Source organism: Calliopsis andreniformis, unplaced genomic scaffold, assembly GCF_051401765.1.
Source record: "Calliopsis andreniformis isolate RMS-2024a unplaced genomic scaffold, iyCalAndr_principal scaffold0048, whole genome shotgun sequence".
Lineage (NCBI taxonomy): Eukaryota > Metazoa > Arthropoda > Insecta > Hymenoptera > Andrenidae > Calliopsis > Calliopsis andreniformis.
Window position 1 is genome coordinate 471,606 of NW_027480457.1, and position 72,089 is coordinate 543,694.

The window sequence follows — 72,089 nt, forward strand, 5'->3', positions numbered from 1 at the left end:
AATCTGTGTCACTGGGTCACTGTACCGATACTGGTCATCGACCTCTGGAGTGGTTTATGGCAGGGTAGAATTTTTCTACTAATACTATAATAATACTAATGCTATTTTCTTCGATGTATGACGACTTTCTTGTTCGGAGTACAACTGTAGCATCTAGCGCGCGTACCCAACGCTACCGCGGTCGCTCGGGCGGCAAACTCGCGCTCTCATTGGCCGGTGTTTTTCGTTAATAACTCGTTAACGAAGCCTCATCTTACATTTTCGCTAAGGAAAAAGTTGTTTCAAATCACCCCCTAAATCACCCCTTTTAAGGAACTGCGACATTTTTGTTACACCCTGTATATATAGAGTTCGATCTGGTTCGACTGCTATACGTGACAAGTAAGTGAGGAACTGTTAACCCAATATGTTATGAATTTTCGAGAATCCCACCGCTGCCACCAATTCTGTTACGTCCCGGGTGCGCTACCGGGGATAGTATAGTATTTGTGAGGTTTAGGCTTCAATTGCCTTCCTCGGGATCGTTCGGAAATTCAGGATTGGGTTCACTTAACTTCTCACGTATGCATGTACAATTAGTTTATTTAGAATTATCGTTTCGGAGACTGAAACGTTATTATAAGTTGCATATAAATTACAATGTCTTATTACCTTAATTTCGGAGATACGAAATCGGGAGGAACCAATGGCTCGACTTCTAGGAGACTTACAAGTTTCGCTTCCCGGTTTATCGTCGCGTTACACTACACAGATTACAAACTGTGACCTCCGGGCGTATTCCTTACTTGAGTTTAGTGGACGGAAGAAGCAAGAGTTGAAAGTTCCGACAGGTTTTAAAGGGTTGATTGGAATTTGTTCAAATGGAGGGGGCCGAAAGTCCTGTCGCAATTGATGCTTACCTCGGCGAAATCTACAGCGCGTGATCTGTAGTCGCGAGGTTACCATCTATAATTTTTATTAATTTTGGACTACAATATTCCTCAAGTAATGTATACTAACAAGGTCGCAGTATCTAATCTTCTCGCTGTCTATTTCCTATCTTATTCTAACGCGAATTATACTAGGTCAGTCGCCGGCTCACATTTGACACCTTCCCGGGTTATTGCACTGCTGAGGTTGTCAAAATACCAGGTTACCGGGGCATTCGACTTCAGCGCGTTTTTGTTTCGAAATGATTTACCCGGAATGTAACACCGGTCAACAATGTGTTAAATAAAGTTTTACAAACAACTAACAAACCTTTGATTTTGACGACAATACAAAAGCGAACTCGGAAGTTCGGTTCAAGCCCAATCGGGAGGAAGAATCTTTACCTTTGCTCGATAACTGCCTGCTTTGAATTCAGTTCTCTAACTTTTACAGTAATATCTTTACAGATAGTGAGGATAACGAATAACAAAAATTTACTGTATAATTAACAATAGAATTTCGAATGTTCATAAAAAGTATCTTTTGAGTTCATATCTCTAATTTAAGAATCTTGAAACAATCTTTTTTATTCAAAAATACAATTTATTTTAATTATCTGATACATCATAGTATCAAATACATTTGACATATTAAAATAAATATCATAATGTTTTAATATTATGCGTAGGTATAGTATTTCACACTGAGGTAGATACAATTAGCAAATATATTCATAATTGTTAACAATATATTTATATTGTTTCATAACTTGTATATAATTTTAAATGAAAATATATTGTAGAAGAAAAAACAAAATAATTTAAACAAACCGCTTTTTTCCCTATACACAATATGTTTACAATACATAATTTCAACTTCTTTTAGTTGTAACTACATGTATCCTTTTAATCAGTTTATTATTCCAGATTGAATAGGATGCGTTAGAAATAAAAACATTATTAAATATCTCGAATTTTTTCTTCAACTTATCATTTACTCAAAAAGATGCAGAAATATTTCTATAACGTAATAAATTCATAAAGATCTTCAAAGTAATAAATTAGAACAAATTAGTTAAACAGGGGTCTACTCAAGTTAAACATGAAACTCTTAAAAAGAAGAATTGACAAAATATTCTTCATAACTCAATATAATATTTTAGCACTACTATGAATGAAAAGTAAATATGTTTATTTTTAAACATTTTGCTCTAGTACTTTGACATGCTTTGAAAAAATCTTATCATTATTTGTAAGTTTTATTAGCAGAATGTTGTTCAATAAAAATGTTTGTCTTGATATAGATTTAAAGGGATCCTATTTGCTATCAAATGTTCTTATTATTTATCTATATAGTAGCTTTAGATATAGAAATTACACTGTTTACAAAATATGGATACTCGTTCAAGAGCAATGAATTTAAATAAGAAATATAATATTTCCTGTGTCACCGTTCGTTTATAAAGCTCAAACTGGAACCTTATTATTTTATAGTAATACGTATTTTATAGTAATGATAACCTTTTACATATTCTTTTACTTACATGACAAAATTTTCACATTATTGATAGGATTTGGCAATAAAGATAGAGACAAAATCAAACTATGAAATTTGTAGGTTCCACTTGCAATAACATTAATATTATTTTTATACATTCAATATTGATGTTGTACCATTTCAATATACAAGGCACAGTTTTGTTTCTTCTTTAAAAGAGTCTGTTACATAATTACATAAGAAAGCTTAAACACTCACATATTGCAAGTAGAATCCAAAACTGTTAAAATTGCAACATATTTAGTATCATCTTTCAATGGGAACATTTTTGGTTAGGAATATAATTATGTAAATAAAGTAAAAAATATAAAATTTGTTCATTCTAAAAAAACTTATTAGCATTTATAACATGTTCTACTTTGTTAAGATGTCTTACAATGAGTAATTAAAAATAATCACTTGTTTTGATCGCTCGCAGAAATGGTAGGAATATCAATATTCAAATGTAAATATTTTTAGACAGGTGAACAGAAGAAATTCTAATAGACTGTTAATGAACAGTACATACAAACATTGTTCATTAGCACTATTCATTTTGATCTGGAGTTGGCTTGAAGAAAACCATGAATACAATAAATTTTTATATGTTCATTGATATCTTATATATCAATTGATACCTCCTTTAATAATTCTTTTTTAACAGTGGCAGTCAGTAATTGAAGAAAAGGCCAGTTCTAAAAACAATGAAAGTAAGTAAGAGAAAAGGAACGATAGTTAAAGGAAATGACAGCATGTTAGAAAGAGTGGGAGCAAATGAAAACGTCTTTATCTAGTCCTGAGCTATGAACATGTAACGAGAATTTACTGATATCAAAAAATGCTATCAAATGGGAATCCATTATGTGACATAAATTTTTGATAGATCGAGAGATGACAGCACTGATTTATAAGAAGAGGAATAACAGGACAGAAGGAGAATGTAATAAATTGTCATTATATGATTGGCAGATTTTATTTGTTACATTTTCATCATTTATCTCCTCCACTAGTAGGGGGTATGGTTCGAAATATGGTACTACCCAGCTACTCCACAATGAAATTAGTTTCAAATTATCTATAGAAATATTGTTTCAAATTTGTTTGTAATATTCAATGGAAGATACGTATATATTGAATATGTATCATTATGCTTCCTAGTTCCAATATAATAAACGAGTCAAAGATGTAAAGCAATAATTATGCAAAAATTAAGTCTTGTATTATCTTGCATTATTTATACAATTTAATAATGTTTAACATTATAATTTATCTACGTGTATGCACATAAATACAAGAGTTGCCAGTATAACTAATGTACCATTTTTGAATCATTTTTGTGATTTATCAGAAGTAAAAATGAAAAAAAATAGAAATTATTAATATTATAATACACACCTTAAAGTTATTCAAATTACAGTGTGCTTGGACTTATTTTCATTAAAAAAAATTACAGTATTCTGATAAAATGTTTTCATAAAAACAAAACAAAAAAAAATTAAAAAATTTAACTTGTTATATTTAATCGTGGTCTTTAACGGTGCGAACACATTAGTCATATTACGTGAACTCATATTAGATATTATAACAAAATGAGTCTAAAACAAGGGAAAAACCTCGGCTCACCAAGTATTAGACATAGCGATGAACATGCAACGAATAAAATTTAACCAACATGTAACGAGAATTTCCTGTATACCTAACAAAATATGATATTAATACTGCGAATACACTCTTTCTACACTAATAAAAACACTATTATAAAAGCTAAGTCTTCCTTAAATCACTTCATTTTTCCTTCCACAAGTTTTTACATTTATAATCAAATGAAAGATATGATTTACATATCTGCACTGTATATCACTCTGTATGTTGGTATACTAGGCAAGATTGAGGGTAGGATACAATGTAAAGCTTATGTGCCCAGGCCTCAAGTTTGCTTAGTACACTTATATCAAGATATTCTTATTCTTACCGTATTTAAAAAATTGTACAATTTACGTTCAGTCAATGTAATCAATCATTTTTAGAATAATTCTTCTTAGTATAATTAGATATCTCATAACACAAATTATTTTTATAACATAAAACTTATGAATCCTTTTTGTTTTTGGAAACATCACAAATATAACATGCTTGTAAAGATATTATAAACATTATTTTATTTGTAACATGAAACAAAAAAAGTATGCTGTACTCGTAACTCATTTTATAAATACGATTTCCGAGTATTAAAAATATACCAAGAATTCCATGATTTCAAAATTCCGTAATATTCAAATTTGAAAAGCTTCAAACTTGTTTAAATCATAACTTTATAATTCTACATAAGCAATCTGTCATAGTTAATCTTAATAAACATAATATGAAGTTGGAGTATGAAATTGCACATATACTCTTATACGCACAATATAATTCGTTTCCCTGATTTTTATCACCAAAATAATTATATTATCGCATGAAGTTACAATAATTAATGAAAATATTCTTCTCATTTCAACAATACAAAAATCTTACAAATAAACATGAATATTTTAAAACTTACTATATTAAAAAAAAATAAAAATTATTTTAAAACTCCACTAATCTATACACAAATATATTTTCTGAATTAGAATGAGAGACTGATAAAGAATGATTAACTACAAACAAATTTTGTTAGGAATGGATTTTTTCAAGTATTATCAAATAAAATCGTATGTATTTATACATAGCAATATCAAATATAAACTATCTTTTACATGATTATATATACTTCATATATATATCCATATATAAATATTAACATATTTTTAAATTATGAATTATATCACTCTACAAGGTGGTTCATACAAATAGGACAAGATATCTTCTTTTTAAATGTAATTAAAAATAAGCTATTAGAGGAAGAAAGTAAATGTTTCAAAAAAGACCACATTTTTAGGACTATATTTAACAGTTGTATCAATCTTTAGTATAAAATCTAATACCTTCACATGTATCAAATCCTCTTTTCATTTTACATAAACAGTGAGGTGATCATAATATGATTAATTCATGAGATATTTCACATATATACGTCTTCATTAAAAATGTTTAAACTTTTTTCTACTGCATTCTAAACGTTTCGTATATCCCTTTTTAATTGACTTTGTAACTGAATCAAGGTAACCTATGATTATTGTTGTGTAGTCTAATCTTGCCTGTTTTATCAGGTCTTCTAGATATCTTAAATAGCAATTTTAGTTTTTATTAAAAATGTTTCACAAGCTAATAATATTTCAAAGGCTACCTTAATGTTTTTGTAACATAGACATTAACAGTGTAACATTCTATTTTAAAAAATGGTGCAACTGTTAAATGTATTTGTATCATTACACTACAAAAAATATAGTGTCATGGAAATGTAGTCCCCTTTAGAACATTCACCTTTTTCCTTCAATTTGTCTAGTTGCACTCATAAAAGAGTATGACTTGTTTCAGTTAGATGGGCTACCCAGTAGATTTGCCTGTACAGTGTACAATATTCACTTCTGAAAATGATCAAAGAACATACAGAAATTTGTATTAAGTAATGCTTTAAATTTACAGTATTTTTATATGTGATAATGCGAAGATTTGTAAAAATAACAAGCAATTTACTCTTCTTAAAAAGTTTCCCATATAATGAATGATGCATGGAAGAAAAATGTTTCAATTTACCAGCATAAGAAACCATGTACCTCCAAATCTAAATTTCAAGCAATATTTACGAATGACTTAGCGTAAATAATCTTAAAAGTATTATGTCCTATTTTACTACAGATTTTAGCACTTTTAAGTTATGCTGATAGCAATTTTAAATAGAAAATAATAAAACTCCCTGATTTTAAATACTAATGTACTAATAATTATCAAAATTAAATTATTTTAAATTACGTTTCTATATGTCTACATAAAATGGTGCCAATATCATAAATTTTTCTATGAATATATCAAATATTGTTTCCACTTATTATAAAAAGATTTTATAGACAACATAACTTGCAAACACAGTTTTATCAAAGTGACAACTAATTGTACAATGTCGGTATAATAATTCCACATTTTATCAGTAAAAGAAAGTTTATATGAAAATACATATGCAACGAAAAATCACGCGACACGTTATGACTTTTAACAATTTATAAACATTATATGTTTTTAATAACTCTTGTATAAAAGAAATAATACCTCTTTTGTAGAAGTTATTATTACCATCCAAAGCATTGCATATGTACTTACTTTGAATTACTCCAACATAAGAAATTATAATTCATGATTAGTGCACTATTTTTGTTACCTTATACTATATACATATACACACGTACGTGCACATATACAAAAGCTATATACAAAATAGGAATGCAGCGTCTTTACAAAAGAGAATTGATGATAAATTTGTAATATTCACGTTTAAGCAATTCTCTGTTTTTCATTGGCATGAGTAGTGTAAGTTTCGTTGTGAATTTATTATGGTAATCGGTATCAACAGAACAATTTGTCAGAGATCGAGTCGGGAACCAGTTCTTCTCAATACATATATCATTTAAAATGAAAATCTATAATTTTAATTTTATATTCTGAAGATTAGAATGCATAATAATTTTAAATGATTTTAAAGATTAATGAATATGATGAAGTAATGATAATAATCGTGTTTTATCTACTAAATATTTTCTTTATACTTTTTAAACATACTTATACTTTTAGATATACTAAGAAAGCATAGAAGCAAAGCCAGAGATTTGAATCAAACTTTTTATGCTGAATTTACAGTAAAACTATATCATTAATGTAATTATATTATTCATTGTATTATAATTAATTGTAATTATAATACACAATTAATTATAATACAATGAAATAGTATGTTATCTAGAGTTTCAGTAGATATAAAGTAAGCAAGAGATTTAGAAAATTTTCAGTTTCATATACATGAGCTTATATACTCATATTTCACTTTAAATATTATATTCGTTATTTCTTTTAATTTATCTTAAAACTCATTTTCAAGATTTTTGTATTTGTACGTTTCCACTCATGGTACTAAAATTCTTTTTCTGTGTGCTCTCAAATTGTTATATTTATAAGTCTCGCAAAAACTAACATCATTAATAACATGATTTTATTATAGCTCAATAATAAAAGAAAATGTTGGAAATGTTTAATGTGTCGTTAAAAAATTATATACATTTATTCTCCTTTTTATATAAGAATTTCTTTTCTAACACATTCAGTGCTTCAAATAAAATATATTTTGGTATATAATTGTATTTTGAACATTTTTTTTCTTCTTCAAAAGATTAAGCAATGAAGACGCACCATCAGTGGATTAAAATATTTATAAAACTCAAATCCTAAATTCATCTAAAAAAGTTTGATTAAAACCAATCGATTTGCTACTGTAATTTCTTGTTAAATTTGATTTCCTTACTGGTTTCTCCTTATATTTTTAGTTTTCGAACACTGTTTCAAAGCATTCTGTTTTCAACTTATAATAAATTCTTAATATTATACGAGTCCGTCGCTTCCTTTTTGCACGTATATATATACATATACGTATATATCAATAAACACTTATAGTAAACAAACTTTGTTTATTAAAACTCATTAATGCCACCATCAGAAACACCAGCTCGAACTTTGTCTAATACTTTGTTGACAAATTCAGTTGAATGATTCGCTATTCGTATTTCTGCAATTAAAATTATACAACAATCATTGTACTACAATTCCCAAATTCGCAATGTGTAATAATATACAGAATTAATTTATTCATTTAACACTATATTAATAGCAGATTATGACATCTTGATATCAATACTTGCTTGAAGAACTTTTTTCTGTCAATAAAAATTATTCTGTTAAAATATTTCAAATACTACTTCATCCTACATACAATAAAACAAATAATTATTATCATTTTTATATATTTGTATCAAAAAAATGATTTTCCTACTATTTCTCAAATAATTGCAACATTAATAATGAAATTTCTTACCATATTTCTTACAAAATTTCTTACCATAAACTGTATTTCAAAAAAATTTCTAAAGATTGATAGCATTTAATGTAATGATTTAAGGCTAACTGATAGCAATAAATATTAAGTATTAGCATTGTTATCTTTTGTATTTTATAATCATTGAATAGATAACATAGAATAATTATGTATACTAATATAAACACACTTTTTTTATGTAGTTAAAAATGTTACATAACATATAATTTGCATTAACCATTTAAACAGTAGTGATGATTGAAAGTGTACTTTTCTATACACTCTACACTCTATAAGTTTCTTTTATACAATATTGTTAAAATGTAGAATATTTTTATTAACTTTTCGTTAAAAATGTAATCATACTTACTCGTTGCAAATTTACAATATGTTTCCATTTGACGCGTCAACTCTTCTTGGTTTTCAGGATTAGGTTCCGTTAATTTTGCAGCCAAAGTCTGTTTTGCCTGAGATATGCCTTGAATTAGTCGTTCTGGAAAAATATTTAGTCACTGATTAGACTATATTTTTCTCGAAATCATGATTTTAACCTTTCTACAACATGTTTATCTTACTTTAATAATGTACAATCAATGAAATTAATTTTAATTCAAATACAGGCTACTGAAATTTATTTTCTATTTAGAATTGGTTTTACATAAATTTTTTTCAATATACTAATATAGAAATATGCGATTAGAATCAATATCATCAATTGTACCTTATATCTTATCCTTATGAATATGTAATATTTATTGTAAACTGAAATAAAAGAATTAATTGTGAAGAATATTCCAATATTCCTTTCACTACTAAAATTTGTTACTAAAATACGTACTGTTAAGTTAGTATTTTAATTTAAAATATATTTAATTTATTACATCAATCTTTTATACACCGAAGTTGCTTGATTTTAAGAAGACAAGTTAAACAAAATGTAAATATGTCACACAATTACTATTTGAAAAAATTTCAATATAAACTTTATCTTTTTTAATGGGATTGCATTTTTTGTTACCTTTAGAACAAATCTAATAAAAAACATAGAAAATAGAAAATTTGTATAATACTTAAACATTAATAACAGATGTTGATTTTGTTCTAAAATTTGATATTTGACGTCAATATCCATAAAAACACTTAAAAAATAGTTAATCGAAAAAGAAAAATATGTAGATCTATTTATAAAAATAAAATTAACACCACCATATTTGCACATAATAACTTGATAAGATATTGAAATCTTTTTACATTTTTTCAAAACCAAACAACTTTTCTATATACAGTAACTTTATACTTTAAAAAATTGAAGAAAGTACATGTACACTTCAACAGAATATATTCTATAAAAAGTGATATTAACCCGTTTATTGGCAAGGTACCGATCTATCGGTATCAGGATGCGGTCAAATTGCCAGTACTAAAAGAGTTAAAGATATTAAAAAGTGTGTAAAAATATAAATAAAATGTATACACGGAATGTTTCAAAACTGGTAATAGAAGCAGAAAGCTAGTAATTGTAGGTGTAAAAATAAGTTGATAATATACAAAAAAAATTTGTTAATATCATGCTTCTTTCCGAGAAAATTGACTTTGAATTTTAACCAAGAACGAGTGTGCTGAAGTACAGTTTTAGGAGAATTTAAGGGGTAAACGGGGAAAGGGGAATACCTCTAGCTTACTATAGAGACGGTCATTGGTAAAGCTCTGAGTGTTCTCCTTACTCTATGTACCCTTTAAGCACCTAAAGCTATATTTCTGTACTCGACTTGTTTGTACTCGATTGTAAATTGATATCAAAAAATTTCATATTTTCGACTAATTTTTTCATATAGAATTTCTAGCATTTCGTTTGCACCGCCAGATTCGGCACACCGTGTATAACTTACTTTCATTGTAAATAATATATTCAATTTGTTTTGAAACTCATTATTTTGGTAATAAAAAGATCTTTATCATTCGAGACTGCTAGGTGTAAGCCGTGTCTTTTACAAACTGGTGTTTAACGTTTCGCTAACACTGCAGATAGCTTCATCAGGGATTCTTGGATGCACCGATCAGTATGTCACCAGATCAGTATTAAAGAGCTCATAGACTCCTTGTGAAACTAGGTGTAATGTTAGCGAAACGTCGAACACAAATTCCTAAAAATCTCAGGTTATACACGAAAGCCTCGAAAAATAGTTGAAACCTAAATCGTGAAAACCTTAAATATATTATTTGAAAAAATTTTTGTAATTACTAAATCTTAAATTACATAGATAATCCACATACACGTAGAAATCAACTACAAATACTCAACTGTGTTCTTGTTCAAGACCATGTAGTTTTATTTTATTCGCCTCATGTTGAGCTTTCTTCTTCAATCGACATGCTCGAGAAGCAAGTTTATTTTTTTCTTTGCGCGTTTTAGGTCTTGCTGTGAATGGCAATTCCGAAACAGGTGTCATATCACTTATAATACGAGAAAGTTTATCCAATTCGCGACCAATACTATACAATTTACGTGGATTTGGAGTAAGATCATTTCCATCTCCTTTCCGTGCTTTCCCACTGTGTTTAATTCCACGGAGTGCACAATGAGGGCTAAACACGGGATCTGTGGCTTCATTTAAAATATGTGGATCTTCGAGACGTGCTCTTGCAACAAGTCTCTGACCTTTTGGTCCTTTTGCTTGTACGTTGTATTGCCAAAAATATCGCTCCTTTTTACTGTGTTTATTTTCTCGATTTGAGTCTACACTTCCACTTCCTACTCTACTACCGCTACTTTGATCTTCAACATCACTACCACCTGTGTCTGCAAAAATATACATTTATTATACATATATAAGATTATAAATATACATTCATGTTAGATATATAATATTAATAGACGTATAGTAGCAAAATCATCAGAAAAACATACTACTTATATACTATGTATAAATAATAGAATACCGTTATCACTGCTGTAATCATCATAATGATCACTATCATCATCACTGTCTTCATAGCCTTCATCATGACTAAACTGATCAATATGATAAAGCGGATCTGGACTAAGAGCTCCTCCAGTACTTAAACTACTTGTTGAACTTGCTTCGACAACACCAAGACTACCAGTACTTAATAAATGTGGCCGTGGCTCTCTGCGAGCCCAAATCTGTTCTAGTCCCATTGTTCGGGTAGGAGCAGACATTGACAGTCGGGAAACCTTAGACTTATTGCTCACTGAGCATCCAACATTTGTAGCCCTACATATGGAATTATCAAAAGAGTTTTCACATCGTCTCATCAATAGCTCGTGAAGAGCAGATTGTCCATTAGGCCTATTTATAGGATGCGGAGATGTTGAAGAACTTGCCGTAGAACTGCCTTTAAAAGAATTACTGCTATTACTAGTTGAAAGATATTACTAAAATTGCATAAATTAAGTAATCAAAAATATCGAAAACATGAATATAAATCTGCAAAAATGAGGTACCATAAATCAACACTAGGATGACTTCAAGAAGTAGAAAATATTATTTGAAATTGAAATAAGCATAAAAGCATGTTATATAACATCCTAGTTTTGGTTTTATAGTGTCTTGCTTATTCAATAATATATGAAAAGTAAATCTGGCAATTGCACCAAACTGTTTTAAATAAAATTAGAAAAAAATCATTCCATTGCTGCTTTTTTTATGAGAGCATTAGTGCACTTGCAAAATGCAATTACATTTCTTTTCTTACATAGCACCCTACAATTGTTTTACATAAATTGATTCCCTGTGTTGGTTTGTATGCAAATAATACAAGGTAAGTTTTGTTGAACAATTTTGTGGGTAGACATATTTTGCTAATAGCGAAATATTTAATCGGCGTAAAGAGTAGATCTGTTCTAAAAAAAATGCATATTTTAGAAATGCAATCAGACAAGATGCAGATAAAGAAATTTCATAAACTTCATAAAACAATATGTACAATGTAATGATGAAATGTTTGAACATTTGCTTTAAGTTTTACAAGAAATGTTTGAACATTTGCTTTAAGTTTTACAAAAAAATAAAGTACCTTATGAAATATTGTATTTTCATTGACCTCACCTTATACTTTTAATATGTAAAATGGTATAAGAAATCAATTTATATAATAAAAATAGTAGTATTCCATTTAGAAAAAAATGCAATTACACTTTGGAAGTTACCTAAATGCACTTGTGACAAAGATTGTAGAGAAAGATGGTAGAGCTGGATAAACAAAATTTTTCTATACACTGTTTACCAAACATGAAACAGATCTATAACCTGGTACAATTTCCAGAATTATCCTACATAATGTGTATAATACTATATTATAAATCTTAAAAATAAAGAATAGAATTATATATAAACCTGCAATATTACTGGTTCCTGGACTTGGAAAAGTATTGGGGCTAACTGTTTCTAAATTATCAGAAACATTTATATTGATATTCAGATTGAATCCATGTGCATTTATATATGTAGGACAGATATTACGATATGTTGAGCTAGACTGTGGAAAACTACTTGGAGCAAAACCAGTATTGTTATCATTGAATGGGCCAGTTGATTGAGCTGTATTCATATCTACTTTATATGGTTGGATCCTTTCCTCTGGTAAAAGTAAATCATCAAAATTTAAGTCACCAAGAAGCGTATCATCATTAGCATTCAGTTCGGCAAGTGTAGGTCCCTGAATAAGATCTGCTTTATCTACTTGAAATATATCATCGTCTTCCATCTTGAAAGATACATCCAACTGGTCAGAATCCATTTTAAAGGGAGATTCTACGAGGTCTGGTCTATTAGGCCACATTGAAGGTACAGTCAATGGAGATGGTGAAAACTGGTCATATATACCCCTAGTGCCTCTATGTCCTCCTGGTATCGGCACTGACGCACTTGAGGGACCCATCTCCTGATTAGGTTCTTGCTTTATTATACCATCCATTGAGCTACTTTTAATTTCAGAAAATAGTTCAGTGTATCCAAATTCTCCCATTAAAGAGCTTAAAATTATATAGAACAAAATTAATAATATGACTTTAAAATACACATTGAGCGATTTAATATATCAAGACCTACCAATTATACTTCTTTAAATGAATCAAGTATTCTACATGTATTCTACACGTATACTAGTCAAGTCAAACTTAAAGCTAATGAAGCAAAAAGCAATTTAAAAATTGTACACGTCTCCAATATTCACTTTTAAATAAAATCTAGAAGGATGATTTATCCATTTGCACAGTCCTTGTTGTTACAAATTATTGATAAAGTTCATTTGCACATTTACATAGCACGTTCACCACCCGCATATAAACTGATCATGACTTTCGTCAGCAAATGTTTTTCCCAAAAAACGACATTGCTGTACGAAATTTTCCTCGCTTAATATCTGATATTTCTAAATATTGTTTCCCTCTAGGAAAAATAGTTTGTGTAAAAAGTACGAGTCACGATCTATTTCTACACCACAATTCTGAGTTACGCACCAAAAATTCACACAATTCAATCACAAAACACAGTTTGTTATTGTTTTGCTGCAAGATTTCGAGACAGTATCAGTGATATTAACATAAATAGGAAATGATCACATGACAGGAGTCGAATACTCAGCCAATGAAAATATCCAACCAATCAAAAATAAATCTTATACTTGTCGATCATTTATGATTCGTCAATTTATTAACAATTATAATGTGATAAAATAAAAAATTGGCTCATTAGAATTTCTGTGAAGTGTATAGGAAATGTTACATTTATAATTGTCTTTAAATTTAAATTCTGGCATTGATTGGTAATATAAAAAAATATGTCAACGAGAAACTTCAATCGCATACAACAAAGAAAAGAAAGGAGAAAGACAAACAATAAAAGATTTAGGGCTTATAGGGAAAATTGTTTATTGGTTGTATGGTTGTAACATTGTAACTTTTATGTATTCATATTTATTTGTAAATATTTATTGTGTGTAGGAAGATAAATATACAAATCAGGAGTCTCGAGAGAGACTCGCGCCAAGTGCATTCACGAGTGGTTGGATCAGGGGGGCCAAGCACAAATGTACAGAGTTGAAGTCGCGTTTTAGTTCTCCTCGGATCGGTATGCGGCGCTAGTCTACCATGGTCTGCCACCGCACAACATTCCATGTCCATGAGAGTCAGTAGCCACCATTTTTAAAGTTTCGACGGATTTTACGATTCCATCTTCCACATTGTTCCATATCTACAGGGCACTGCATGGTGCCAGTTGAGAACCTCGAAGGATTGAAGCAGCACGACTTGCACAGACCAACCTAAAGCAGCATCAACAATTAATTGTAAATTTTTTAGTTTTAAATATAAAGCATGAGGTATGTGTGGTTTTATAGATCTGTAAGTATAAAATGTTTGTATGCGAATATGGGATGAGTGTATCCTACATTTTAAGAATCGAGACTACTTTGCAAGCAAATTATATTCTTTCTTCTTTTCTTTTCTGCATGTTGTATTTGCTTGCAAAGGTAGAATTCTTAAAATGTATAATCTTTCTGTATTATAAAATCTTGTAAAATATACAGTAAGGAGCATAACTGAACCAATAACCACAAGTTTTGTATAAATAATTATTTATTGCTAGGAATATAGAAAAATGACAAAAAATCAACATTATAATTATTTTTATCATAGTTAGAAGTAACTCAAGAAATTTTTTCAATAATTAATGTCTCCTCGTTTAGCAATGACAAAAAAAATAGATTGACTTGGTTTTGCACCGGTCTGTAAAAGAAATATTTACGTGGAATGTTCAAGTTATATGTTTACATTTACCGCTTTGGTATGTTTACAAAGTATTATTCTGTCTTAACGCTCAGTTCTTCGCAATCAGTCGAATGGAAAAGCACGCAAGTGAAGTAAGAATAAATATGAAGTCAATTGCTCCAAATTGTTTAAAAAAAGTCATTTCTCTTTTGAATGATGGCTTGTCAATGCATAAGACGGCGAAAAATTGCAGTGTTAGTCAATCGACAGTGCAGAGAATATGAAAAAAATACTGTAAAAGTATATTATTAAATGTTGGAGGAAGATCAAAAAAATTATCACCGCAGGATGAACGAAGGATTATACAGTTTGTCACATGTGGTGAAGCTTCAAGTGCCATTATAGCTGCAAAATTATTAAAAGAAGATACGAATAGAACCCTCAAGGAAGAACCCTCAAAGGAGCTGAGTTTAGAAACATTAAGAAAAAAAAAAGCCAATGTTATTGAAAAAGAATATTAAACGTCGTTTGGAATTTACTAAAAAATATCGAAACTGGACAACTACTGACTGGGAATGAGTTATTTGGTCAGATGAGACAAAAATTAACAAAATTTGTTCAGATGGCATGTCTTGGTGCTGGATTCATAAAGATGAAAGGCATAAACCATTACATGTGAAACAAACGTTAAAGCATGGAGGTGAATCCCTAATGTTCTGGGGATGCCTAGCAGCATTTGGTGTTGGATCACTGCACCGAATTAATGGCATCATGAATCAGTACATGTACAAAGATATTTTACAAGATTATCTCATAGATGCTGTTGAAAATATGCCTTTTGAAGAAAAAAATGTAATTTTCATGCATGCCCGAGACCCTAAGCACACTGCTAAAAGTGTAAAAAATTGGCTCAGTACTAAAAAAATTCTGTTCTGGATTAGCCTGCACAGAGCCCCAACCTCAATAGAGAATCTATGGGGTTTACTAAAAAGATGACTTAGGGATTCATATGACTCCCAACTAACTTCAATCACAGATTTGTATGATAGAATTCAAGAACAGTGGGAACAAATATCTCCGGATTATTGCAAAAAATTAGTAGAAAGTATGCCAAAGCGAATTAGGGCAGTTTTACAAGCAAAAGGGTTGTGGACAAAACAACCCTTTACAAGCAAAATATTAAAGATAAATAACATATTAAATATTGCTAAGTATCGGACGTGGTGCAAAACCGAGCCAATCTATTTTTTTTGTCATTGCTAAACGAGGAAATATTAATTATTGAAAACAATTTCTTAAGTTACTTCTAAATATGATAAAAATAATTATAATGTTAATTTTCTGTTATTCTTCTATATTCCTGGCAATAAATAATGATTTATACAAAACTTGTGGTTATTGGTTCAGTTATGTTCCTTACTGTATGTAGCGTATGTATCTTAAATTTGTATTTGATTTTACTATTCTATTATTTTATATTTTTGCAGCTGGTGTAACCCTTCCAGAGAATGATAGAAAATTTTAAAGGGCACTCAGTTGTCCAATAAACTAAGCAAATTGCTCTACTTTTTTCTTTTTTCAAGTATGTATTATTTAAAGTAAGACAAAATATAAATAAACATATAAGTTCATAAGAATTATGTATAGTAAATTATATATAAGTCTATCTGATACTATAAATAATTTTAATATTTTCCAGATATTGAAATCAATTAATAAACAATCCATAGATTAACAGGAACAAGATGCTGGAGAACCCTGAAAGACATTAGTTGTCTAATGAACTGAGCAAATGGGTCTACTTTTCATTTTTTTTCAGGTATATGTAATTTAAAGTAAAAATATAAGTTATTAAATTGATTGGATTTTTATGCAATTTCATATTTTTATAGCAGTTAAAAGAAATGGAACCTAAATAAGAGTTTACTTCTTCTTCTAAATACGTTGATTTGGACTTTATTTTTCACATTTTCTACATTTTTGAGCATCATATGCATTCTATATCTTTTTATATATTTCAAATTTTCATTAGTACATAAAAATTTACAGTTTATTCATAAGAATTATGTAGTGAATTACATGTAAGCTATAAATAATTATAATATTTTTCACGTTTCATTAATGTCAATAATGTCATTAATGTCAAATTATGTCAATTGTACGATTAATTCAAAATAATTAATAAAAGATGTTATATACATACCTAGGTTGTGTATTTTCACCTCTAATTTGTTATTTTTATTATATTTATATAATTTAAGAGGTAAATCAAGGCAGGTGCGGACGTAATTTAAAAGGTTTTCTTAAAAATTTTAATAAATTTCCACAATTTTAATGAAAAACTTTTAAATTACGTTCTCACTTACCCTGGTTTGTCTAACAATTAGTTAATCTTATTTGAAATACTCGATGCGTATACGTATATATACACACATGCACTTGTTCATACATTCATACATTTTAGTTCTCCTCAAAACGATACGCGCCACTGCAAACGTGATTTCAACTTTTAACATGGAAGCTTGGCCCCTCTAGCTCTGGTGGGAATGAACTGGTAAGAGGCTCTCGACGAGAGACTATATCTATACACGAATGAAAAATGAGATGTTGAAACTTTGAGCTTTTTTAAATGTATCTTACAAGATGTTTTTTCATAGAAATTGGTTAATTATTACTCTGTAAACCTTCATCTACATACTGATACAAATATTAGTGAAATTAGCGTATGCATTATCGAAAAATAGCATATTAAGTGCCTCGTGTGTCGGCAGACGTCTAGTAAAGTCTCGTAAGATGTCTGTGAGAACTATATTACTAGTTATGTTAGAGGGAAAAAGATAGATTTATGTAAATTTGCGCGAACGAGGAAGATGCCAAATGCTATTTTTTTAGTTCTGAATCAATTTAAGAGTATGGCGGTATTATTTAATTGAAGTGATTGGCAACACATCAGAAGTCTAGGTAGACATTCACGCCAAATATGAATTATGCCACGAAATTTCTTGTCAATAAATGCATTTTTATTGGACTTGCGTAAATAAAAATGCTTATGAACTATTAAAGTTATTTTTAGCAGTCGCGTACCGATTGCCGGTTTCTTCTGAAATTGCTATGATCATTTTGAATGTGACATGATTTTCGTTTGCCGTGCATGACGTTTGACAGCTTATAGAGATAAAAGTTATGTATCTGGGTTTTGTGTTTCTAACTGCATAATATAAATGAAAGTAATAAAGTACTTTGTATGTTTTTAGTTTAATTTGTTATAAATTTATTTCATAATTTCAGTTAATTAGGCATAGGTATTATTTATGTGCTCCATCAGTTCTTACATATATAGATATGTTAAAGTAGAAACTTTTGTAAATCAAGCACCAATTAATAATCAAATTATTAGAAACTTCGGTGAAATATCCGGTATTTCAAAACGGAGGTAATCTTGTGAAGTTGTATGTGAATTTTGAATTTGGTATGCAAAAGCAGATAAGTGCAATAACAGACTTTATAGAATGGTACAATTAAATTCTCATGTCGCAATCATGGTATCAAAGCTAATGGTTCGTTTTTCAGTCACAATTTTTATTAGTTGACTACTAGATAAATTTAATAACCAACAGCAAGGGAAAGATAATAAAAGATGTTGAAGTTACATTCGATAACAGGAATGATGTTCGCATTGTTGACTTGAGGAATTGCTGCTTTATACTCTTGTATTTGTCCATTTTTAATATTGCGACATAGTTTTTTCTTCACCTGCTGTATTTTCGATACGATTGGAGATAAAGGCAACATTATCGAATACATCCTAAAGTAATGGACTTTAGTCTCTTTGATTGAGAGTCACAGAACGAATCTTAAGCACAATGGAAAGCGTTAGATTTTAGAATTACTTAACAAAATGTTCTTGTATTTACTACAATAAAGTACAATATCGTTGAATCAAAATATATAGATTTTTTAATGTACTTAGACAATATGCAAACATTATATTGAATATAATTTTACTTATAATTAATAATTGTACAATAAAAAAAATAAGTAACAAGAACAATACGAATTTAAAGTAAATTTTATAAAATATTACCGTTTTGTATTCGTATTCAAAAACTGTAAGATTTTAATAATTTCAGATTCGTCCTGTTTGTAATGGACACAAGAAAGAACTTATACCAACTTTTGGGTTTTTAAAGAGGTTTATTCACAAAGTACTGTTCTTAAATGTAGACTGTTCGACTTCTTGACAGAATCTCTCTCTAAAGTAAAAATGTTTAGGCTATTTAAGGGTTGTGAACAGGACAGTGGTAGGGATAGGGAACGTATTTTACCAGATAATCTAAGGTTTAGCGATGACGCTTAGTTCATAGGGCGCGGATGACGCATTTCTTAAGATTAGGGTGACTTGATTCTCGAAAACAAGTATGACTATGAGTACATATTTGTAGAAAGTATAGATAGGATAGAGATAGTCATAGGCGGGCACATTACATGTTATTACAAGAAAACGTTAAATATAATTCTTCGTATTTTATATTTTAAACGCATTTTTTCATTTCATCGCAGTTAATAGTAAATAAAAATAATTTTAGATTCTTCCTGCTGTTGTTACAAGAAAATGTTAAATGTGATTCTTCCCATTTTATATTTTTAACATATTTTTTTCATTTCATCGCAATTAATGGTATAAAAATACAGCAACAGTAAGCGAGTTTTCTCGCGTTGTTTGTACAGTTTCATTAGGTTATAAGTACATTTGCAGGTGTTTTATATTTCAAATATACTTAATCAATTCTAATTTCGATAGCACCGACACTTGTTTCCTATCATACCATCTAAATAAATCCCACACGAGTTATTCTAGAAGAATGGACTAAAATATCTTACACAACAACTAAAAAACTAGTGGAATCAATGCTACGAAGGTTGCAACCTATTATTGACGCCAAAGGATTATATACGAAATATTAGTTATATTGCATAATTTAAAATATTATACATATTCTGTCATAAAGTGTTAAAGTAAATGTTAAAGTATACAAATACTTTTTTGATTTTTAAATTTGTATATTTCCAGTACTATTTTCTTTATAACAGATTAGTGAAATTGTTACTCATCGCATTATCTTAACATATAATGGACTATTAAAAAATATAGTTTTCGTTAAAGTGTTAGTTGTTTATATAAAGATATCACCGAAAAACAAGGGGTACAAATACTTTTTTTACCCACTGTAAAGCGAGGCCGGCCTAAAACATTGTAATGTTTTGTTCCATAACTATTACTGTGAAATTTGAAGTAATGGATACAGCTTTTATATTTCGAAAACAGTCTCCCGTATCGCTCAGTTATGGAATTACTCTTCATAAGACTCAACGACTCTATTATGGATGTTGGAAATAGCGTTTTTAGTTTCGGACAGGTTTACGTTGCGCTTTCTCGCGTTACGTCGTTGAATGGTCTTCATCTGATTAATTTCGATCCTCTCTCTGCAAAAGTCAGTGGACCGGTAATTCTGGAGTATAATCGAATGAAACGAAATTGTAAATCTAAATTACTGGTTGTGACGGTTACGAAAAAACGAAAATCCAAAATTGCGGATCTTACGTGGGCTACGAGTGACGCGATTTTACGTGTGCAAGAAGGATCTGATGAAAAGAACATTGATAATGGTGTGAAGTGGAATGTACGTGGATTTTTGAATTTGGATAAAGTGTCTTGTTACGCAAATGCGATAGTGCAATGCATGTTACGATGCGTATCGATAAGGACGTTGTTATGGCGGGTACGTGGTTCCGATCCGTTGAATGAATTGGCTATTTCGTATTCGTATAAGATATTTCGTCGGAAGAAAATTTTCTCGAAATGTACAGCAAGATGCTTCTGAATTTTTTGTGGCTTTATGTATTAAATTGGAATACCTTAAAAGTAAGGTAGAGCATGAGATGTTCGTAACTGTTCTCTGTAAAAATTGCGGCTGTACTAATGTGACTTTGCAACGTAATTGCATAATTCAGCTTCCTATAACTTCCTGTATTAACAAAACAAATTTAACTTTACCAGAATTGCTTGAAGAAGAATTTTCGGATTGGCATAAAGATGGCGAATGTTATAGTTGCAAAGAATCTTAAAGAATTGTAAAAACAGAAATAGTTTCATTTAGAGATGTACTGGTCGTTCAGATGTTGCTATTCGACAATAAAGATTCTGATATTATCAAACTTAAGAATTCTACTGTAAATGCTGTGCCTAGTACCAAAACACACATAAATGAAAAACCTTATAAAATTATAAATACGGTGTTTTATCATGAAAACGATGTACGTGAGGGTCATTATATGTGTATGTTAAGAGTCGGGATTTCTACTTGGTTACACGTTGTAACTGAAGAAAAATGGTCTAGAGGTGCCAAAAAACCTTACATATTTTTCTGGTGGAGTTGTTCGAAGCAGAAGAGTTGCATATTTTAACAGCGTTAAAATAAATATGGCACTATGAAATTTATCATAAGGTAACATATCAGAAATTATTAAGTTGAAGTATAATTGCATTAAATACCTATACAAATAAGTAGTAGCGACAAATGTATATATATATAATATTTCTACAAATATCTGTTTATTTTTTCGATTTTGTTTCATAAAAATATTGCGTAAGGTAGCAGGCAAACAATAAGAATAAGTCTACGGTCACTGCATGTACAGCGTGACAAAAAGCAAGGCTCGGTCGCAGGACGCAGACATCGAAATAGTTAAAGGGATTTGAATACAATTGATGTATTTAACCCCCGATGCGGCGACAAATTAGTCTTTGCCAGACATTCGTTGACCAAATGTTTAAGGGCAAAAGAGTTTCCCCAACTCGCTTTTTAACAACGGCCAATTCCATATTTCATCCGTCCGAATACATCGAAGGGACTTCAACGGTTAGCGAGACGCAACCCTTGCGGCCTTCGGTCTCGGGTACCGGTGGCTCTTTCAAACTTGCAGGGCAAATACCTGTGATCATAAACGGCCACATCTGCGAGACACTCGTTACGGTCTCCTACGCTAATCCGATATGCCTTTGCTTTTCCCCATGAATTTGCTTACGACTTTTTCGACCCGATCAAGAGACTATTACCTCCACTAAAACAAGTAACCGAAGAAGATCCAACCTCGTTGGTGTCAACTAACAAATCAAATGCGAGTATTTCGACGAAGCTACACCCCGAAAAGTCGCGCTGGAGGGATGTCAGGGCACGAGGAAAGAGACTTCGGAAAAAATCGCCAGTATCGATCGTAATTTCGCCACCGAACTGTGTAACATTTTGTTTTTATTTACGGAATGCCGCAAAACGTTTCAAAATAGTCAGTTGTCGGTTATTAAAAGGTCAAGTGCTCGTTTAGTGAAGTGATCAGTATTAGTGACCGCGAAGTGTTGTAAATGCAAGGTGGCTTCTTGTGGTGTTATACCTGCGATCGACGCTACCTGGGCATCGGCCCCTAATGATCGGGATCGGCACAGTGACCCAATGGAGCAAGTGTTCAAGCAGCAGGTGAATTCCTCTCCGAATGGGTGAGTTTTACCGATAGTAATTATTCGTATTACATACTAGAGTCATATCATTAATCTCAATTTATTTCAACATTTTTTGCCTTGGTCCGTCATAATCAAAAAAATAAAAATTAATGTTTACGTACATTTTACGGATTACAGCAACTAATACGTCCAATTTTTGTTCATTCATTATGAAGTAAGTATTCTTGCACAGTTTTCAATGTTTTAATACACAGTAAAATAACGTACGATCCCTAGGAACTACGAGAACATTGCTTTTTATTTTTTTTACTAGAGCATTACTTTACTAAATCTGCATTTTAAAACTCTTTTTCCTCGTTTTTGGATTTTACAATTTTGTTAATTGTTTTAAAAATCTGAATAAATTCCAAAATATTAGTCGCGATAGCTAACAGGTTGCTGCATCTTTTGTCATAATTTTTCCACTAATAGTTTTAACAAAATTGGTCAATAACCTTCTTGTCTCTCGTTTTTATGTTTTACAATTTTGTCAATTAATTTAAAAATCTGAGAGAATTCCACAACATTTGTCGCGATAGCTAAGGTGTCCCTAATTTTTTTCATAATTTTTTATCCAATAGTTTACGAGAAATTAACACTAACATAGTTTTTTTTTTACGTCTTGGCTAACAATTTAAAAATCTGAAAAAATTCCACGATATGTAACGCGATAGCTAGCGTGTCCCTGATTTTTTTCATAATTTTTCATCCAATAGTTTAGGAGAAATTGGGCAATAACGTAAAGGTCTTGAGTTTCTTGTACAAGCCTCGAGCACGGTGAATAGCAGACACTCCGCGTAGCTTGTGCCCTGTCGCTGGTCGGCCGGGCGCTTGATATTCGCGCTCTCTGATGGGTCGAAGTTTTTCGTTAATAACTTGTTAACAAAGCTTCGGAGGACATTTTTGTAAAGGAAAATGTTTAGAATAACCCCAGGAATCTCCCATTTCCGACTCCCGCACTTAGTTTGGGACACCCTGTATAAATTGATAGAAGCTGAGATAGCGACATCCCGAAAAACCAATGATTTTCGAGCAGTGGATGTAGAAAACATATGTATTGTGTTGTCATGTCTGGCGCGGCGCTGATAATGTCAGTAAACAGAAAAATACTCCTACCATACCACTCATTATACAATATGTCTTATGAAACTTTTCTTCTTATTCGTTTCTACAATTTCAAGTAATAAGTGAAAATGCCATTTACAAGGGATGTATTGTTGCAGAAATCTTATACTAGAGTAGCAATATATTTATTCTAAATGACATGCCTAATTTTTTATGGTTAAATTCAGTGGAGTAAGAAGTTTTACTTAAAAGTACATACTAAGGTACACGTACTTATTTCGAAATTCATTGCTTCGGAAATATTTAATTGTGTCTATGCTACATTACGTAATAAAAATATGCATTGGATTAATTAGTATATCTATAAAATACGTAACAAATATCAACAAATACATGAATACATAATAAGATCTCACAATGAATACGACTGTGAAAACGCGTAGTAAGGAACTTCCCATGTGATAAGCCAGAAGGATCAAATTTTTTTTTTATATATCCAAAATTTAATAGTTAATACATCAAGAATATATCCCTAAAGTTATAACATGAAATTCGAAAAATTAATGTAACTATAGCATCTTTATTACTGCCCGGCGCGTATGTATATACGTGCATACATACATACAGGATGAATCGTTTAACTTTATCACTTGAAATATCTCGCTTGTTTTTGATAATATTAAAAAACGTTTGAAATACAAGTAGTCGTATGTGAATGCGGAGAGGACATATGAAGGTTATCAATGTTTGTTTAAATGGATTTGTATGTTTTAATACATTAATTGATCTACCTGGTCATTCTTTACAAAAAAGTATTAACCCATTTATGTCGGAAAATCATTAGCTTAGAAGATATCTACATTCAATTATTGAAAAATTTGACATGTAAATATTTAGTAAATTAATGGCTTTTCGATGTAAATACATTAATATTTTTTTATAGTGATCTATTAGATAGATTAATGTATTAATAAATAATGATTTTAAAAATTGAAGATTCTCATGTAGTAACTACGTTATATAAGTAACTATTTCTTGCAGATAAATACAAAAATATTATTAAAAACAATAATTTGTTTTTGGTATGTTCTTTAGGTTTGATTTTCATAATAATAAAAAATATGTCAGATAACAATTACATGGTTTCGAGAGAGGACATGATTTGACGTGATTAGCTTTTTTGCTTTTTTCGTAGGTGAACGCCTAGAGATGTTGGTCATGAATTCATGAAAGTTTCCAATGCTTTTTAAATGGAATCATTATTTTTTAATATATTAACCAATATATCTAATCATTCTCTACAAAAGAAAGTATTAATCTATTTGTGTCAAAAGCCATCAATTTACTAGATATTTAACGCGTTGACACAGACTCGAAAATTTGCGTTTTTCTCTATCTAACGACTCTATTAATGGTGCACTCCACTTACAATTAGCAGATTACTATACTCCGTTTGATGGAATGTCAAACGGCTGTTTTAATAATAATAATAAAAAAAAATATATATATATATATATATTTAAGAGGTGAATAGAGGTTCGAAAATACAAAAATATGTGAACGCTGTCTTCGGTTATTATTGATTCGGTCATTCTGTCAAATCGGTGAAAAAATTGCATTATCTGAACTAGCTGTAGCAGTTCCAAAAAATCGGCTTTCCAAGGGTTAATTAGAATTATTTATATATTCAATTTAAATATTATGATGCCAAAATCTTGGAAAGTAACGTAACTATGTTTAAAAGAAAAGTACATATGATAATAAATATGAAATCTTATATTAAACATAATACAATTATGTACTGTATTTTCTATAACTCTTTTATACAAGATTACACTATTTGATTTTAGAATATATTTATTTTTTTCCACGATTCAAGCAGTTCTTATAATCTTAAAGAATTATTTATACATATCTCTTAGAACAAAATATAAATTTTAGATTTTAATTCACTAGAATATTCACAGTAAGTATATTGATTACTTATTAAATTTCTTTTGGAACATACAAGTATGTTTTTATGATATATTATTTTCATTTTTATATAAATAAGTAAATTTATTTTAAATCATATTTCAATTTGTTTTGTACACTTAATGCATAACAGCTATAGTATTTTGACACTTAATTACTTTTTATACAAATATTTTATGATATAAATCTTTCAAATTTGATCAGACTGTATATGTCTAAGAACTAAATATTTTGAAGTCTCACATATAGTACTATGATCTTTAAAGGACTTGTATATTTTACAAATAAAAATCATTGTTAATACTGTAGTATTACACATGAGTATACATTTGAGAAAGCAATTTTTTCTTTACATCACATTTCATAATAAACTGTTTATAGCAAAAGTCAATTATGATTTATACGTGAATAATATGATGCAATAAAACAAAATATAAAATAGATACACTTGCTGTAAATGACAAATATTGTATGGATCAAAAATTCATTATAGGTCATAATAATTATTAGAAAAATTTGAATGCATTGTATATGAAACAATCTTGTATAAAAAAAATGTAAAAACAATATTGCCTTTCATTTTCCTCATAAGGGTATACTTGACTTCTACAAGTAATAACTTATTGCACATCTATGAACTGTAATCTGTACATTATATTAATTCTTAATTCATCGAATGCTAGTAAACAGATTTAATACAGACTTATTTTCTTTCTGACTGCGTGCTTTACTGAACACATTCCAAAATCGCAAAGTTTCATCACCTGCACCAGTTACAATAGCTTCTCCATCTGGTGACATAGCTAAATACAAAACTCTATAAGAATGTCCTGTTAATTTTGCAACTTGTGTCAAACTAGGGTACTTCCAAACTAGAATTTGATTCTGAGAATAGCCATGTGTACTGACTAATTCTGAACTATGTTTACTCCAAGCTAGGTTACAAACTTGAGAACCAGTATCTACACATTGCATCGGTTGACCAGTTAACGTATTCCAAAATCTAATACATCTATCTGCTGTACCACCACCAGAGGCTAATAAACCATGGTGATGTGGAGACCACGCGATTGCTTTAACAGCTGCTAGATGTTCTGTATACGTTTGTATTGGTGACACAGAATGTAGATTCCACACATAAAGACGGTTATCATTTCCACCAGAGGCCAAATATTGATTATCTGGAGACCATTTCAGACCACACACTTCTTGTCTGTGAGCTCCTAAACGTCTTTCATTAACAACACAAGGAGTTCGTACGTCCCTTTGTAATATTAACCTGTCCCTGCTACCAGATGATAAAACTTCACCATTCCATGCTAACGCTCCAACTCTTGCACTGTGTCCTTGCAACTTGCTCACTTGTTTATTGACAGCTACATCCCAAACTTGAATGTAACCTAAATGCGTACCCACTGCAACCAAGTTTCCTCGCTCATTCCAAGCAACTGATGTTACACTGTTGCCATCGCTGGATAAGTCACATAATCTGGTCACCTGGCTAGTACAAGCTGACCATAAGTAGACACAACTACCCAGTCCAACGCTAAGCACATTCTGAGAAGACCAATCAACAAGATTTAAGTAAAAATCATCTTGCAATTCTGGAGCATCCAATACTTTAAATGGTATTCTTGAAATCTTTCTCGTAGCTTTTCGTGGCGATCTTAAAAGCTTCTGACTTTTTGCACTTAATGGTGATAAAGAGTAAGGTGAACTTTGATCCAGTAACATATGATCTTTTGTAGGTGTAGTATATTTAAAGAGATTTTTAGTAGCTAATGGTGATAATACTCTACGCTCTTCACACTGTCCTTTCATGTCTTCTATGTTTGCTCCAAGCACTTCATTTTTTAAGAGACATGAATAAGCAATACCATCCCGGCTGCCTTCTCCATTTTCACGAGTCTTTTTCGTTACTACACCATTTCTATTGTTTTCTGATATCATTGAAAAAGTTGTTTGCCAATTATTACCCGATCTTGTCGGTATAAATCGATCATAACTATTATTCACCATTTTGGTGGGCGAAAAATATATTGCTGAATGAAGGCTTGGATTTGCCAAATTGTCTGTGTGACTTTCGCTGTTTGATTTCAGCAAGCGTTTCTGATATTGGTAGTGAAACATTTTTTTGTGTCACAATTTTTTATACTTGATCACATAATTATACACTGTATGTACACTGTATGTTTCATTAAAGTACTTAAACTACATATCCATTGTTATTATTTTTATCGAATATCAAATTTATAAGATTGAACAAATATTCCGTAAGTCACCCTTTCAACATCAACTTGGAAAGTTTTTAGTGAAAAAGCTGTATTCAGAAAAGATAAATTTGATTATCCAATCAGAAGGTCTAATTTGAAGGTTGATTTACGAACAGATGGTCAAACGACTGTATGTATTCATAGAAACCCTCTATCATCGAAACATCGATTTCAATTTTGATTGGTGCAGCCATGTTTGATCTAAAATTCGACAGCAGAGCTACTACCAGCCAATAGAATTCAATTTCGCACATACAAAGCCTGACATGAGGCAATGTGGAACAATTAGCACGGTCGACTGTGCAATTAGATAACACAGAGTAAAATAACATACGATTAACTACCATAAAATTGAATATATTGTACGTATGTATGTACATATACTATAAATCACTTAAAAAATAATTCACTCGTATGTGAAAGATGTTTATACTCAATAAGAAGAAGAAAAGGTGAAATTGAATATTCCAGTTTCGTTAAGCGGAATTATCAGTATTATGATAATTTAAAACAGACACAAAATGCGAATTATAAAATAGTATTATTACATTTATTCACAACTATAATACCTATTTCATACCAAAATGCCACAATTTAAATGCTAAATTATTTAAAAAATATGCAACATTTCGTAGCAAAATTTGCGGACTAAAGAAGAAAAAAAATTAAATGTATATAATTATGATAGTGAAACAGTGGCCACTTGTAATAAATAAAACTTTATAAAAATTCATTGATTGTTTTAACATGGCGGAATATAATATATCGTTTAGTATAATATACGGCTTATTGAAAAAAGAAGTATATAAATATGTACATATTGTAAAGTAAGATTTATATGTGTGAGAAAGAACACAGATACGTAACACGCAATTTTTTCTTGCGGAAATTCACTCTGAGAGGGTTAAATCAATCCCTAAATGTTCGGTTAAATTACGATTTTATTTTATAACTCGCAATCTACAGGTGATAGAAAAAAATTTAAGACGAAAGTTACTATATTTTATTAGTTCTATTGTCTGGTAAAATATTTTTCAATTGTTTAAATAATATAAAAAAAGTTACAAACAAAAGTGGTAAAAATATAATTGATTCTAGAATTCACTCTGTTAGTTGCTGGTACAGATGATTACCTAACAGTATAATCCATTTTTTAAATACAGATACAACTTTTATTGTGTGCGCTGTGTTTCTCAATACAGTAGAAGTTGCATCTATCTACAGTGTAACCAAGTGTAACTGCCTGGGAATCATCTCCACCACTGAGGGGGACCCGTCTCAAGATGCTTCGAAACTCAACAGCGAAGCAGAGACCGAGCAAGTTAACCATTCCGAAGTCGTATATCGGTGAAACAATACTAATGCAAAGACATTTTTTTTTTAACGAAATCTTTATTAGCGTATCTGTGATGCTTTTCTGATTAGAACGAGAACAAACATGATATAATTTGGATAATATTGTATCAGGCAGCTGCAATTGTCTAGAATCTAGAAGCAGGCAGTTACAGTATAGAAAAATCTAAAAGCACGTAGTTACGAAATGCGATGGTCGAAAAGACCAGATGTGACAAACGAAGGACACATTTTTTTACATCGATGCTCGATGGTAGGGTAAGGTACATAGATATTGTAATTCAGTCTCAGCTCGTGTATCGGAGAGACCACACTAATACAAAACTTTTGCAATTTTGGTTATTTTACAGGCATATTTCTGAGGGTTTTCTAGTTAAAATAAGATCCAACACAGTATAGTTTGAATTATATTTACTTATTTACTATGTGAAAGGGAAAGTTATTATCACCTATTAAATATGCAAATATGATCCAAACTATTTCGTATTTGGTCTTGTTTTCATCAAAAGAACCTCAAAAATATCTTTGTAAAAATTTTATTAAAAGAATTAACAAAATTAAAAAAGTTTTATCATTGCAGTAGCATTATATTAATGATGTTTTCTTTACGTCACCTTCACTATCTACCCTCTTTTTCTTTTACTCGCTGTTCTTTTCTACATTCAAAACACTGTTGGGAAACTATCCTTTGCTTAGACGTGATTCACTGAAAAATCACCGCGATAACCGATATTTCCGGAAGTCGGCGAAAACAGATGAGTAAGTGCAGTCCAAAGACAGTATTACTCATCTCCTAAGGGGCAAGGGTTCAAAGTATCACCTTTCCACTTAAAACACGCTATAGTCCTGTAAAGATAAATAGTCTCGTACGACACCGATCAGGAGGAATTGTACTCGTCACTTTTTCGTTAGAACCTCGTTCACGAAACTCGTCCGAGAATTGTTGTATCTGTTTGGCAATATAGTTTTAGCTGAATTTAACCAACATGTATTACTTCAAACACCCGTGGGTTTCCAACAACATTTCAAAAAAAAAACTCGGACCCTCGGCTCGAGTTCAATCAAAGGAATGAATCTTTATCTCCATTCGATAACTGCCTGCTACCGGTCCCAAATTTCAGGCAGTTATTCAACTTTTACTGTATAATCAAGGAACCTCTTAATATTTTTGTATCATACGTAAGCTGCATGTGAATCAATAACTCTGTAACTTAGATTAGGAAATAGTACGCAATGCATCATAGAAAAATAGGGTACTTTATACAATACATACTTGCGCTCTTAATTACACAGTAGGCACTTATACGAAATAAAAATAAAGCGAAGGAAGTACAAGTTAATATTACATGTAACAGTAGAGGCGTTAAGTAAGTAATTCAAATATAGTCAGATACTTTTAAAAACACTTTTATATTAATATGAATATTATGACTTCTTCATGATGATAAAACTCTTCCGAAAAGTGCTTAAGACATAGAAATTTGTTACACTACGCACATCGTATAATAGTATGATTCCCTATATGGAACAGCGTGGCGGATGTATGAAATCTTGTTGTCAAAAAGCGAAATCTATTGGATTTTCAAATTTGTTTGATTTTTCATCAACATATCCACTTTTATTCCACGTGTAAACAAATCGATCATGGTACTTTGGAGATGAAAGCTGATTGTGAATTAATGTTTGTAGTTTTATAACATTATTTTGCATGTGCGAGTTAACGTCATAATTAAATAAAACTACTATGTCGGAAAATTTTCGTATAAAGTTCTTCCATATGTGAAAACCATATACGCAAAGAGGTTGAATAATTCAAGTAGTTTTTTGGGTATTACATCGCGTATACGTGTATGACTTTCTTTGTTATGTGAGCGCACGCACACAGCTCACGACTGTGTTATTTGTTTTTGAAAATACTGTTGGATTCCGATGTTTATTAATAAACTTTATTAGACTAAACTTAATTACACGAAATCTACTATAACTAAACACTTAGATTGTAGGTTCTAAATACTGTGAGTTTTCTTGACGCTGACTCTGAATTTCTAATAATGTACATTCTGACTTAACGTAAGCTTTTATATGGTCGGAAGTTTGTTTTTTGGAGGTAGTGGGAGTAAGGAGTATTCTAGGGTAGGAGTTGATGATTAAGGGTTTGAGGGTAAGGTTCGGAATAGATAAGAAGGTTTAGGCGTATGACTCAGTTTCAATGCGTAATAGATTGACGGTCAGATGCGTAGCTATGTATAGAAGATATAAAGAAATGATGAATGGCTTATCTAAAACTAAACGATGTTTATACAATTATCTCTAAACTAGAATGGTATCTAACAATACCTCATACCATACATAATATTATCTTTCTAAATAACCTTATTAATGTAACACAACATTAAAAATACGAAATGATGGACATAATTTTTCTTTTAATCAACGTTACCTTTCTCAACCAGTTTAAATTATTGTACATTAAATAATTAACAGAAAAACATAGAGTATGTATGTGCATAAGTGCATACAGTGCAAAATTTTTGAAAATACCAGATGCATCGTCGACCGACTTCACTTGGTCATAACCGCATGATGCTTTTTTGGCCACACCCCGCAAAAATACGACTGAGCAATTAAAAGTAATTACAGGGCAGTAAGGAGTAATTTTATTCAAGAGCGATTATTTAAATCACTACATAATATGGTAGAACAAGTTTTTGAGTTTTCATATAGGTATGAGTGTATGATCTGTAAAATAATCTGTATTAAAGTTACTGAGGATCTGCGCATGCGCGCCTGGAAGTTACTAGATTTCTATTTCATAATTTTATTTATTAAATCTGCTGTTTATTGACCTAATTGTTGCCTATTAAGGGTTAAACAATTAATTTAAGCAAAGGAAATTTCTTGGTAGTCTCTGTAGATCGTTTTGTGCATTATTTTAGAAATTTTGTGATATTAAATATCCGTCGGTAACCTTTAAAAGTCCCTAGATTCCCAAAAAAAGTTTTTAGGAAATACTTCGAAAACTAAAAGTGAGTAATTAAAAGTAATTGATGAGCAATTATGGGTAATTAAAGAGCAATTTTTTTATCTATGTTTTATTAAAATTGTTTACTACTGTGAGTTAACTTCACATGGATCGTATCGACGCCCATTCAAGAAGAGAGTGGTACAACCCTGGTCCGGACTCGGACTCTTTCTTGAAGGACTCTAATCGAATATAATACGCTGTTCAATGTTGTTTGTACATGCATATGTATACAGTTGTATATAATTATGTATAAAGTTTAGGTGATTGTTACTATACAGATCATCTTTAGTTCAAAATGTTGGTCCTATTCGAAACACCGGCAGGATATGCAATTTTTAAGGTAGTTTATTTTTTAAAACATTTATTGTGTCCTAACCTAAAATATCTGCACGTGTTCACGCGTGATCTAATTCTTAATCTTATATGAATGAAACAGATTCTATAGCTCCAAAAATTATGCCAACTAATATATGATTAAAAATACATTTTTCTTTTACAGCTACTTGATGAAAATAAATTAACAGAAGTTGATAATCTCTTCCACGATTTTGAAACACCCGAAACAGCCAGTAAAATGTAAGTCAATATTTGTCAGATGTAATTCTTTGGATTAAAATAAGTTAATGTCAAAAATTTGAGTGACTTAATCTCAAAGTACTTACTAGGTCTGGCAAAAAATTCTATTGTTACCTTGTACTAAATGTTTTCTTTTCTTAATGCTGTTTCAAATTTTTCTTCTAAATTTTCATTAGGATTTCTGCTTATACAGGGTGATTTTCTCGCTAGGGTAGACAAAGGCTGTGCCACCGTCTAAACATTGCATCCAAAACCCATAGTACTATAGCCGCTGTGCCATCCGGGATTTCGAGGACGGATGGCTACAGCGACCAAGACGATTGTGTGCGTACATGTGTGAGCTAAAGTCAAGAATCTCGCAATTGAGACTTTAGCTCTCACATGTACACACACAATCGTCTTGGTCGCTGTAGCCATCCGTCCTCGAAATCCCGGATGGCACAGCGGCTATAGTACTATGGGTTTTGGATGCAATGTTTAGACGGCGGCACAGCCTTTGTCTACCCTAGCGAGAAAATCACCCTGAATGACTTGTACAAAAAAAGTATAAAATGAAAAAATTATAGGTATTACAACATAAGCCAAATAAAGGACATAAGAAACTGTTGAACATTCTAAAAGATCTAATATTCTGTATAATGTACAGTTTTATTAAAATAAATTTTATGTTAAATGTTAAAGGTAAACTTTACTTTTAGACTCTAAGAATTGTTGACTTTTTCATCTTCTGATAGTATTTGATAAATAGAATTCAAAAATATTGCTATTAACTTTAGAAATTCACCAGTTAAACAGTTATATATGTACATGTAAAATTTAACATTTTTAGTATATTTAATGGATTACTTTGACATTATATTGACTATTCATAATCTTGTTGATAATGTCTGATTGGATATGATTATATCTTTCATATCATATACTTTTTGTATTTAACATAGAATTATAACAACAAAATTATATAATGATAGATGAACTTAAAAACTAAAACAATCCCTATATTTTCCTGTGTATGTCATTCATTTGTTACAATAATAACAGTAACATAATTAAAAAATGATGACTTCCTGAAAAATGAAATAATATTCTTAGTTACCTTTAGTATAAGAACTATTCATGTTATACAAATAACTTAAAAATGAAAACTGTTTGAGTCATATTATTATTGCAGCAAATGAATAATGTGTTAAAATATAAGAAATTATGATATAACAAAATTCAGTTTTGTTCTGTCAAACCTGGTAACACCAATTGTAGTGATTACAATAATACCTTCATGATCGATATTAATATTTTTATAAATGGGTCACTTAGAATCAAAGAGGGAGGTAATTGATATTTTCCTAATATCAAGAAAATCAAGTTTAAAATTCAAACGTGTTAAAAATATTTTACATAAAGAGTTTATGAAAATGATGTTTAATGTTTGACATACAGTAAAAGTCATGTAGACAAATTTTCAATGAATTTCTTTTTTTAGTTTATGAGAAATTGAATATATGGAAAATAACATTTTAGAACTTGCATCCCTTTGGTATTAACTACTCTTTGGCAAGGAAAGTGTAATAAGAAAAAATTGGAAAGAAACATAAAATATCATTTTCTGAAAGCATGTCAGTACTAGAAAATGTATTTATTATAAATACAAGTAATTAAAGTAGTAATAAATACATATTATGTTGATCATCAATAACATGAGCTATTTCATATGAGAGATTCTCATACAATTGATTTATTTTAACATTCCATATGTTAAAAATCATATTTAACAATACACACATACAAAAAAAATGTCACTCCTGGAATTGCTGTTCCCTATTCTAGATGATTGCTGAATTTTTTTTGCTATTTTTCTGTTGGAACTATTTTGGATTAGAAAAGTACTTTGAAAATTATATTTTACTCATTTGTAGATAGTGTCTTGAAAATAAGAAAAATAATAAAAATATACATGTGCAAATTGAACGTATCTATTCTTTTAATATAATTTTATATTATAATTATACGGTATAATTTTACTTTTTAACATTTTCTTCCTGCTGTATTATTTAATTAGTATAAGTAAATCATAATGTAATTTTTATCATTCATTGTAGTGTGTATATAATAGCAAGTTTATTACTATAAACTAGATTTTATTTCTATGTTTTAGCTTTTATTTTTTTGTTACAGAGTTAAATTAAAGCATTTTGAAAAATTTGCTGATACTACTGAAGCTCTAGCAGCTACTACAGCTGCAGTAGAAGGTAAACTTTGTAAATCATTAAAGAAAATCTTAAAAAGACATTGTGCTGAAGTACAAGAACAGCTGGCTGTTGCTGACGCTAAATTAGGTAACGCAATAAAAGATAAACTCAGTTTGTCTTGCGTCAGTAATACTGCGATACAAGAATTAATGAGATGTATACGAAGTCAAATCGACAGTTTACTAGCCGGACTCCCTAAAAAAGAAATGACAGCAATGGCATTAGGTTTGGCACACAGTCTGTCTAGATATAAACTAAAATTTTCTCCTGACAAAATTGATACTATGATAATACAAGCCGTGTGCTTACTGGATGATTTAGATAAAGAATTAAATAATTATGTTATGCGTTGTCGTGAATGGTATGGTTGGCATTTTCCAGAACTTGGAAAGATTATCACAGACAATATAGCATTTGTGAAAACAGTAAAAGTTATAGGGACTAGGGAAAATACAGTAAATTCTGATTTATCTGATATATTACCAGAAGATGTAGAAGAAAAAGTGAAAGAAGCTGCTGAAATATCTATGGGAACTGAAATTTCTGAAGATGATATCATAAATATTCAACATTTATGTGATCAAGTTATTGAAATTTTTCAGTACAGAGCACAATTATATGATTATCTTAAAGCAAGAATGATGGCCATGGCACCAAATTTAACAGTACTTGTTGGAGAATTAGTGGGCGCTCGTTTGATTTCGCACGCTGGTTCTTTAATCAATCTCGCTAAGCATCCTGCTTCTACTGTACAAATACTTGGAGCTGAAAAAGCTTTATTCAGAGCATTGAAAACAAAGAAAGATACTCCAAAGTATGGTTTAATTTACCATGCACAACTCGTTGGACAAGCTTCAACTAAAAATAAGGGGAAAATGTCTAGAATGTTGGCAGCCAAAGCTTCATTAGCAACAAGAGTAGATGCATTAGGGGAAGATGGAAATTTTGATCTCGGTGCCGAACATAAAGCTAAATTAGAAGCACGTTTAAGAGTATTAGAAGAAGGGAATTTGCATAGAATTAGTGGAACAGGTAAAGCAAAAGCGAAGTTTGAAAAATATCATACCAAGAGTGAATACATTCAGTATCCTATGGCTGTCGATACAACTCTTTCAAGTGGAAAACGACGCCATTCAGAAATAGAAGAAAAGAAACCATTAATTGAAGAAATTAAACAAGAAGAAGAAGAAGAAGTACCTAAAAAAAAGAAAAAGAAACAAAGTACTGAAGCTATAGAAGAATCGGTTCAGCCAGAAAAACCGCAAATAAAGGAAGAAGGAAAAGAAGTTACACATACATTAAAGAAGAAGAAAAAGAAGGATAAATCAGAAACAATGCAAGAATGTAGTACATCCATCATAAAAGAAGAAAAAATGGAATCTTCTGAAATATTTGAAGAATGTTCCGAAGTTACAGAAGGTTAGTTTTTCAGTAAATCGTTTCTTATTTATAGATAATTAAAGTTGGATTAAACATATTAATGTCTTTATTTAAAGTAGTTCAATTATTTATAAAATTAAGGTTGTATAAAATGTACTTTCTAAGAGTATTGTAAAAGTATTCGATATTGATGTTTCAGAACAAAGAAAAAAGAAGAAGAAAAAGAAAAATAAACAGGAGATAAAAGATAAGAAAGAAGTTCTTGAAAATCAAGAAACTCAAGTAATTACACCGACGAGTGAAGGTAATGAAGAACTAGCAAGAGGAAAAAAGAAAAAGAAGAAATCTCAGCCTGAATAAAAATAATGGTTAAGTGTATAGCAAATACATATTTTTAAAAATATAATATTTGCCGAACTGTAATCGTAAATAAAATATACAAACTTATGTATAAGTTTATATTTGTTTATAATTGAATAAAAATGTTCAGTGTTTACAGCATGGTGTACAACGGAAACCACTTGGATAATTCCAATAGATACCGTCGTTATATCCACCACTTTTTTGCAATTTGCCACAACGAGATATAAGAATGCAGAGGAAGTGAAAGGACTTCGACACCTACAAGCCATAAAGGACTCCTCATTTTTCTTATAAAAAATTGATTTCTGTCAAATGGGCTAAATTTTGGATATTTATGATGTTGCTCATTTTAAAAAAATTCAACTGTTTTAATTATAGTGCCCTAAACTACTTAAAATTGTGTATTTGAAAAAAATGTAACGAAATCTAAAAGAATTTGGTCCAAAGGAAAACAGACATTTTTAACTTAACAGTTCTTACTATGGATCATATGGACCATGAGCGCACTTATAGGAAATACAATACACAAGCATCCAAGCCCACGTGCAGGTACACATCAACACATGATATGTTTTTTCCTATAGGCGGGTGTGTGTAAGTGATGTACTGAAACACACGATTTCTGTTAAATATACAATCTGAGTAGTTTAGGTCTCTGTTATCAAAAAAAGCTGAGCTTTTCTGGAATTGCGCCCATGAAGACTTCTGATCAGCATTATGAAAGTAACAACGTATACAAAATTTAGCCATTTTGATAGAAGCTGTTTTTCCATAAGATGTGTGAGGAGTCCTTTACGGCTTGTAATTATCGCGAGTCTTTTTTGCCGAACTTCAGACGTTGAAATCTTCGTATTAGGTAACAAAACGTGCCGAATAGACTACTCGCCTCTAACGAGATAGCGAAACAAAAAATTGTTTATAACTTTGAAAATATTACTTTGTGGACCCTTGTTTATTAGGATTTTTCTACTCCATTTGACATATATTACCTACTTTAAAGTTATGAACTCTTTTTTTCAACCTGTATATGCATTACAACCAATATACAGTAATGTTGCGGACGAGAGCCGTTTCGTCTACACGGACGAGAGCTGTGGTTTATCCCCACTACCTCGTTTGATACGTGCTTCCGAGAAATCAATTCTTGGAACCATCGCGTTCGAGCTCGACGCCCGAGAACAAGGACGTCATAAAAAACAACGATAGCATTAGGGATTTAAATAGGAAAAATTGAAGTTTCTTATTCGCAAACGGATTTTCACGCAAGTAACACCAATCGATTCCTTGTGCTCTCCCGATTAAAATGATGTCAAACACGACATGATTCCGATTATTTTTAACAAAGATACATAAAACTTGGTTTGTAGAACGAAAGGTCATGCTCATCGCGTTATGTAAACAGACCCGGGCGCGACTCTCGTCCGTGAGTGGTAGTCGATTCGACGAGCGCGGCTCTCGTCGTAGCATGTTAGAATGCTACGAAAAGTTCTCCAATTCACTAACTCCCTATTATTCCCTCATATTTTTGTGTTTAGTTATTTAATGACTGAAATTATTAAGAAAATGAAAGCGTAACACAAAAAGCATATAAGTTCCGTTTTAAATGTTTAGAAATTTGTATTTTTTTATTTTCAATATCTTCTTTCCGACATCAATTAAATATAATACATATACATAAATTCTGTTAGCCAAATCTTCATTTACTGTCATTTTTAGCTCGTAAAGAACTGATAGAAAAGTAACTTTGACGATTCTCCATAACCGTCGCAGGGTTCCAACCTTTATTATTTAAATATCTTTATTATAAATAATAGGAATCATGTCGTATTTGATATCATTTTTATCGGGAGAGCACAAGGAATCGATTGGTGTTACTTGCGTGAAAATCCGTTTGCGAATAAGGAACTTCAATTTTTCCTATTAAATCTCTAATGCTATCCTTGTCTTTTCTGATGTCATTGATTTCGAGCATCGAGCTCGAGCGAGACCCTTTTTTTTGCTTCTCCGGTCGTGTACCAATTATCTCGGCGACCGAGAGCAAAGGAAGCCGAATCGACTACCAGTCGCGGACGAGAGTCGCGACCAGACCCGAGAGCGGCTCTCGTCCGCAACATTACTGTACTGTTATGCCGTGAAGAAGGAAGGATGGGATTCTCTTGAGAATGAAACCTTCTTCTTCTTTGTAACACGAAGTTTATTTGAAATACGCCTTTTTAACGGAATACAGGAAAACTGTTCCACAAGGGTGACACGTCTTAGTACTACTGCTCGTAATTTGGAAGTGAGTCCCCCGCTCGACGAGAAAGTTCCTTATATATCAGTTTTGTATACAGGGTTTTGGACTTTGTCATGAGATGTGTCACTGGACATGTAAACTTAATCTACTACTGACTCCAAATATTAGAGTCATCGTTTGGCAGAAAGGCGAGGATAACATTGAGTCAGTCTTTCGTGAATCAGTCTTATCGCGAGGGGTGATACCGCATAACAATACGAAAATAGCTCATATGTTGTAACCATTAAGAGAAAAGCTATATATATTTACCATTTGTAAGAATCTAAGGTAATATACAACCTTGCAAGTTAATATGACTCACAAGTATCTAGATACACAAGAATATTTGTAACGCTTATTATTTATATGTTATAGACGAAGTCAGAATTAAAACAATCTCAACAAAAACACTGCCCGCGTAAAAATATGCGCTAAGTACATTCACAGAAATCGTGATTATTTCGATCCTAACAAAAATATTGTCAGTGTATCTCTGCCAAAACATCGTCAGTATAAAAACGTATATCCAGTACATTTGCAAAAATCGAGGTTATTCCGGTCTTACAAAGTATCGAAATCAAATAATAAAGCCAAGTGCACTGGTTTTTTATAGTTTATGTAAATAGTTCAATGTGCACTCTAAAAAATTTGCGAAACAAGCATCGTTTTAGGAGTTATACACAAATTGAAAAATTGAACCTAAAATGTACTTGGCGGGCCCTTTTGCATCGAAATCATAATCCACAATAGTTTAATCAAGAATAAGCAAGTTTTTGGAACAAGTTTCAGTATTTTCTGTGTATCTGTATATTGTTACAAAGCGAAATATGTATGTGTGCATCCATTGCACACGCATACACTCCCATTAATTCTTTCAGAACTAGATCTAGAGAATGCAGGGATTTTCGAATAAGCTTGTGCCAGCTCTACTAAAAATGCAGTTCTGAAATCCTGGCTCAATCGCCGCTGGTGTTTAAATTTATTATGGATGGTAGGATCGCTTATTGATGTATAAATTGATTCATCCCCACCACTGGTGGTGCGAGTATACTTGGCGCGAATTTCTACTTGGTATACTAGCTAGAATTTATAGCTCTTCTAGCCTCTCTTAGTCCCTTCTCCCTTCTTAATCCAGGCCTGGTAAAAACATTTTCTTCGCAAAAGATCCCGCCAAGCACGTTTTACGTATAATTTTTCAGTTTGTGTTTGACACATAAACTATAAAACATAACATATAATTACATAAACTATAAAAGGCTAGTGTACTTGGCTTTATTATTTGATTTGGGTACTTTGTAAGACCGGAATAACCTCGATTTTTGCAAATATACTGGATGTACATTTTTACACTGACTATGTTTTTGCAGGGATACACTGGCAATGTTTTTGTTGGGATCGAAATAATCACAATTTCTGTGAATGTACTCGGCGCATATTTTTACACTGGCAGTGTACTTGTTGGGATTTAGTTACTTTTTGCAAAGTTTATCCTCGTTTTCTAGTCAACACGAATGTGTTAATATGATATATAAATTTGTCACTACTATTGATTTATATAGGTATTTAATACAGTCATACTTCGATTTAATAATTTCTGATATATTACCTCATGATAAATTTTTATTCTTCTAGAAAAATATATTAGCGTTCTTAACACTTCTAGGCCATTTTTCTTTAGTTACAAGGGCATCGTTTCAACGTGTAACCAAATACAAATCCCACCTTTCACCATACATGTATAATGACCCTCGCGTACATCGTTTCCATGATGAAACACTGCATTGGCAACTTTATGAAGTGTTTCATTTATACAAGATGTTCCACACACGATGGCCATTAAGGATAGATTCTAGGGCTGATTCTAAACAACCTTGTCCTTTGCAAAAATATTTTTTGAAGCTTTGTTAATGAGTTATTAATGAAAACATTCACCAATCAGAGAGTGCGGATAGCGAGCGTTCGGCCGTCCAGTGACAGGGCACAAGCTACGCGTAGTGTTTACTACTCGCTGTGCTCGAGTCTTGTGCAAGATGTCTTTTTTCGTTTTTCGTTAATAACTCGTTACCAAAGCTTCAGAGGACATGTTTGCAAAGGAAAGGTTGTTTAGAATCACCTCAGGAATCTCCCCTTTTCGGCTCCGCCACCTTATGTGGTACACCCTGTATAGTTACCACAGACATCTTACTAGAGTTTACAAGACGTCTACCGACACACAAGCCGCTTAATATGCTACTTTCGATAATTTCACTAATACTTGCATTAGTAAGTAGATGAAGGTTCACAAAGTTATATAATTAATCAATTTCCATGAAAAAAACGTCTTCGAAGGTGATTTTAAAGAAGCTCAAAGTTTCAATATTTCCTCTTTCTTCACTCGTGTATAGATAGTCTCGGCGAGAACCTCTCGCCAGTTCATCCCCACCACTCCTAGTACGACTGTACTTGGTACGAGTCTCTACCAAGACTACTGATTCCCGTTTTGTCTAGACAAAGTCCGCACTTCTTAGCAGCGAAGCTAGGTCTGGGTTAGGTTTCGTTCGATATTTTGGACTTTGCTGTAACATATACATACTATACCATTCCTACCATAAATTGATTTTAGTCATGACGTTGTTACTATTGGGGTTGTGGAATTACAGTAATGATTAAATTACACTAGTTTCCTAACTATTAACACCTTTTTTATTAATAAACACTTAGAAATCGAAATTTTCGAAGCGACTTCAATAGCCGTTTACAAGAGAACTTGATCGTAGGAAACAGAAATTCAGCCTGACTATGCTGAGGTTCTCAGGGGTACGTATGTCCTATAGGGGTAACTAGGCTAACTCGGTTATCTTTGGATAACGTGGCTGATGATGGTGACTCTTCGTTTTTCCCAGTTTCGCGTTATCGTGTTTATGTCGACTTTGACTTGTGACTTTGTGGATCTGGCATTTGTTTAGGGGTGGTAATTGGTACAATGTTATAACGTATATAGCACAACATACCCGCTTGAGGGATTATATTAGTTCCAGTAAAGATGCACTATGATCATAAAATGAATTCAATATTAAAACAAACATGTTTCCAGTATAGGTATGTTGCCTCTCTCCCGTCTGTTCGTGAGAGCAAGCGTGCTCTACCTCCGATCGCCGTTAGGTGGGAAGAAGATAGGATGTTTTGGGTCCTTGGCCAGGTTAAAGAGTTGGAACTCACCGTGAACTTGACTACTTTTTATTTAAACACTGATTAGCTCTGGTACTGTCGCGATGTGATTCGCTAGACAGGCTATGCCAAAGTGCACCGCGTTCCTCGATCGTATCGACGATCCGCGTTCTCTTGGAAGCAAAACGGGGGTGGTCAAAGTCGTCACGTTTTGCCGATTCTTGTGAATTCGCTTACCTCGGCGCGGAGGTATTGAGACTCCGCGGTTTCTGACGTCAATGTGTATAGGGTCCGCGGAACGGCAGGCGATAGGCGAGGCGTCCACTGGCGCGCGCCGCCGTCATTGAGTACCACTGTCTCCGGCGCGCGTTTCGTCAAACTATTTTATTTCTATATTGAAAACAAAAATAATTTTGGACATTCGCCTGATGCCTTCCTTAGTAGAAAGGTTAGCTCTATCGCGTGGTATAGTCAAATTTTCTCCTAGACCCTCACTTTTTGAAATAAAGTGAAAAATATCAGCAAAAATGGGTGCGTTTTGGGTGTCCCTTTCACTTTAATTGTTATTTAAACCTATTTCGATGTTTATAATCTAACAACTATTTATATTATTTTATTCGGGAGAGTCCACAGAATCATTTCGTGCAAAGAGCAACTAAATAACTACTACGGCAAAAGCACAGAAAAATCCCAAAGTTGAAAATTTGTAATTTTTTTCAAAATTGATTTTTTCAAAAACTGTACGTTCTGGAGAAAAACGGTTTGCAGATTCGTAATCAGCACGTCGAAATCTATAAGAAATGTTTATTCACGCTTACAGAATCAGACCCGTGTTGAACAGTGTCATTGGTGAGCGCCGCGTAGTGGTAAAAATTAGCATGTTCCCCGCTTTGCGGAGACACACGCGGCTCTCGCCCCAGTCGTCTTACGGCAGTCTAGCTTGCGACAGTCAGTGTGACCGATCGCCAAGCATCTATCAGCCTAGCCAGTTCCAAGATTTTAAGTAGTTTGGTTACCAGACACTTGAAATCTCACTCGCTTTCACAGCTGAAACGTTGTCTTCTGCGACTAGGAAGCTGCTCTGTTCGATTCATACGTATAATACGTACGACAGAGCACCTAGACCGTCAAAGGTGACAATTTAGCGAGATTTGCGCTCTTGGAATCGGGGGCTGCCCTGATTCTCTGAGTTTCGTCTTCGTCTAGGAGCAACAAAGGCCGCTTCCTGGTTGATCACTGAGCGACGGAATACAACAGAGAGTTAACTTACGTGCCTATCACCTCTGCGTTACTTGCGCTCTACCACCCCTTTTAGTAGCAACCCCCGTGTGACGAATAGATGCACACGGTGAGGTGAACGGCGTCGTAGAGCCTCTGGCCGTCATCAACCACCAGGACTAGCAATTGCTAGCTATAGCTTGTCCCTCAGCTCGCGAATCGCCGCTTTCAACAGGATTCGTACGAAGCGAGCCTTTCTATAAGGCCCCCCTCCTCTCTATCCACTCGCCTATCGACAATTTCTTCCTAGCGAAGAAACGTCGATAATACAGTCCACTACATTACCTTGTGTTACAGCAAGGCATTGCTCCCTCATCCACATAGGCTCGTTGTCGAAGCCAGGAGTCGGGAAGACTAGGTAGATCGTGATAGCCATATTCTCGCTTACCGGTGCGGTTCCACCGTTTTCTTTTTTTTCAGACGCTAGCGTCGCTGACCGGCGCACAGTGGGCCGGATCATAGATTGTGGTGACATTTTAGCAAAAAATGAATTTGCTCATATCTATATCTAATCAATTTGTATTGTTTCTTAAAGGTCTATGGACTATTAAAATAAAAGAATTATTAAAATTAAACAGAATTTGTAGTTGAAATGAACATTCGAAGTTGAACATTCTGATAACTCCATTTATCATTAGAAAAGTAGACTTCTCTTTATTGCGATATCCTGATGATCTTGTTTGACATTTTCTATCTATTCTTTTTTCTATAATAAAAAGCATTCTTTCCGATTAAGAAGCAGTAGTTTCGACTAAAATTATTGCAGTAAAGATATTGAAAATATATTGTTTAGTGAAATACAGAATATTTTAAAGGTTTTTCATCATTGACGAGGAATATCTTTTGAGTCCCAAATAGTCGCGCATTCTAACAAGTTGGAATGTTTTCAGGATACTCTCCTGTACATAATTCTGTAAAGATCGCTTCCTACTTTGTCCTACTTCACAAGTTATTACAATGTTAAGCCATCAGCGTTTCGTCATTTTACGCACAGGTGTTAGCGTTCGCGTTCCCTATCGAGACTTTTCGTCTACTTTTCTGCTGTATTCAGTTGAAACGGCACCATCAGAGAGAGAACAGTGAGACATTTAAAGTATTTTTTGCATAATTTTTAAACGTTACACTTTAATTTTTCGTCCATTTTATTTTTAAGTTTTGTTTCGTATAGTTTACCTTTAGTCTGTGTTATGTATACGTATTGTATATTCATTTAAGTTAAAGTGTATTATATATTCTGTGTTTGTTTAAATTTATCCTTAAGTATACAACTGCATTTCATATTTCCTTTTTTATTCAGATATTTATTTAACTATAACGGAGGCTTTTCGCGCAAATCAAGATTTGTTTTTTGTACTAAGAAATTCATCTAAAGACATGGGTGATTACTTATTTTTACATCAACGTTGCTATATTTGCAACGCCACACCTAAAGAAATGAACAATTTAGAGCTTATTAATTCTAAAAATTGCAATAATAATAACTATTCTTTCGGACTTTCATCACTCCACGCTTGCATTCGATGCTTCGAATTCTTATTACACGTATCCTACAATTTATCTTTTAAAAAATGGTCAGCCAATACACCAAAGTTAAAAAAATTAAGAAATGAAAGAAAAGAGTACATTCAGAAACAATTTAAGGAAAGAATGGGCTTATTAGTTGTTGTAGTTAAGCAAGGATAGGGTTCATCTAATGATGGAAATACTGCAAGGCGTTTTTTTCCAATGCAGAACTTGCGGCAGAAATAACGGGAATTGATAAACTATTAATTAAAAAATTTTATGTAATACTACAAGTTATTTCATCTCCATATAAAATAAATATGGCATTTCAAGAATACACCCAGAACACAGCACAATATTTTGTAGCTCAATATGGATGGTATTACATGCCATCCTCTGTTCACAAGTTATTAATACACGGTACAGACATCATAAAACAGGCACTGCTTCCAATTAGCCAGTTGTCTGAGGAGGCTCAAGAAACTAAACATAAAGATTTCAAAACATTTAGAATCAACAATGCTGGAAAATTTCAAGAATTGCTACGAGTGAGGACATATTTCACAGGCTACTATTAACGTCCGATCCGTACATATCGACATTAAGAGTAAAGTTGTATAAAAAGAAAGTCAGACCATTAGATCCTGAAGCTGCTGAAATGATAATCAAATAAAATAAACAACCCACTATTAGTTTGTTATTTGAAAATCATGATGGTAAGATCAATGAAATTATTCCTCACGTTTAACAGTACCTATTGTACGTTTCAATTCTGTTTGTTTTTTCAGTATGTGCACTCAACACTTGTATATTATTTGAAAATTAGAACTTCCTTCAAAGTTGCGACTGGAAATATGTTAGAAACATGAATTAGAATATGAAACAAACATTTTTTCAAAATTTTTCCAAATAATTTAAAACGGTAAGAAAAAATAATTAAATAGATGAAATATATTATAGCATATACTGTCAGAAAGATAATATTTCTTAATATTTTTTAGTTCAAACCGCATCCCGATATCTTTTGTTATTCAAAAAATATAACAAAATGTCACCAAAATCTACGATCCGGCCCACTGTGCGGCGTCGCACGGACCAGAGGGCCCCCACTCCACCGGTAACAGTGACGCCCGCCACTGACGAGGAGCCCCCAGCCCTAAGTTCAAGTACAATAAACGTCGTACTTAAGCTCTTTTCAGGGCCGACTTAAATTTGATTAAGTGTACCAGTTTTCTTTAACCAGTTTTCTTAACCCTCACACTCTCACCTTTTCCGAAACCAGGTAAGATCCCTTATTTTAAATTCTAGGCGATTCTAACAATAAGGAATTATTAAAAATATTTATGGTGCTTGTTATCACACGAACTCGAGACTTCACGAGATTATTTGTTTGTTTAGAATTCTCTAACGCTGCTTTTAGAGCTTCTATATACTTTTCATCATTAGTATTTTTGGTTGTTAAGTTTTTAATCACTAAGTTAACATTACTAGTTAAAATAATGGATAACTCCTGCTACTAACTTAAATTAACAAAAGCCTCAACTGAGGAAGAACGTATCAATACTCTCGGCCGTGCGTTACTGACTACGCCACATGGCTCTACGGATGTGACATCACACTGTTTGCGATGATCTCTCACTCTCTCACATTGGTTAACCAGGAAAATATATTTGTAATTTCATTTACTAAATATCATCGCTTTCTTCTATTACTATTGGTCCTCGCTAAATTACGTAATATGTTATACTTATCATCGAGATCATTTGGATCATTAACTATGAATTTTAATGATCTTTTACAAACTAAATACAATAAACTATTATAAAGTATAACTTTTATTATATTATCGCAATGGTTTTGTGAATGAAAAAGATTGACTGACAATACATTACGTGCTTGCGATAAATATGTAATGTTTATGTAAGTAACGAGTGTTAAATCAGAATTGAATATAACTACACTGCCTTCTTTTACATAAAATCCACTGAAACTATTTATCGGTACATTACTGCATTTATGGGATATTATAGGACTGATTATTAGGTATAGAAGGATCAATAAGATCATTAGAAGTCTCATCTGAAAAATAAGGTTTGAGAAAATTAAAATGATATGTGCGTATAGTTCTACCTATTTTTACTTCTACATTATTACTATTATCATTAACTTCTATTACTTTACACGGTCCTTTATAATTAGGAGATAACTTATTAGATAAACCTAATTTTGTACTCTTTTGTTGAATACAAACTAAATCACCTTTCCTGAATTTTACAGGATTTGTTCTATTATCATAATATTCTTTACTTCGAATCTCTGAATTATTAATATTATCTCTGACTATTTTGAAACTATTGTTTAGTTGAAATTGCAAAGCTTCAATGTAATCATCATATGTATAGTGAAATTCAGGCTTTTGTAAAATAGATCATGGCAAATAAGCTTTCTGTCCAAATAAGAATTCATAAGGTGAATAATGCGTACTTTTATGTATAGAGATATTATAACTAAACATGGCAAATTCTAGATAATCATCCCAGACTGATTGGTTTGCTTTAATGTAATGTTTTAGATTTTAGATAATCCTTCAAAGTTAAGTGCGATCGTTCAAGAGCACCATTCGTTTGAGGATGATATGGTGTAGAAATTAAATGTTTTATTTTAAAAAGACTACTAAGTTGTTTAATCGTATCTGACATAAAGTCTGATCCTTGATCTGTTAACAAACTTTTAGGAATACCAAACTATGTGAAAAATTTTGTGAGAACTTTTGCGATAGTTAATGCTTCATGATTAGGAGTAGGCTCAGCTATAGAATATTTTGTAAGATCATCTTGCGCAGTTAAAATGAATTTATTTCCAACTTCCGTCATAGATAAAGGACCTACTATATCTACTGCTATTCTTTCAAAAGGACTTTCAGAAGTACTAGCAATAACCATTGGTTGTTTGACAGGATCAAAATTTGTTTTATTTAACTGACATAATCTACAGGTTTTAATATATTTCCTAATATCATTTTTCATAGAATCGCAATAATATATTTCTTCAATTTTACTATAAGTCTTATTGAAATCATAATGCCCTGCTAGTTTGCTATCATGGTTCTCCTCGAGAATCTGTTTAATTTCTTCGTTTGTTTTCGGAACTAATTTTGCCGTTTCAAATATCTTTATTTCATTTTCCGGAAATATAAGTTTAAGCGTCTCGTAAAGTTGTTGAGATTTGATATTTTTGTGTTTATCTAGAAGTACTAACATAAATTTTGTAGATTTTATGAGTACGCAAAGTTTAGAGATCTTTGTATATTAATTTATCAAAATGAAAATTAGTAGTAAAAAGAAGATACACAGTTTGCTGTTTTGATTCTAATTTACCAATACTATTTACAATTGGTTTAATAGATGTAATATCAAAATTTGATTGAATAAAATCAGAATATTGATTTGATGCATCTAAATCTTGAGACCAAGAAAGAATAATAGGATTCTTTAATTTGGAAAGTGGAGATTTTTCTTCTTCAAAAGTAATGACATCCTGATTTGTATAATAAAATTTTATGAAATCTGCAAAACTATTACACGTATCTGTAAGAATATGTACTTGTTCCTCTTTATTAATTGGCAATAAGGACAATCCATCGGCATTTGAATTTATCCGCCCAGGTTTATATTTAATATCATATTCGTATTCATTTTATCGTGATCATCATCTGACTAGTCTAGATGACGGATTTTTACAATTGAACACTCATTGCAACGGTTTATGATCCGTTTAAATAAAGAACTTCTTACCATATGAATAAGGATGAAAATGTTTTACTGAATTGATTATTGCAAGATATTCCCTCTCTGTGGTAGAATAATTTTTTCGGAATTATTCAGTGTGCGAGAATAATAAGCAACAGGTGCATCTATGTTACTTCTAATCTGTGACAACACACCACCAATTCCTACATTACTTGCCTCACATGTAAGATTGAAAGAAAGTGAGAAATCTGGATATTGCAATAGCAGTTTTTGTGTTATTTTCTCTTTTAATCTTTGGAAAGCTCGTTCTCTTTCTGCAGTCCAAATAAAAGCAGTATCTTGTTTTAAAAGTTCGGTCAGGGACTTAGCGATTGTAGAAAAATTCTCAATAAATTTTCGATAGTAGCCAATAGTACCCAAGAATATTTTAATATGCTTTTGATTTTGAGGACGAGTCATTAAACTAATTGCTTCTACTTTCTTAGGATTTGATTGAACTCCTTTATCTGAAATAATATGTCCCAGATACCCATAAGATTGTTTTAAGAATTGACATTTATCTGGTTGAATTTTAAAATCATGTTCTCGAAGTCTTGTGAATACATTAACAAGTTTATCATTATGATCTTTAAGATTTGATCCATGAATAACTATATTATCGACATACACGAAACGAAATGACGTCAATGTGTATAGGGTCCGCGGAACGGCAGGCGATAGGCGAGGCGTCCACCGGCGCGCGCCGCCGTCATTGAGTACCACTGTCGCCGCCGCGCGTTTCGCCAAACTATTTTATTTCTATATTGAAAACAAAAATAATTTTGAACATTCGCTTGATGCTTTCCTTAGTAGAAAGGTTAGCTCTATCGCGTGGTATAGTCAAATTTTCTCCTAGACCCTTACTTTTTGAAATAAAGTGAAAAATATCAGCAAAAATGGGTGCGTTTTCGGTGTCCTTTTTACTTTAATTGTTATTTAAACCTATTTCGATGTTTATAATCTAATAACTATTTATATTATTTTATTCGGGAGAGTCCACAGAATCATTTCGTGCAAAGAGCAACTAAATAACTACTACGGCAAAAGCACAGAAAAATCCCAAAGTTGAAAATTTGTCATTTTTTTCAAAATTGATTTTTTCAAAAACTGTACGTTCTGGGAAAAAACGGTTTGCAGATTCGTAATCAGCACGTCGAAATCTATAGGAAATGTTTATTCACGCTTACAAAATCAGACCCGTGTTGAACAGTGTTATTATTCCATTTTTTTTTCTTTGTTTCTTTTTGTAACTATAACTTATGTGGCGACGCATTAGATGGTGTTCGAATAAAGAATTTTTGAGCGAGTTGGCAACGCAGGTTCGACTTGCAAGCCCCTGAGCAGGCCATACCATAAAAAGTAAGGGCCATCTGTTTTCTTATAAACACCACGTTACACTGGAAAATCCCAGGGCCTGATAATTGGGCACCGAGAACGAAAGGGCAGAACATTACGAGATGTTCGCAAGGACCGTTCTTACGGATTCCGTGGTACGCTCGCCACAATCATAGCGCGGAATAAAGTATTCTTTTATCACGAGAACCTGTGTCGTTTATTTATCGCGTAGATTACTTCAAAGTGGTGACCCCGACGTGATCGCGCGTGTCGAAACTGTGATCTTTCACGAGTGATACTTTTTTTTTAACCATAATACATATATCGGTATAATGTCGGTCTCAGGGGACGGAAATTCCCAAAAAAGTGCCGTGGGTAGTTCAGGCGACACAGTGAACGCTATCAATAGTTTGAAAATTCCACAATTTTGGCCACATAGAGTGTTATTGTGGTTTCGGCTCTTGGAAGCACAGTTCGCTTCCGCACAAATAGTGAAAAACGATGTAAAATTCAACATAACTATTGATAATTTAGGAGAAAATTACATCGAACAGGTAGAGGACGTTGTGATAAATCTGTCTGCGACTGAACAATACGAACATTTGAAGCGCGAAGTGATTAAAAGACTCACAGAATCGGACAGTATGCGAGTGCGAAAACTGATAGAAAGTGAAGAGATGGGAGATAGAACACCCTCTCAGTTTTTTCGCCACTTAAAGAATTTGGCGACGCTAACGCTATGGATGAACTGTTGCCTTCCAGCACGCAGCGGGTATTAGCTGCCTCTTCAGAAAAGGATGCAGCAGCCTTAACCGAAATGGCTGACCAGATACATGAAATACAACCGGAGTCTCGACGCGTATCAGCTGTATCTGGTGGGTCTGAAATGCAGCAGTTGCAAGAGCAAGTGCAACAAGTTAACCCTGCAAATGAGCGCGTTGGCTAAGGTCAACGTAAGGTCAGTAAGGTTGGCTAAGGTAAGCTAAGTCACTGTCATCCGGCAAGAAGAGGACGTAGACGCAGCCAGTCTCGTGAACGAAGTAAGTCTCCTCACAGAAGGCAGCAAAATTACAACGGGTTATGCTGGTATCACCACCGATTTCGAGAGGAATCAACAAAGTGCCGAGAGCCTTGTAATTGGCGTGCGGGAAAATAGAGGAGCCGTTCATGAGCGCGGCAGTGGACGGTTCCAATTCTCGCCGCATTTTCGTCGTTCGAAGGTATCGTTTCTCGTGGATACCGACGCCGACGCCGACTTATGCGTATATTCACGAGAAATGTTACATTGTAAGGTGCAAGACAGTCTCCGACTCCTCAGCACGCACTCGAAAATTACGTGAGGTTAAATAAATCGTCGACAAAGATTATACATAAAGATAAATAGATTGTTCTATTCTCAAGACGGAACTTCACGAAAGAAATTATCTTTATTCGACAAGATTTATTCAACAAGATTTCGAAAATTTATTTGATTTGTTTTCAGATGGAAATAGAAGAAATACCATCCGCTCCCGCCCCCGCCCCCGCTCCTGCGTCGACACCATCACCCCCACCGTCGCGGCCACTGACTGTGACAGAAGAAATACAAAAATACAAAAAAAAAGTAAGTAGATACATAAATGATATAATCACATTTTATAATGAATCGCAAATAATATAATAATTACGTTTATTTTTTCCATTGCAGATAAAGGAGCTGAAGATAGCTATGTATGGTGGCCGTGGCCGTTATAACTATGTGTTACTTTTAAATAAAAGATAAACGTAACAACTTTGTTTCTTTACTTCTAAATTTAATCCTTAAAGGGTTAAAAAATTTGAATGAATGAATGAATGAGTAGCATGAATTTAATGAATTATTTATTGTATATATATAAATTTTACGATTTCACGCATTGGTATATGTACATGCCCATAATTATGAAAGTGGTCTAAATTGAATATTTCTTATTTTGGGTTATTGAGAGGATTACATTTGAATAAATTAGAAAATATTTTTATATTATGCGTTACATTCCGTAACGATTAAAAATTATTTTTTTTCTCTCTTTTCCTTTCCCACGAATAATTATCGACATCGCGACGGTTGGTCGCCACCCGATATTTGGCGTTAGCATAAAGTAAGTCGCAAACATCTCTCGAATCCTGCAACGAGCTGCCGTTACAGCAACCCGATATTAACGTCCGGTTAATACGTGGAATCTCTGGACGCCCGGTGGTTCTCCAATAAAGTTAATAATAATAATATTGCTATTCACAACGGATGCATCAACAACACACACTGTTATGGGGAATCCCTTGTTGATTGTATTCATTCCCGTTATTTCCACATGACCAATAATTTTGCGAATATTTCTCAAATCCTTGCCGAAATACTGCCTAATTGATAAAATTATAATGTTCACCTTTGTATTATTATTCTCTTAATTTTATATTTTATACATATACATATTTTTATATACATATATCCGGAATTACTATTGTGCGAATGAATGCGAGTATGTAAGAATGTGAACTCAAAATTTAGAATGGTTGAGAGCATCACCAAACCTACTGGTTGAGGAGTGCAGAAGGCAAAAGAACATGTGGCGACCCGTGCACGTGCACGGCGTCACATGGAAAAGAATCCGGCGATGCGTCGATCGTCGTCTTTTCACGCTCGGGCAGAACGGAAATTAGTTTAAGTTTGTATATATTTCGTGGCGCTGTTCTGTCCCAGCGTGATAAGCAGTCACCTAATCGTCGCGTAGTCCCAAGTATTTAGAGAAAGGATACGCGACAGGGGCCCAGGCGAGAAAACCAAAAAGGTTTTCTGCAGTCGATCACGAGACACCAGCGAGCGACGACGCTTCAATAAATCGACTAACAACGAACACATGTGTGAAAGTGATTTCACTCCCTACATTCTTTCCCACAGAATTGGTGACCCCGACGTGATTCGCGGCGCAAGGGTGAATCGACCGCGAGTGCGTTTAGTGTATAACGCGGAAAAAGTACCGAACTCGTCACGATGGAACTCGTGAACAATCCGGGAACGACAAGTTTACCAGCAGTGGCATCAGTAGCCATCCGCGTCCCACCGTTCTGGGAGAAGAGCCCGGCGACATGGTTCAGGCAACTGGAATCCCAGTTCGTGCTGTCGGAAATCACTCGAGACTCGACGAAATATCATTACGTCAGCGCAAACTTAGAAAACAAGTACACCGACGTGGTGATGGATATTATTAATAATCCACCAGCTACCGACATGTACGAAACGCTAAAGGCGGAGCTCATCCGGCGGTTATCGGACGCAAAGGAGCAGAATATTCGGCACCTGCTGGAGCACGAAGAGATTGGTGATCGGAAACCGTCTATTTTTCTGCGACGGTTGCAGAACCTCGCGGGTGACACGGTTTCAGATGACTTCTTAAAGACCTTGTGGTTGGGACGCCTCCCGACGAATGTTCAGGCAATCCTGATAACACGTCAGAAGGAGACGTTCTCCGAGTTGGCCGCCCTCGCCGAGGCCGTGGTGAAAGTGTCGCCGCGTCCGCAAATCGCCGCCGCGTTGTCGGCACACAATGAACTCCTCGAGGAGATAGCCAAACTTCGCCGCGAAGTCGCAGCCCTACGCATGGGAACGAACAATTTTTGTCGTTCGCGTTCTAAGTCGCAAAGTGGGCGACGTGGTTCCTCGCGGTCACGAAACCGCGATGAGGAGAACATTGCCACCGATGGCAAGTGTTGGTACCACAGGAAACATGGGACCGCAGCGAAGAAGTGTCGTGACCCATGTACCTTCGCGGCGGGAAACTCCAGGGCCGATCGTAAATGGGGGCTAGCGATTCCGAGCCCGCGACGGGCCGCCTATTTGTTACGGACCGCGTCACCAGGACAATGTTTATGGTCGATACGGGATCCGACCTGTGTGTGTCTCCGCGTTCGCGTGTGAGTGGACCGCGTAACAAGTCTACATATAAGCTGTACGCGGCCAACGGCTCGACAATTTTCACGTATGGATAAACTTGGGCTTGCGGAGAGTCTTTACGTAGAGATTCGTCGTCGCGGACGTCACGACCCCAATTATTGGTGCCGACTTCCTGAGCTTTTATGGCCTCCTCGTCGACCTGTCTGCGAAAAGGTTGAGCGACGGCGTGACCACCCTAACAACGGCTAGGCGAGTCGTCAGGAGTGCCGCGGAAAGCGTGAGGGCGATAGCTGGATTACCAAGATATCAATTACCCGTCGGGAGGACATCGCATGCCGAAGCACGCCACTCGCCACCACATTCGGACTACACCGGGTCCACCTGTTTCTTGTAAGCCACGCTGCCTCGCCCGTGACAAGTTAAGGATCGCAAAGGCCGAATTCGAAGCCATGGTGAGGGACGGAACAGCTCGACGTTCTGAGAGCTGTTGGTCATCGGCCCTACACCTGGTGGTGAAAAAGGACAACGGATGAAGACCGTGCGGTGATTATCGGGCGTTGAATGCGAGGACAATTCCGGTAATTTATCTGGTAAATAGTATTATCTGGTAAAACTGTGTTTTCGACAATGGATTTAGTGCGCGCGTACAATCAAATCTCAGTGCACCCGGACGATATACCGAAAACAGCAATCACGACCCCTTTTGGTTCGAGTTTCCGTGGATGTCGTTCGGACTTCGGAACGCGGCGCAGACGTTCCAGCGATTCATGGACGAGGTGTTACGTGGTCTCGATTGGTGTTACGTCTATATAGACGACATTTTTGCGGCGTCCAGCTCAATCGAGGAACACAAGAATCACCTACGCGAATTATTCGGCCGTTTGAACGACTACGGAGTTTTGGTGAATTGCGCGAAATGTGTTTTCGGTGCGCCGGAAGTGACGTTTCTAGGACACGCTGTAAACGCGCACGGCACGCAACCGTTGCCGCAAAAAGTCGAGGCAATTCGAACTCTTCCGCGTTCTGCGACGGTGAAGGAACTGCGACAGTTCCTCGGCATGGTGAACTTTTACCGACGGTTTGTGTCGGCCGCCGCTCAAATCCAGGCACCTCTTATTACAGCCCTGCAGGAAAACGTCAAGGATCGAACTCCCGTCGAGTGGACATCAGACCGAATCGAGGCATTCGAGCTGTGCAAGGAAAGTCTCGCACGTGCAACTCTTCTGGCACATCCCGACGTCACGCTGCCCTTGGCGATTTTCACAGACGCATCCAACTATACGATAGGCGCTGCACTGCAACAGCGATCTGGCAACGGGTGAAAACCGCTAGCCTTCTTTACCAAGAAGCTAACACCGGCCGAGCGAAAGTACAGTCCGTATGATCGGGAACTTCTGGTGATTTATAAGGCTGTTAGATATTTCCGACATATGGTCGAAGGTCGTACATTCGTGATTTTTACCGATCACAAGCCGTTGACTTTCGCGTTTCGACAAAAACCCGAGAAGCATACTCCGCGACAGTTCCGATACTTAGATTTAATCGGACAATTCACCACCGACATCTGGCACATGTCAGGTAAAGAAAACGTGGTCGCCGATGCGTTGTCGCGGATCGCGGGAATTTCTCGAGCGCTCGATTACGCGAAACCTGCCAATTGCAGCGAGAGGACGAGGAGTTGCGTGCCCTCCTGCGTACGGACACGTCCCTCGTTTTAAAAAAGATCACGTTACCAGATTCGAACGTCGAACTTTATTGTGATACCTCGACACCAACTTACTAAGAGCTTACGAAAACAGGCATTCGCACCACTCCATGACCTCGCGCATCCAGGTGCTAGAGCGACTGCGAGACTGGTAGCACAAAAGTTTGTGTGGCCAGGTATCTGAAAGGATTGTACGGCCTGGGCATAGGCGTGCGTGCCGTGTCAGCGCGCGAAAACTAACAGACATGTCTCTACGCCGATTGGTAGTTTTGACGCACCCTCGGAGCATTTCGAACATATCCACGTGGACATCGTCGGTCCGTTACCAATGTCGAGAGGATATCGGTATTGCGTGACGTGCGTCGACCATTATACGCGATGGCCGGAAGCGTTCCCCGTCGAGAACATCACCGCGGAATCTGTAGCGTACGCGTTGTTTTCCAGATGGATCGCAAGATTCGGAGTACCGCATCGACTCACGACCGATCAGGGTCGACAATTCGAATCTACGCTGTTCAAAGAATTGTCGCATCTTATCGGTACACAACATTTGCGTACGACCGCGTACCATCCGGCTACGAATGGAATGATGGAACGTTTCCACCGGCAGTTAAAAGCTGCTACCGTCTGCCGCGCCGATACGGGTTGGGTAGAGTCGTTGCCGGTCTTTCTCTTGGGTATCCGAGCGGCCTGGAAGGAATACATTAAAGCGACAACTGCCGAAATGGTGTACGGCGAACCGATTCGTCTACTCGGCGAATTTTTAGCGAACACGCGACCCACCGACGTTGGCTGCGAAACGTTCGTCGCTCAACTTCGTCAGCACTTGCAAAAGCTGCGACCTTCTCCCGTTTCACGCCACGGAGACAAACGGACATTTATTTTCAAGGATTTGACGACGACGTCACATGTATTCATGCGGCACGGCGCATTTAAAGGCGCCTTGCAACCATCCTGCGACGGACCTTACGAGGTAATCGAGCGACACCCGAAGTACTTTAACATTCGCGTTAAAGAGCGACGATTCCAGTGTCGCTGGATCGCCTGAAACCAGCATACCTGCTGCGGGGCGAGGAGCTGGCCGAGCCCAGCAGACCCTCGCCGCAGGAGGTCCCCGCGACACTAAATGTGCCCGAGCGCATAGCGAGATCGGGAAGACGCGTACAATTCCCTGACCGCTACGTAGCATTGTAAATAGTAGTTGTATGCGAAATCACGAGCGAACGTAATTCTTTTATATTTTTGTTTTACCTGACTTTCCGGTTTAATGTTCTTTTAAAATGTGTTTATCATCAGAATATATTCACCTATCTTAATATTGCAAACGCAATACAGTATATTTAACAATCAGACCTTCAAACAAGCCTCCACCCTTCCTCGAACAAGCATCCACTACAGGGCCTGTATAGGACTAGACGAAAACGAACCCACAATAATTAATCTATAATCGAGGGTGAAGTAACTGCTCTACTTCATTGTCGAATGTACTGTTAACGCGTGTAGCGTTTGAGCAGAAAACATTCCGCCAACCAACGCAACCGCGCTACGCACGTTACATATGTATATGTAAATCGTATATTTCTTATTTCGGGATATTGAAAGGGTTACATTTGAATAAATTAGAAAACATTTCTATATTACGTGACATTGTAATTAGTCTTGATTAATGAAAATTTATGATAAATGTAAAATTTTGTGTGAATCTCATACGAAAATGTTGTTTCTTAGACCACTTTCATAATTTTGGGCACATATGTATTGTTTCATTCGTGATACTCTTTCTTTCTCGCTCACACCGTCCTTTTCTATATTCCGTATGAAGCAAAATATCGGCTCAAGGCGTATTCAGCAGAGATTTACTGATGCATAAAATTGTAATTGATGTGGCAACAACGTGACAGAACTTTCCTACGATGCGATTTAGCAATTATACCTTCGCACTTCTCATTTGTAATTCAACAAGATAACGTTAGATGTCACATTATCAAATGTTTCATGTATAAATTATGTTTTCACTAATGCTCATTTCCTAGCAACAGCGCTTCAATCGATTCGGAGTAGGCCCCGAAGGAGTCTGCCCCCTTAAACATTTCAAAGAGTGAGAGAGTGCGCATCATATTCCACCTTTTCTCTCGACCTCCCGAAGCTGCCCGAAGTTATCCGAAGTGCTGAGCTCACGGATACGCGGACCGTGCGCTAGTATACGTAGTGGAGTATACAGGGTAATTCTCAAGTTTGCGTCCTCACTTCATACATGAGACATTTGATAATGTGACATCTAGCGTTATCTTGTTAAATTTCAAATGAGAAGTGCGACGGTATAATTGTCAAATCGCATCGTAGGAAAGCCGATATTTTGCTTTATAGGGAATATAGAAAAGAACGGTGCGAGCGAGTAATTTTTAACCCTTTAATGTAAATTGTTGCACATATGAATCGTCTATAAAATGCCTTCTAAAATCAAAAGACTGATACAAAATGTATTGTAGACTAAAAGTGTCTTATTAAAATTAATCAGTTTAAACTTCTAATAGAACCTTTAAACCAATTATGCAAGCCAATTATTTTTAGTGTCTAAATAATGTACATAATTTTTTGTTTAAACTGGAGATGTTGCACATTTAAGGGTTAACTACATGCTGATTGATCGTTTTGCAAATTTGTATGCAAATACTATGAACTAAAACACAAAATACGGCTAAAATAGAATTTAAAATTTTTAAGGTATAAACAAAATAATAACATTCCTAGTTAGTCTACAATTGTTGAGGAAAAAAGAGTAATTCAAACATTCCGCTATTCTGCCATGAAGATTGCGCAGTGTGAGCAAGGCGGTTAGGAAACTTCCGGTGTGGAGGAAGGTAGGAGAAAAAGTATGCAGCGTGCAGGCAAAGATTGTACGGTCTCAAGCCTGAGTACCAAGCTTTATTTTTCAGTTAGTTAAGCTGTGTAAGAACAATATAACAACAACAATTTGTGAGAAATGGGCCCTGAAACGAGTGGCTTTACGAAAAACATATGTCCTCATAATGTGTTGTATAACGTCGACTCCATTTACAACTTTTTGGATCCAATCTGATCCAAATTTAAATGCTTTTACTCATAATGTACGAGAGGGTACTCAAAAGAAACCGAATTGATGTGTGGTGAGCGGAGTTTTTGTAGTACGGCATTCTGCCGCTAGGAGCATATAAAACTACCATTACCGAGTAAGTAAGTCAAGTGTCGTCGCTAAATAAAGTTCCGTTTGGTTTGTGCGAATTTTTTTGTGACAGTTGTTTTGTGTACTCATTTTTGCAATGATTGATCCTCGTGAACAGCGCGCGGTCGTAAAGTTTTGCTTCTTGCTCGAAAAAACTGGCACAGAAACTCTTTAAATGTTAAAAACGGCCTACAAGGATAATGCTATTGGGAAAACTCAAGTGTTTGAGTGGTTTTCCCGTTTCAAAAGAGGTGAAATGTCAGTTGATGACAAACCTCGCTCAGGTTGCCTTCCACGGCCCGAACGTTGAAAAAATTCGCGAAATCATCCTGGAAGATCGATGACAGACCATTGAAGAAATTGTGGAGCTATCTGGAGTGATTTGGAGTCCAATTCAGAGAATTTTAACAGAAGATTTTGGAATGAAAAGGGTGACTGCCAAATTTGTGCCTCGACTGTTGACTGCTGAACAAAAACAAGGCCGCGTGGAAGCATGCTGTGCTTTGAAAAAAGAGTTCCGAAATGAACTAAACTTTTTTTCGAAGGTCATCACAGGTAACGAATCATGATGCTACGGTTACGACCCTGAAACGAAGCAACAATCAAGACAGCGGGAGACTCCAAGTTCACCTCGCCCTGAAAAAGCTTGACAAGTGAAATGAAACGTGAAAACGATGCTGATTACGCTTATTACTCTTTTTTACAAGAACTGGCTCAAATTCGCAAAGCAGACACAACGTACGATTGCCAATCTTAGCAAAATACAAGTCTTACCATATCTTATCGAAATTCTGACAATAAGTTTGCTCTTGTGTCATTCCACGCTAAATCGATCACTTTTTGACCTCGATATCAGGGATTTTGTTCAAAATTGAATATGATGTAGTCCATATGAAATTACAGGGCGGTTGAAGTCATAATTTTGCTGTTATTAAATTTGTTTACAAAATACATACGGTTAAAGTTTTCAATTTTTTCCTATTTTCGTGAAACCGGGGTGTACTTTGGAATTTTTATCTCAGGAACTATTTTTCGTATTGAGTTGATTTTTTTTATTTTAATCGGGAAGGTTTGGCCTATTTTAATAATGTATTTTTTAATTGGGAACTCTTTTTTGTAATATGGAAAATTATAAACAAACTTTTCCTTTGCAAATTTCCCTTAGAGGGTCGGGGGTCAAAAATTAAAAAAAAAATATAACCATATTCCTTGAACTTTAACCTACAAAATAAGCTATTGCCTAAGATCGAACTCGTAAAACTAACTCCGCAGTGAGCAATTATAGATAGTGATGCGCGCCGCTTCAGGTAAGCGACCCGCGCGCTCGGATATTACGGTCGCCCGATCGGACCTCTCACATCCCACATTATTTGACTGAAGTGTAAAAACAGTATCGACAGGTCGCATATCAGTCTTAATGATACCATTTATACCTGATGGGTGGTTTTATTTCCTCTTTTATATGTGTTTAAAAAGCGGTTATATAACGGGCATTTGGCTCGTCCGCGAAATTCGTAATTTGTTGGTATACGTGACCGACCGAAGGTTGCCTTTGGTTGGAGCATACGTTGTCCTAGCAGCAAAACACGATCAGCTGTCGTATGACTTGTTTTTGTCGTCAAAATTAAAGTTCAAACAAAGTAAGCATTGTCGAGCAACGGTTTTGAACGCCAGGCTCGATGTCGAGTGGGGACATCGGAGCCTGAAGGAGAGAGAGAGTACATCGTACTACATTAGCACGAAACAAAAGATAATTTGTGAGCGCCGCGTAGTGGTAAAATTTGGCACGTCTTCCGCTTCGCGGAGACACGCGCGGCTCTCGCCCCAGTCGTCTTACGTCAATCAAGCTTGACACAGTCAGTGCGACCGGTAGTCAAGCGCATCTCAGCTAGACAGCCTTCGGATTTCAAGTAGTTTGGTTACCAGACACTTGAAATCTCACTAGCTCTCAAAAGCTGAACCTCTGTCGCCGACAGACTAGGAAGCTCTGCTCGATTCGTACGTATAATACGTACGAAAGAGCACCTGGTTTGTCTTAGGAGACAATTGATCGAGATTTGCACTCTTGGAATCGGGGCCTGCCCTGATTCTCTGAGTCTCGTTTTCGTCTCGGAGCAACAAAGGCCGCTGCCTGTTGGATCCCTGAGAGACGGGTTACAACAGAGAGAGATAACGTACGTGCCTATCACCTCTGCGTTACTCGTGCTCTGCCACCCCGTTTAGAAGCAACCCCCGTGTGACGAATAGAAGCACACGGTGAGGTGAACGGAGTCGCGGAGCCTCTGGCCGTCCTCAGCCTCCAGGACCAGCAATTCGCTGGTTATAGCGTGTCCCTCCGCTCACGAATCCCTAAATTACTTGGATTCGTACGAAACGAACCTTTCCAAAAGGTGCAAGGTGAAGAGAAGAGGTCCCTCCTCCTCTCTAGCCACTCGCTTATCGACTTCTTCTTCGCACCAGAAGAAGACTCGATAATACAGTCCACTGCATTACCTTTGCGTTACAGGCAAGGTATTGCTATCCCCTCCAAATAGGCTCGCGAGCGCAGCCTGGAGTTGGGAATCTTTGGTATAGCTAGACTTCCACTCTTGCTTATCGCCGCGGTTCCGCCGCTATCTCTCTTTTTCAGACGCCAACGTCGCTAAGGGGAGCACCGGCGTCGCCACGACCACAGGGCCCTCCGATCCACCGCCGTCCACCCGAGCCGCCGAGGACCGGAGCAGCACCCAGCCCCAAAACCAAAGTTTAAATAAACGTCGCTTACAAGCCCTTTTCAGGGCCGACAAAGAGTAAACTTGTGTTTTCGTTTTCTTTCGTATCCCCTCAATCTCACCTCATCCGGACCTCCGTTGGATCCCTTAATTTAAGCGATTCCAACAATATGTATTTAAACAAGGGCTGCGCCAAAAAGTCTTGTGGCACATAATGTTTTGCTTCAACACCTTCCTTTCCATTTATTACCAGCTGGGTAGATGTTTTCAAAATATGAGCAATACACAGGCGTCAGTACGATTGCACGCATTTTCCAGGTATAACTGACTTGATAGTAGGGAGTTATATCTTCAGACATCGTTCCTTTAAGCTTTTAGTCTGCAAAAGATTTCCGAGTCGTGCACTTCTAATTCTCATCGTAAGGTAGTGAGTGAGTTTTCGGAGACAATGCTTCAGTGGTGTTGTAATCCTTTTAATCGAACGGAACATAACCGTTGCATAAAAGGACTTCGAAAGGTATCGCTGGAAATGCGTCGATCATTTCCAAATCTGGCCGAAAAGTCTTTCAGTTGCAATGCCTGTCGCATGAGATTATACAAGGAAAAGAACAGGGAACGGATTGAAGCTGCATTAGCTGAACCAAAGCCATCACAACTATCAAATCCAGAAATAGTAACTAGTAGCACTAGTAGTCCAAGCAACGCTTCACCACCAGTAGATCCATCATTTGCGATAAGTTCCGCAAATGCTTTAGCATCATCTATAGGAGAATCACCAAAAACTAACAAAACTTTAAAATCCGGTAAACGAACTTTACGAACAAGTTTAGGAGACATAATAGGCAGTCCGAGTAATGTCGCGACAGATAATGGAATGATTAAACAATTAAAAGATAAATTCAATATAGAGTCCGATAATAGCGAAAAAATCCGTATTCTTACAACTTTACCAAAATCGTGGAGTATTCGAAGAATTTGTTTAAAATTTAAAACTTCGTACCATATGGCAAGACAAGCAAAGCGATTGCAAGTCCATTACGGAGTGATGTCAACTCAAAATCTTAAACATGGTCGTCTGTTACCAGAAACTACGAAGTGAAGAAAGTTTTTATTGTAATGATGAAATAAGTAGAGTCATGCTAGGAAAAGATTTCATTTCAGTATTGAAAGATAGATCTAGAGTACATGTTCAGAAACGTTTAATACTTGGCGATCTCAAGGAAATTTATACTTCTTTTAATCAGGCACATCCTTTAGAAAAAATAGGTTTTAGTAGATTTGCAAGCTTTCGGCCGAAGGAGTGCATTTTAGCTGGTGCTAGTGGAACGCACTCCGTTTGTGTTTACGTAATACATCAGAATGTAAAATTAATGCTGCTTGCGATTAAAACAGCTGTAGCTGCACATCGCTCTGAGAATGAAATAATTACTAGATTATAAAGATATTCATCGTGCCATTTTCAAAAATGTAATTCTTGCCCTGGGTTCAATAATATTTGTTTACAGTTTGAAAACTTCCTTGACGATAATTATATTACAAATATCACCTTTAAATGTTGGACTGCTACTGACAGATGTTCCTTAGAAACACTTACATGTCCATCTGATGACTTCTTAGAGCGCCTCAGCAGACAAATTACCATTTTGCAGACACATGATTATATTGCCAGAACACAAAGTTCATATTTAAATTCTCACGGTCCAAACAGCGTAAAACAGTGTAACGCCCCACGACTCTGTCTCTGTCTCTTCCTATTTCACTCTATCTCTCTCTACTATCGCTGTCTCTCTCCATCTTATTGTAAACATATCTATCTCTTTCTATTTCTATCTTATAACTGTATAATAGCGCGTATTCTGTTATCCAATTACTAATAAACATTTTTGTATTACGACACACATTATATATTATAGATTTTAATTACATTCTCATATAAGTATAGCATATTTCGTACATTTTCATATTAAAACAGCCACTATTAGAATAAGAGCGCCATTAGAATTAGAACAACTGCGCATGTGCGAACTCCGACTGGCGAGTATAAAAGGAGCTGCGAAAGCAGCAGGAGGACACTTCTCTCTCGCATCAAGTTGCGAATAGACGAAGATCTGGGAGGCAGCTGAGATACTCGTCCAGTGAGATCGAGACCGCTCCTTTAGGGGTAGCGACCGTTTTCCAGAGATCAAGAGTATTCGATGCTCCTTTACAGGTTCAATCTTGAGTAGCTTTATGACAGGTGCACTACGACGATTCTAAGCAAGTGCAGTACGGCCGACATCTTGGAGGTAGCTGAGATACTAAAGATCGAGACCGCTCCTTTAGGGGTAGCGACCGTTCTACCAAAAAGTAATTGATGCTCCTTTAATATAGAGTTCGTGCTTGCCGTAAGCAGACGAATCGCTTGCCAACAAGCGCTAGAAGCCATTCTAAGTCGGACGCATTTCTAAGACCGCTCCTGAAGAGTCTTTTCTCTAAGGTAGCGACTGATGTAGAAAAGATAACGAAGGGCTTACGGATGCTTAGGCAATCAAGCAAAGATTATATGTTTCATGAAACCTTGAGACCGCTCTTAGGTTATAGCCATCTATAACTTCGGCAGCGACCAGGGCATACGAGACAAGATCTATTGCACACACACACACACACTTACACTGCGTATCGTCTAATACAGAGGATCCTCTACCGCAATTAATACGGATTAATTAATAACAGCATAATCACTCTTGTACACGAATGTAAAAGCTTAGACACATAACCTAATTTCTATTCACGAATCATAGACACATAACCTAACTCTCGCGAAGTATATCAACATAACCTCGTCTGTACATAATAATTAACCTTATTTGTTCTTATAAATATTTAACGAATAAGAATAGGCATTAGTATTGTATTTACGTTAGAATTAGAATAGGGTTTTACTGAATAAATTAATGTCAAGAAAGATCTAAGCTTTGGATTTTAACTCCTTAACCGCACGCCACACGAACCCCACTTTTCGTCCATCGGAAAGCCGCTCTTCCATGGACAACGTAGCATCGCTTTAGGGACGTTACAACAGCGTAAACAAGATAAGTCAAACGAAAAGTTAACGTTCAAGCCCAACGAAAGACCAACGTTCAAGCGAGACCGGCCGTGGTCCGAATAACGCAAACAAGATAAGCCAAACGAAGAGCCAACGTTAAGCAAGCGATAAGAGAAGATATAAAAAGGAAGCGGGCACGCGCGAGCGAGTAATAATAAGCCAGCGATCAGTGAGTCAAACTTTGTTGTATTCGTGGCGAGAGCAAAGACCAAGACGGAATAAATAAAGGTTCGATTCTCCTCTTGAGTCTTCGTGTGTAACAAAATAAGACCAAGGAATCTATAGAAACCAGAGAATTTGTTATAATCGGAGATTTTTCTGAAAATTATTCTTTTGTTATACAAGATGAGGTTCAAAATTATCATTGGTGTAGTCAACAAGTTACACTTCATCCTTTTGTAGTATATAGTAAGGAACATAAATATAATTTTGTTATAATTTCTGAAATTTTAGAGCACAATGCAGCTGTCGTTCACATTTTTCAACAACGATTAGTAAAACACCTCAAAGACGTATTTCCGGAAGAGATTAAAAAAATGATATATTTTTTTGATCGGGCAGCTGCACAATATAAAAATAAAAAGAGTTTCATAAATTTTATACAACATTTTAACGATTTCGGTGTTCCTGCAGAGCGGCATTTTTTTGCTACGACGCACGGTAAAAGGGCTATGTGATGGAATTGGCGGAACCGTAAAAAGACTTGCAATACGTACAAGCTTACAAAGGCCATTGGATAATCAAATTCTCTCACCCAGAAATTTATTTGGATGAGCGAAAACAATTTTTAAAAATATTACATTCGATTATGTAAGTGAGAATGAGCATCAGGAACATGCTGTTAGCTTACAAGCTCGCTTTGCAGCAGCATTACCAATTACGGGTACTAGAAAGTTCCATAGTTTTATACCAGTGTCAAACAAAAATATATTATGTAAAATATGTTCTTCCGATAAAAATGGCTCAGTTTTCAGCGTAATCCAGTTGTGGTGACGCATGCGATGGTGTTGAGAGAAAAACTTTTTGGCGAGTCGGCAACGTCGTCGACTTGTAGGCCCTTGAGCAGGCCATATCATAAAGCACATGGGCCATCTGTTTTTCCTCTATCACCGCGTCACACTCCCCTACAGAAAACTCGAGGTCCTAATATGTGGGTACCTAGAACGAAAGGAGAACGCTACGAATTGTCCTCACGAGACGACGTACGCAGTGCTACGTTCATCACAGCATTGTGTAAAATAAAGTTATTTTGTGCCGTAATATGGGTCAATTATTTCCACGTATATCATCTCAAACTGGTGACCCCGACGCGATCGCGAACATACGAGGGAGAAATTACGTGGACATTACAGTGAAGTAAATATTTGGACAATGTCGACTGATGCGGTCGTGACGGGTAGTAATAGTGCGGGTGAATCTGGTAGTGTTACGAATGACAATGTTAACATCATTAGCCAGAACAATTTTCGTATCCCCCAGTTTTGGCCACAGAAAGTCGCGCTGTGGTTCAGACTTTTAGAAGCGCAGTTCGCATCGGCGCAAGTCGTTAAAGACGAAATTAAGTTTAATATTATTATCGCGAACTTGGGTGAGAGTTACATCGAACAAGTGGAAGATGTAATAACAAATCCGCCTGCTACGGGTCAGTACGACCACTTAAAACAGGAACTAATTAGACGTTTGACTGATTCGGACAGTTCGCGTGTGCGCAGATTAATCGAAAGTGAAGAGATGGGCGATAGAACGCCGTCTCAATTTTTCCGCCATTTGAAGAACTTGGCGATACCTTCATTTCCCGACGATTTGATTTTAACACTTTGGAAGAATCGTCTACCTGCTAGCACGCAGCAGGTGTTGACAGCGGCCAGCGACAAGGATGTGGCTGCACTAACAGAAATGGCAGACAGGATTCACGAAATCCAACCGGAGACACGGCGCATCGTTGCTGTAGCACAAGAGTCTGAAATCCATCAGCTTCGTGAGCAAGTGAGGCAGCTAACTTTGCAGGTCAGTGTGCTGACAAAAATACAACGCCGTCCCGCAGGAGTTCGAAGACGCAGCCGATCGCGTGGGTGAAGCCAGTCACCTCGACGTGAGCCCCAGAACTACAACGGTGTTTGTTGGTATCACTATCGATTTGGTAAGGACTCGACGAAGTGTCGGGAACCCTGCAATTGGCGAGCGGGAAACGAGAAGAGCCGTCCTTGAACGCTAGACGGTTCAAATTCTCGCCGCATATCAAACGGTTTTCAGGTACTGATTGCAGCCTGGTGGCCGAGCTATATATTGTTGAATACTGCACATATTATATATATACTGTGTTGTTTCAGCTCGTCTAGTTTACCACAATCCATACCAATTATGCTGACTTTCCAAATGCTTAAGAAGATGGTAGCGGGATCGATAATATGTAAATGCTACGAACCTGTCTTCGTACTTTACGAAGGATCGCCCAATCCCGATGAACTCATCAATCTTTGCAAAGAGATGGACTTTGATTTAGTTTCAGAGTATGACAAATACATAAAAGCAGTTTATGATTTTGATGATTTTGAGAACGAATGTCATGAAACAGAATATTCATCCATTGAGTTGACTAAGGATGCCGTTGACGTCCAAAGAAGCAAAGAACTTTTATATGTAAAAGAAAACGTTAAATGGGAGGTTCCGGGATTTGAGAGCGAGGACTTGTATGGACCTCATGCCGCTGATATGTCGGCGTTCTTTTATAAAGAAGAAAACAAGCCTGGAGTTGAGTCCCAACAACATGAGAGGACTAAATCCACTCGTCGTGGCATTAAGAAAAGGAGCATTGTAACAGCGACGGATAGAGCCGGAAAGACAGTGAGAGAGAGAAAAGAAAAACGAATCTCTAAGCTCATTGCGCTGCGTAATATTGATTCATCCATCGGTGAAGAGGTTTTGGATGTTGCTGGCCCCGAAAATGCTGTTCCCACTGAGGCACTGTCTAAGATCTATACAGTGGTAAATCTGCTCAAAACACTGGATGTGGATCTTAAGAAAATTGGATTCTTACATTTGTTTGACGTTAACAACATAGGTGTTGTTCAGAGCTATATTAATACGTCAATGTTTGATACTATAACGTATAGTGAAAAGATCCTAGTGTTGCCACGCCTCGATGACTCGTCTATGTGGAATTACATCGAAATACTCCGAACAAGTAAATATGATGTGGAGGCTTGTAGGGTCCTAAGTCTTGAGGATCTTGGCATAAGATTTGATTGCCCCTCATCTTCGTAATAGTAATTTGCATAAATATATGGTCTGCTCGTCTGAGAGTATAATTTTCAGGAAGTGATATCCATTTGACTATTAAACACAAAATTTTTGACACAAAGAAACTCAAATAGTCTGTACGTCTGAGAGTTAAATTTTCAGGAAGTGATATCCATTATAAGACCGCAGACTTTCGGGATACTATGGGCATATTGGAGAACTCGCACTGAAGCGAACGGACTGAATGTGTCTTGTCAATGGAGAACTCGCACTGGAGCGCGCAGACCACGGAGCATAATTCTTAAATCTGTCATCCCACATCTGACGGAGGTGACGATCTCACGTCAAATACCGTTTATGGTGGATACAGGCGCCGCTTTATGCGTCTATCCGTAGGAGCGGCTACGTGGACTCGCGACGATATGCGAGTACGGATTGTTCGCGGTGAATGGCACGCGCATTAAAACATACGGGACGATTGCATTGGAACTCGACCTTTCCTTGCGACGAAGTTTCAAGTGGAGTTTCGTTATCGCCGATGTTAGTATGCCGATAATCGGAATCGATTTTTTAAGTTATTACGACTTACCAGTCGATCCGAGAAATAGACAGCTAGTTGATTCAAGGACGAACTTAACAAGTAGTGGTTCTGCAGTGAACGGGGAAATTGCGACGATAAAAACCGTGATAGGGGAATCACCGTATTATCAGTTACTAGCCAAATTCCCTGACCTGACGCGTCCACCCGTTTTCGCGAAGGAGACTGTTAAATACAACGTTCGTCATTACATCGAAACTACGCCTGGACCGCCAGTTTATAGCAAGCCGCGACGACTGGCACCGGACCGCCTCAGGGACGTGAAGGCTGAGTACGATCTTATGATCCAGCAAGGGGTCCTGCGGCCTTCGAAGAGTTCGTGGGTATCGCCTTTGCACGTGGTCCCTAAGAAGGATGGCAGTCTACGTCCTTGCGGGGATTATCGGGCACTCAACGCCCGTACGGTACCCGACAGATACTCGCCGGCTCACATTGAGGACTTTGCTCAAAGCCTGCATAGGGAAAAAGTATTCTCGAAAATCGATTTAGTACGAGCATACCACCAAATTCCTGTGGCTCCCGAGGATGTGGAAAAAACAGCGATAACCACACCGTTCGGTTTGTTTGAGGCGACCAATATGATGTTTGGGTTGCGTAATGCTGCGCAAACATGCCAACGTTTCGTCGACGAGATCATACGCGGATTGGATTTTGTATTCGCGTATATAGATGATTTTTTGATCGCGTCAGTGAACGAAGCGCAGCATTATGAGCACCTTAACATTTTATTTAGTAGGCTGGACAAGTACGGGGTTGTCATAAATCCTGCAAAATGCATATTCGGGGTGGATGGTATTTCTTTCTTAGGATACTCAGTGTCGGCACAGGGCATCAAGCCGTTGGACGAACGCGTAGAAATAATTAAGAATTTTCCTTCACCTAAGACAATAAAGGATTTACGCAGATTCCTCGGAATGATTAATTTTTATCGTCGATTTATTCCGGGGGTTGCTCGAATCTTATAGCCACTGAATAATTTGTTTAAAGGATCGAAGAAGGGTAACGTGCCTGTAGTTTTTAACGAAGACGTAGCTCGCGCATTTGTAGAAGCCAAAGACGCTTTACAGACCGCGGTTTTATTAGCTCATCCCATATCTGGCGCACCAATTAGCGTTATCGTTGATGCGTCGGATTACGCTATGGGGGCTGCGTTACAACAGCGTGTAGACGGTGCATGGCAGCCATTGGGGTTCTACACTAGAACATTATCTTCAGCACAGCAGAAATATAGCGCGTACGATCGCGAATTGTTAGCAATTTATAGCGCTATCAAATATTTCCGTTACGCTGTTGAAGGTAGACAGTTCATTATTTACACCGATCATGAACCACTGACGCATGCTTTTAAGCAAAAGCTGGAGAAATGCTCCCCGCGTCAATTTAGACATCTCGACTATATAAGTCAATTTTCGACAGATATTCAGCATATTAGAGGTGCAGATAACCCTGTTGTTGATGCGCTGTCTCGCGTCGAGGCTATTTCAAAGGCCATTGACCATCGCACTCTGCAAACGACACAGAGAGATGACGAAGAATTGCGGGAATTGTTAACTTCGAGTACAAGTGTATTGAAGTTTTCTGCGATGTTGCAAGAAATACAGTAAGATCGCTTGTTCAGAGAATGTTACGTCGCCGAATTTTCGATTCGCTACATGGGTTGTCACACCCAGGGGTTCGAGCGACTCAAAAACTGATCGCGGAACAATTCGTTTGGCCAGCGATGAATACAGATGTACGCGCTTGGGCACGTCAGTGCATCGCGTGTCAACGATGTAAGGTGTCGAGACACGTGTCTGCACCTATTCAAAACTTTAAAAATTTATCCGGACGCTTCGAACATTTACATATTAACATTATCGTTATGCAATATTCAAAAGGGTTCAGGTACTGTTTGACCTGCATCGACCGTTTTTCGCGTTGGCCAGAGGCCATCCCCATAACAGACATGGAAGCGTCGACGGTCGCATCAGCCCTGCTGACGACGTGGGTTGCTCGTTTTGGCGTTCCTATGCGAATTACCACCGACCAAGGACGTCAATTCGAGTCTCACCTCTTCCGGGAGTTGTGCAAACTTTTGGGTTCCGAACATATTCGCACGACAACGTACCATCCTCAGGCGAATGGTATGATCGAGAAGTTTCATCGTCAATTGAAAGCTGCGATCAAATGTCACGTCACGGCAAATTGGGTCAACATTTTACCTCTAGTTTTATTAGGAATTCGGACAGCAATTAAAACAGATTTAAAGGCATCGACTGCCGAAATGACTTACGGAACGGGAATCCGGTTACCAGCAGAGTTTTTCAACTCTAGTAATTTGGACCCGAATTCTGAATTCGTAGCTCGTCTTAAAGAACGTATCGGTATAATCAAGCCACAACCTGTCACGCGACATGGTAGTCGAAAAACATTTGTCTTTAAAGAACTATCGTCTACTCCGTATGTTTTTCTTCGCCGCGACGCGGTGAGAAGTCCATTACAAACGCCGTATGATGGACTGTACGAAGTCGTAGAAAGAGGCGAAAAGACATTTGTTATTAAAATTAATGAGGAAAACGTTAGAGTAGAGTATAGATCGATTAAAGCCTGCATTTGTCGTACCGGACGATATCAGAGAACCGGTGGATTAATGCGAAAGAACAACAATATACCATGAAGCCGAGCAGACTAACGTCGAGGGTACTGTCGGTCAACAGGTTCGGAACCCTCAAGTCATGTCAACTCCAGCGACAATATCCAATCGGTTTAGGACTAAATCTGGAAGATCTGTCCGGTTTCCGGAGCGTTTCCAAGCCAGATTCAATTAGATTAAGTTAGTAATAAGTATGTAAATATTATAGATTACGTTTTATGAGTGTAATATGTATGATTGCGATTTGTAAAAAGTGTGTTAGTATGTTTCTGATCGTACGATATTTAGTTTGGATTAATATTGTCACTGGAAGAGGGGTGATGTGGTGACGCTTGCGATGGTGTTGAGAGAGAAACTTTTGGGCGAAACTTTTTGGCAACGTCGTCGACTTGTAGGCCCTTGAGCAGGCCATATCATAAAGCGCGTGGGCCATTTGTTTTTCCTCTATCACAGCGTCACATTCCCCTACAAACAACTCGAGGTCCCAATATTTGGGTACCTAGAACGAAAGGAGAACGCTATGACGAAGTGTCCTCATGAGACGACATACGCAGTGCTACGCTCGTCACACCATTGTGCAAAATAAAGTTATTTTGTGCCTCAATACGAGTCAATTATTTCCACGTATATCACCTCACAATAGTTTCGTTTGTACTCTTTTCTGTTATCCTATTCTATCCTGCTATCGAAGTCCACT

At 35.3% G+C, this 72,089-nt stretch overlaps 3 protein-coding genes, 1 long non-coding RNA gene and 1 pseudogene across 5 annotated transcripts; 3 read left to right on the forward strand and 2 right to left on the reverse strand.

The window, feature by feature from the left end:
* Window positions 1–7,742: 7,742 nt before the first annotated feature.
* On the reverse strand, window positions 7,743–13,977 carry Reptor (repressed by TOR). Its single transcript, XM_076391735.1, has 6 exons — window positions 13,516–13,977; window positions 12,802–13,439; window positions 11,384–11,800; window positions 10,746–11,243; window positions 8,814–8,936; window positions 7,743–8,137 (listed from the first exon to the last, which is right to left on the reverse strand). Exons 2-6 carry the CDS (start codon window positions 13,430–13,432, stop codon window positions 8,043–8,045), a joined length of 1,764 nt encoding a protein of 587 aa, XP_076247850.1. The 5' UTR covers window positions 13,433–13,439; window positions 13,516–13,977; the 3' UTR covers window positions 7,743–8,042.
* Window positions 13,978–14,557: 580 nt separating this feature from the next.
* Window positions 14,558–17,375, forward strand: LOC143187543 (uncharacterized). 2 transcript variants are annotated; one of them, XR_013003222.1, is made up of 4 exons: window positions 14,558–14,785; window positions 16,661–16,755; window positions 16,873–16,992; window positions 17,069–17,375. It is a non-coding gene; the product is annotated as an uncharacterized LOC143187543 (long non-coding RNA). The 2 variants fall into 2 exon arrangements; XR_013003221.1 differs by having other exon boundaries at window positions 14,559–14,785; window positions 17,066–17,375.
* Window positions 17,376–26,051: 8,676 nt separating this feature from the next.
* Window positions 26,052–28,107, reverse strand: LOC143187508 (fizzy-related protein homolog pseudogene; annotated as a pseudogene).
* Window positions 28,108–32,589: 4,482 nt separating this feature from the next.
* Nop5 (nop5 ribonucleoprotein) lies at window positions 32,590–37,118 on the forward strand. The gene is made up of 4 exons (XM_076391749.1): window positions 32,590–32,758; window positions 32,918–32,994; window positions 35,167–36,659; window positions 36,820–37,118. The coding sequence occupies exons 1-4, from the start codon at window positions 32,714–32,716 to the stop codon at window positions 36,978–36,980; spliced, it is 1,776 nt and encodes a 591-aa protein (XP_076247864.1). The 5' UTR covers window positions 32,590–32,713; the 3' UTR covers window positions 36,981–37,118.
* A 16,201-nt stretch (window positions 37,119–53,319) lies between these two features.
* On the forward strand, window positions 53,320–55,541 carry LOC143187473 (uncharacterized). Its single transcript, XM_076391685.1, has 3 exons — window positions 53,320–54,219; window positions 54,344–54,609; window positions 54,857–55,541. Exons 1-3 carry the CDS (start codon window positions 53,320–53,322, stop codon window positions 55,539–55,541), a joined length of 1,851 nt encoding a protein of 616 aa, XP_076247800.1.
* The last annotated feature ends 16,548 nt before the right edge of the window (window positions 55,542–72,089 follow it).

Coding starts and splice junctions, on each gene's coding strand:
- Reptor (XM_076391735.1), bottom strand. CDS start 13,432: ATGGGAGAATTTGGATACACTGAACTATTTTCTGAAATTAAAAGTAGC. Junction 11,244..11,383: donor TGATTACAGCAGTGATAACG/GTATTCTATTAT, acceptor ATATTTTTGCAG/ACACAGGTGGTAGTGATGTT. Junction 8,937..10,745: donor TGGTCTTGAACAAGAACACA/GTTGAGTATTTG, acceptor ATATTTTTCCAG/AACGACTAATTCAAGGCATA.
- Nop5 (XM_076391749.1), top strand. CDS start 32,714: ATGTTGGTCCTATTCGAAACACCGGCAGGATATGCAATTTTTAAG. Junction 32,759..32,917: donor CAGGATATGCAATTTTTAAG/GTAGTTTATTTT, acceptor TTTCTTTTACAG/CTACTTGATGAAAATAAATT. Junction 32,995..35,166: donor CCCGAAACAGCCAGTAAAAT/GTAAGTCAATAT, acceptor TTTTTGTTACAG/AGTTAAATTAAAGCATTTTG.
- LOC143187473 (XM_076391685.1), top strand. CDS start 53,320: ATGGAACTCGTGAACAATCCGGGAACGACAAGTTTACCAGCAGTGGCA. Junction 54,220..54,343: donor CGATACGGGATCCGACCTGT/GTGTGTCTCCGC, acceptor GTCTTTACGTAG/AGATTCGTCGTCGCGGACGT. Junction 54,610..54,856: donor ACCGGGTCCACCTGTTTCTT/GTAAGCCACGCT, acceptor CAATGGATTTAG/TGCGCGCGTACAATCAAATC.